General features: G+C 36.4%; 2 protein-coding genes, 3 long non-coding RNA genes and 2 other non-coding genes across 11 annotated transcripts; 5 read left to right on the top strand and 2 right to left on the bottom strand.

Annotated features, from left to right (window-relative positions):
- Positions 1 to 15,311: 15,311 nt before the first annotated feature.
- On the bottom strand, positions 15,312 to 17,099 carry LOC113273436 (epidermis-specific secreted glycoprotein EP1-like). The gene has a single exon (XM_026523152.1). It carries the CDS (start codon positions 17,040 to 17,042, stop codon positions 15,675 to 15,677), a length of 1,368 nt encoding a protein of 455 aa, XP_026378937.1. The 5' UTR covers positions 17,043 to 17,099; the 3' UTR covers positions 15,312 to 15,674.
- A 6,664-nt stretch (positions 17,100 to 23,763) lies between these two features.
- LOC113273435 lies at positions 23,764 to 26,799 on the top strand. Its single transcript, XR_003322402.1, has 3 exons — positions 23,764 to 23,997; positions 25,105 to 25,227; positions 26,389 to 26,799. It is a non-coding gene; the product is annotated as an uncharacterized LOC113273435 (long non-coding RNA).
- Positions 26,800 to 27,039: 240 nt separating this feature from the next.
- TRNAR-UCG lies at positions 27,040 to 27,110 on the top strand. Its single transcript has one exon. It is a non-coding gene; the product is annotated as a tRNA-Arg (tRNA).
- A 2,376-nt stretch (positions 27,111 to 29,486) lies between these two features.
- Positions 29,487 to 32,552, top strand: LOC113273434. 4 transcript variants are annotated; one of them, XR_003322401.1, is made up of 9 exons: positions 29,487 to 29,754; positions 29,841 to 29,891; positions 30,302 to 30,341; positions 30,539 to 30,586; positions 30,706 to 30,856; positions 30,957 to 31,013; positions 31,160 to 31,203; positions 31,367 to 31,485; positions 32,303 to 32,552. It is a non-coding gene; the product is annotated as an uncharacterized LOC113273434 (long non-coding RNA). The 4 variants fall into 4 exon arrangements; XR_003322399.1 differs by having other exon boundaries at positions 31,367 to 32,097; XR_003322398.1 differs by having other exon boundaries at positions 31,367 to 32,552.
- Positions 32,553 to 33,218: 666 nt separating this feature from the next.
- Positions 33,219 to 35,603, top strand: LOC113273433. The gene is made up of 3 exons (XR_003322397.1): positions 33,219 to 33,729; positions 33,953 to 34,047; positions 34,968 to 35,603. It is a non-coding gene; the product is annotated as an uncharacterized LOC113273433 (long non-coding RNA).
- Positions 35,604 to 35,906: 303 nt separating this feature from the next.
- Positions 35,907 to 38,000, bottom strand: LOC113273431 (F-box/LRR-repeat protein 13-like). Of its 2 annotated transcripts, none has more exons than XM_026523149.1 (3): positions 36,921 to 37,992; positions 36,623 to 36,787; positions 35,907 to 36,532 (listed from the first exon to the last, which is right to left on the bottom strand). In XM_026523149.1, exons 1-3 carry the CDS (start codon positions 37,914 to 37,916, stop codon positions 36,251 to 36,253), a joined length of 1,443 nt encoding a protein of 480 aa, XP_026378934.1. In that variant the 5' UTR covers positions 37,917 to 37,992; the 3' UTR covers positions 35,907 to 36,250. The 2 variants fall into 2 exon arrangements, with proteins under 2 accessions (XP_026378934.1, XP_026378935.1); XM_026523150.1 differs by having other exon boundaries at positions 36,255 to 36,519; positions 36,921 to 38,000.
- Positions 38,001 to 38,959: 959 nt separating this feature from the next.
- TRNAA-UGC lies at positions 38,960 to 39,032 on the top strand. Its single transcript has one exon. It is a non-coding gene; the product is annotated as a tRNA-Ala (tRNA).
- The last annotated feature ends 33,057 nt before the right edge of the window (positions 39,033 to 72,089 follow it).

The raw sequence follows: 72,089 nt of genomic DNA, 5'->3' as shown, positions 1-72,089 counted from the left end.
TATACCCATATTCATATTAGTTAGGATTCGATATTTTGACTAATAACACTCTTTTAGTGCTTTTGTAGAAAGTACAAGCGAAATCCATTCATCCCGATAATAAACGGCTAAATTGCCGTTAAAAAGGCATTTGCGACTCAAAGTAACAATGCTTGGGTTCATGGCATCAAAATGAGCAAGAGTTAGCTGGGATGCCTGTTTAATTTTGTCAATCCCATCAATGAACTCGTGGTCAGAGAGGACAAGGAAGCAAAGAAGTTTTTATTCGTTTAGGAACGTGGAGCACACTTGGAAGTTGAAAAGGCACTAGCATACACCCCGGAGGAAAAGCTAATGTTGATGCCACTTAGCACTTAATCTTCTATGTTGACACGTCAGGGAATGATACAAATGTAAACAAAGATTTCTCTTTGTATTACCAAGCACGTGGAACCACAAGAAGCTAAAGAATGGTGCCGTGGCAGCTATGGGTTAAAGCATCCAACAGATGGAAGCTGGGATAAATGGAGTTGGGGTTTCTTGAGGTGCACCGTGAATGGGTGACTCCGAATTTAAGATACAGAGAAGTCGAGATGCGTGTGTAAGCAGGTTGGTTTCATGAGAGCCCGTGGGTGTCTTACACTCAAACGGAGAGAAGAACTGCAGTCAACGGTGGCTAACTGACATGGAATTGAAGGAGCAGAAATGGTGGCAGGAGTCATGAAGGTTGGAAATGGAGCAGAAATGGTGTTATGATGTGCTACAGATTCTCTTGATACAATCAGCAACGTCAGTTCTTTCAGGGACTGAATATGGGAAGTAATGATGTAGCCTGAGTTGAAGATGAACAGAAATTGGTGCGACAACAAGCTTCTACGGTAGTGTTTGAACTGTGTTCGGTGATTGGCTGAGTTGGTTCTCCTGGGACTGAGATGAAGATGAACGTACGGTGGACGAAGATGTTTAGCCGGGCAGGGAATTGGTATATGGACTGTGTGGTACTGGCTAGTATTTTGAAGTTGGGTCAGTAATTGGTTTGGGCCTGGCAGATTACTTGCCTTATCCTATTTGGACTCTTCGCGATACATAAAGAGAGGAGACACTGGATTGGGGGGGTTGGGGGGGGGGGGGGGAGACGAGTTTGGAGGCTACAGAAGAAAGTCGCAAGGAGGAGGCGCGGCTGAGATTTCTTTTAAGGTTGGTGACAGAAACTTGAGAAGAAAAGGAGGCGGCCGCATAAGTGTTTTGATAAAAAAAAGGAAACGACGAATACGATTGGTTTGCTCGTTCCTTTTTTATTATCATTTTTGATGGGTTTTAAGAAACTCATGATTATGTCTTACTAATTATTTTGTAGTTAGGGTTCTTATGATTGAAATTACTTTAAACATAGACCATTACGAAATAAATATGAATTAATTTGGTATTGGGCTTTGTGAATTGAATTCGATTTCCGGTAATCAGGATTTATTAATTTTATAAAGAATATGTGTTGTTGCATCACCGGATTTGTACGATACAAAATCCTAAATGCATAAATTTAGATAGTTTAACAATTTTATTTGTTATAGTATTTGATAATCCATGCTTAGGTTAAATCATTTGATGAGTTATGCTTAGACGAAGCAAATAACAATTGTGAACCTGTGAATTATCTTTTCAATAATTTTCTTGTCATCATAATTTGATAAGCCATGCTTGAAATACTTTGATGGGTTATATACTTAAGGAGATGCAAGTCATATTAGAGAAATTTATACCAATAATAGGTGTTGCAATTGAACAAAGATATAAACATATATTTGGAATTCGAATTCTTTTCGGTACTCAATTAGAAATAGTAAAGGATACCGTAAAATCCTGGTTACCGACTCTCTCATTACTTTTAGTTACTCTAATTTATTTTTCTCATTTTCTTTAATCTTTCAAAAAATCCAAAGACATCTTGATTTGTTAGTCCATTAGAGATATTCATTACATATTTCCACCGCTCCTTGTGGGTTCGACCCGTACTTGCCTCTGTCTACTAGTTAGACACCGTGCGATTGCGGTTATTACAGATAGGGTTATCTGCGGATCCTATAAATTTTTGGCGCCGCTGCCGGGGAGAGGCTGTGGAATATTGTAATTAGTATTTTTGATTTTGTAAATAGTTAGGTGTTTACTTTTTTTTTTTGTAAAGTATTTCTATTTTTTAGGGTTTCTTTTTCCTTTTAACTTGTTTTGTGCTTCAAAATTTTATTTCAGGAGCCTTTTTGAGAACGATGAGTGCTTTGCGCGAGACGTCGTCTATGACGCTTGGTGAATACATGTATGGGTCACAGTATAAGGAAGTTCTTGCTTTTAATCGTCTCAGGTATGGAACTTGGAATCCGCGTAATTTCGCTATGGGTGGTTATTCAGATGAGTATCAACCCCAATACCATGAGGGTAAAAATGAACTTGACACTAGAAGTGATTTTAGGAATTATGATACCGATATAATATCTGAATCTATTGTATCTTACCCAAATCATGATCATTTAGTTGATTATTTTTCTATTCAAAAGGACGAGAGTTTTGTTAGAGATGACATTTATTCAGATAATGATGATTTAGAAGAACATATTTATAAAGAAGATATTATTGTTGAGTCTGATGACTTATAGACAGTAGACGTGCGTAATGAGATATTTTCTAATCATTCAAATAATGAGTTTCCTATAAGTCACTTAGTTGCAGATAGCGATGAGGTGATTATTCATGATATTGTTGCTCCATTGTGCTCTTGTTATTCTGATCCATCTAGTGATTTTATGAATGCTGATGTGAAGGTTGAACATATTGATATTGGTCAGATAACTTGTGTCGATGATTTTGAGCCTTTATCTGTTTGTTTAGCCCACTTTTTTGATTCCGATGACCCTATGATTATTGATATTATCAATGCATTGCGACCTCCAATAGATAATCAAGGTAACTCAACAACGGAAGTTATTTCCGCGGACTTAGAACCGGATTTAGGAGTTGCAGATTTTGATAAACTTGAACCATTAGATACAAGTTTAAACCATTGTGCCGAGTTGGATGATTTTATGCCTTTTTACGTTGTCAATGCATTGATTCCTATGATTTCTAGTGAAGATAATGTGTCGACCGAACGTATTTCAGCTGATTTAGAACCTGATTTAGAGCGTGTTTCCGAAATAGAAACTAATATGTTTGTTTTCCATGAGAATGATATGCTCATCTTGACTAAGGATTTCTTTCTATTGAGAATGGATTTACACGTTTGTTTTGAGGTTTATAGTGTTTGCAGGTTCATATTTGCAGCTGACTTTATTTGTTGGATTGATCCCCAACTTTTCAGACTTTATATATATGATTTGCTGCTTACTTTGGTGCAACCTCACCTTGTTTGAGGTTCTTTATGTGCGCAAACATGGATACAAAGATTTTGCTTCATGGGAGTCAACTCATACTATTTCGCTTCATGGGAGTCAATCCATCAAATTTGTTTTCTTTCCTCCATCTTTTATTTGTCTGCTTGAATCTCCCATCTTAATTTCTACGTTGGATGATTCAATTACATTGAGGACAATGTAATGTTTAAGTGTGGGGGAGTGTCACTTTCGTTAAGCATTTTCAAAATTAAAAAAAATAAAAAAAAAAATGAAATGATGACCAGCTGTGTAACGGGTCTAAAAAAAAAGAAAAAAAATGACCAGCTGTGTAGCGGGTCTTTTCTTTTTTCTTGCATTTTATGACCAGCTGGTGAGCGGGTCTAAAAAAAATGACCAGTTGTGTAGCGGGTCTTAAAAAAAATATTGCATTTTATGGTCAGCTGTTTAGCGGGTCTTTCTGATTATCCGTCTCGCTGTTTAGCAGACATCTCTCGATCTTGTTGTTTAGCAGACATCTCTCGATCTTGCTGTTTAGCAGACAACACTTTTCATATCCAGCTGTGTAGCGGATATATTCTTATTTTTGCTCGAGGACTAGCAAAATATAAGTGTGGGGTGTTGATAAGCACATATGTGTTACATTTATACCCATATTTATATTAGTTATAACTCGATATTTTGTCTAATAACACTCTTTTAGTGCTTTTGTAGAAAGTACAAGCGAAATCCATTCATCCGGATAATAAACGGCTAAATTGCAGTTAAAAAGGCATTTGCGACTCAAAGTACTCATGGCATCAAAATGAGCAAGAGTTAGCTGAGATGCCTGTTTAATTTTGTCAATCCCATCAATGAACTCGTGGTCAGAGAGAACAAGGAAGCAAAGAAGTTTTTATTCGTTTAGGAACGTGGAGCACACTTGGAAGCTGAAAAGGCACTACCATACCACCCTGGAGGAAAAGCTAATTTTGATGCCACTTAGCACTTAATCTTCTATGTTGACACGTCAGGGAATGATACAAATGTAAACAAAGGTTTCTCTTTGTATTACCAAGCACGTGAAGCTAAAGAATGGTGCCGTGGCAGCTATGGCTTAAAGCATCCAACAGATGGAAGCTGGGATAAATGGAGCTGGGGTTTCTTGAGGTGCACCGTGAATGGGTGACTGCGAATTTAAGCTACAGAGAAGTCGAGATGCGTGTGTAAGCAGGTTGGTTTCATGAGAGCCTGTGGGTGTCTTACACTCAAACAGAGAGAAGAACTGCAGTCAACGGTGGCTAACTGACATGGAATCGAAGATGGTTAACTGGTTGTAATTGGTGAAGGCAGGACTCATGATGGTTGGAAATGGAGCAGAAATGGTGTTGTGATGTGCTACAGATTCTCTTGATACAATTAGCAACGTCAGTTCTTGCAGGGACTGAATATGGGAAGTAATGATGTAGCCTGAGTTGAAGATAAACAGAAATTGGTGCGACAACAAGCTTCTACGGTAGTGTTTGAACTGTGTTCGGTGATTGGCTGAGTTGGTTCTCCTGGGACTGAGATGAAGATGAACGTACGGTGGACGAAGATGTTTAGCCGGGCAGGGAATTGGTATATGGACTGTGTGGTACTGGCTCGTATTTTGAAGTTGGGTCAGTAATTGGTTTGGGCCTGGCAGATTACTTGCCTTATCCTATTTGGACTCTTCGCGATACATTAAGAGAGGAGACACTGGATTGGGGGGGGGGGGGTGGGGGGGGGGGGGGGGGGGGGGGGGGGGGGGGGGGAGACGAGTTTGGAGGCTACAGAAGAAAGGCGCAAGGAGGAGGCGCGGCTGAGATTTCTTTCAAGGTTGGTGACAAAACTTGAGAAGAAAAGGAGGCAGCCGCATAAGTGTTTTGGAGCATAAAAAAAGGAAACGACGAAGACGATTGGTTTGCTCGTTCCTCTTTTATTATCATTTTTGATGGGTTTTAAGAAATCCGTGATCATGTCTTGCTAATTATTTTGTAGTTAGGGTTCTTATGGTTGAAACTACTTTAAGCATAGACCATTACAAAATAAATATGAATTAATTTGGTATTAGGCTCTGTGAATTGACTTTCGATTCCCGGTAATCACGATTTATTAATTTTATAAAGAATATGTGTTGTTGCATCACCGGATTTGTACGATACAAAAGCCTAAATGCATAAATTTAGATAGTTTAACAATTTTATTTGTTATAGTATTTGATAATCCATGCTTAGGTTAAATCATTTGATGGGATATGCTTAGACGAAGCAAATAACAATTGTGAACCTATGAATTATCTTTTCAATAATTTTCTTATCATCATAATTTGATAAGCCATGCTTGGAATACTTTGATGGGTTATATTTAGGAGATACAAGTCATACTAGAGAAATTTATACCAATAATAGGTGTTGCAATTGAACAAAGATATAAACATATATTTGGAATTCGAATTCTTTTCGGTACTCAATTAGAAATAGTAGTGGATACCGTAAAACCCTGGTTACCGACTCTCTCATTACTTTTAGTTACTCTAATTTATTTTTCTCATTTTCTTTAATCTTTCAAAAAATCCAAAAGCATCTCGATTTGTTAGTCCATTAGAGATATTCATTACGTATTTCCACCGCTCCCTGTGGGTTCGACCCGTACTTGCCTCTGTCTACTAGTTAGACACCGTGCGATTGCGGTTATTACATATAGGGTTATTTCCGGATCCTCTCACTTGTCGCAAGAGGAAGGGATTGAAATTATGAAATCAATTCATTATGGGGACGCTGGAAACCACAGCAGAACCAGATCACTAGCTTACAAGACCCGAACACTGGGTTACTTTGGCCCTACATGCATAAAGACGCAAAAGACATTTCCACGAGGTGTGAGGCGTGTCAAAGGTTCGGAAAAAGGATACATGCACCAGCCACAAGCTTGAACTCAGTATTAAGCGTATGGCCATTCGCCATGTGGGGAATAGATATCGTGGGGCCCTTTGTCGCGGGGACGAAGCAAAGAAAGTATTTGATTGTAGCAACTGACTACTTCACAAAGTGTGTGGAGGCAAAGGCTGTGCAGCATACAAAAGACCGGGACATATACGATTTTATCCTTGAACACATCATTTGTAGATTTGGTATACCAGTCCTGATTGTTTCAGACAATGAAAAGCAGTTCGAAGGGGAGAATGTGAAGATGTTGTTCAACGCCTTTATGATTCAATCCGGGAAATCTACGCCATTATATCCCCAGAGTAATGGGCAGGCAGAGGCTACAAAAAAAACGGTGGCCTCCACGCTGAAAAAGAAGCTGGAAGGGCATCACAAAGGATGGTGTGAGCAGATCCCGAACGTGTTGTGGTCATATAGAACCACAAGGCGAGAAGCAACAGGAGTATCCCCATTCTGTTTAACGTACGGAGCAGAGGCAGTGCTACCAGTCGAAGCCATCATGCCCACAACAAGAAGGGAAGCATGGGAAAAAGGATTAAACACAAACTTAATTATTGCAAAATTGGACGATCTCAAGGAAAATAGAGAAATTGCGTTACAACATATGAAGAACTACCACGAGAGGCTGTCAAGATAATATAATAAAAGGGTAAAACCAAGAAGCTTCATTCCGGGGGAACTGGTGCTACGAGAGATACCACCTTATCAGCGAGGATTAGGAGGAAAGCTAGAACCCATTTTGGTGGGTCCATACATCGTAAAGAGGGTCGTTGGAAATGGGGCATATGAACTGGCAGACTGCGAAGGGAAGGATACCGACGAAGAAGGGAAGATAATTTACGGCGAAATAGAACGACAAGATAGAAGACTAGATCATCATTGGAATCCTGTTTACATTAAAAAATATTATCCCTGAATGTAAGAAGAGAACAAAATTTATCAATAAAATATTTCTACAATTTTATATGAATGGACCCATCTACACGAGCAGATAAGGCCTCACATTAGGAGGCAAATGATAACGACTAAATAAAAAGTTGGGCAAATTAATAAACTGGCCAGCTTCCGTCCATATAATTAATAAACCGGCCAAAAAATTTTAAATCTTTTATAAAGTGGCCATTCTGTTAGATATAACACCTGGACCCACTAGAATGGTCTACCAAGTTGATTAAGTCAATTTTTCACATCGAAATTACACGAGTATCCTTCCCAGCCTCATTTCATTTCTTCGCTTCGTTTCTGTCTCTCTCAACTCTAAGAAGTTTTGAGAAGAATAAATGTTCTCCGAGATCTTCAATCCCATCATCATCTCCATTCTCATTTCTTCACTGATTTCATTTACATGATAAAATTGTATTTTTTTTTTTTGTTTAATTTTCTGATGAAAGACGAATGGTGATTCTAAGTTTGGGTATTTGATGCTTTAGATGTGAGTGGTGTTAAGTAATCTAAAAAAGAGGAATCTTATAAGTGTAATTGGTTTATGATTAATGGGGTTGGGAGATGATGAAGCCGGAGAAGTAATACTGATAGAATTAGGCTTGAGAGTAATGGGTCTAATTCAAATGAGATGGTAGATAAAGGGTCAGGAAGTGTGGCGAGTAAAGTAAAATGAAAATAAACTGGTAACCACCCAGTGTGAATTAATTGGAAATAACACCAAACGTTGCTTCCATGGTTTGTGGTCAAATTTGGAGGAGTTAGGACTCGAATTTAGTAACTGGAGATAAACGTTGGGTGCAAAGTGATTTTCCTATTTGGTCCGGATGTGTATGGCCTTGAAGCCTTGAAACAACTCAGAACTTAAGTCGTTTTCATTGATTTCGGTGATCAGTGGTAACGGCTGGTGAAGCCGTTAGAGATTATGAATGATTAGAATGTATGTTTCAACAGTTGCTGCATCGAAATCTATTTATGAATTCGGATTCAGCACTAAAACGAGGAAGGAAATGGTACGACGTTTAGGTCAAGATTTGAGTTTGTTTGGCTGCCGGAAAATCAGTTGGCAACTGTTGATGTTCCCGTCGGTTTACAATGATCAGATGTATGTGTTTTTGAAGTTTTTAGAGTTTTTGTATATCAAGGATTATTGGGTAGTTATCCAATTCGAAATTGCAGGTGATAAAGCTACAAAAGGTTGCGCAAATACCACTAGAAGAGACACCTCTACATCACCAGTTTTGCGCACACCATCTGTTTGTGGAAAGTTTTGAAAGGAAGCCTTATCAACTCAGTAGTGACTCGTTTATTTGCAGGTTCAACTCATTAGCACTGGGAGGGACTAAGACGTCTTTTTAATAGTGGGATAACTGTCATGTAGGCCGTTAACTGCTGTTACCCGTTTTTTGAAAAAAACGGACGGAAAAAGTCAAACTCGGCCAGTTTATATAATGATTCAAAAAAAACGGTCATTTTCTAAAATATATTTCTAAAAGTTGGCTACTTTATTAAAAAGCCCTAAAAAGTTTCTAGGGAAACTCAAAACCTTCGCCTAGGAAGGCTGGGAACCCACGGCATGCACCCTAGTTCGCATAAAAATGCAAGAGCCAAAGACCTAACGCATGTCGTGGACAACTCTCGGACAGAAAGCTAGGGGCAATGATAAGACCTATCCGCTGGGGACCCCTTTTATGATGGCCTTCGGTAGGGAGTGCAGAAATATGACCAAGGCATCGGCGTATTCGGTTGAGTTGCGGGTGCCTGGATGTCTGGAGCGTTACTGACCTTGTCCATCTGGAAAGTCTTGGATACGATGCACTCGATCCCAAAGAAGCCCCACATAGGGTGTGACTTCGTAACTCCAAGCCTTATCGGCGAAGAGGATAAGAAGTCGCGAAAACAACTGAATGTCGTAATAACCGGATGGGAGGAGACCAACATGCATGTTAGGGTTAACCTCCTTGAAGGGACACTCAGGGGGAATATAAAGGGATGACACCCTCCAGATTAGGGAGTTGTGTGACCAAAAAAGACGGCAATGTCATGGGGATATTATTCATGGGAATATTTAGGCCTGTCATATTGTCGAGAAAAGAAAACTTAGCAAAGATGTTAAGGCGAGGTTGATGGATTGATATTCGCAAAAATAGCAAGCGCCCGAGACTTCGCCAAATTAATACCCTTAAAAACAAGGTGAGGCGCAATAAGACCTTAATTAGGAGGCGCATTAAGACCTCATAAAAGGAAATAAAAGGTAAACGAAGATAGACGTACACGCCGCAATGGCGTACTTATGAAGAGCGTCACCAGAATACTCTTGTCTTGATCGGACAAAGCTCAATAAGAACAAGAGGAAAGTATATACTTTTATATTTTTTGTTCTTTTTTAGCATTCTCCTCTCAAGACTACGAAGTGTTTAAGGCATAATTTAAAAGCTCATAGAAAGGAGCACGAAGGAAAAAAGCGAAGTCGAAGGCATATTTTAACAATTAGAAGCAAGTATATACTTGACGAGAAAAGATTAAAAGAAGGAACAACAGTTCTGATTGATAAAATAACAAGATCGTAATATACATATGGGATTGAAGCTTATATACATGGGAAAATAATACAAGGGTAAAAGATCGTATTCTCTAATCGTCATCCCCATCAGCCCCATCATCTTCATCAGACCATGTGCCTTCGTCGGAAGAAATGATTAGTTCATGGATGGTAGGCTACGGTTCGGGTTCGTCATCAGAAAATACCTCAAGCTCCAAGAGAACATGAGGAATATTCTTTGAGTCGAAGAATTCATTAAAGAGCCTGACCTTTTCGTCTTAGGCATTTCGACGAAATTTCTTTGCAAGTAAAACTGCGTCCTTCACCATCTTGTCAAGATCCTCGTTTAAGCCACGAACATCCTCTTGAAGATGAAAGACTTGATCCTTAAGCTTTTGCTCAGAATCTAAGATGGAAAAGGGTAAGTAAGTAGGCAATCTGAAAATCTAAGGCAAAATCAAATGGCAAGGAAAGGCAAACTTACGACGAAGAGCGGACGAGATGTTTTTCTCCTCATTAAGTTGCAATTCTAACTGAGCGATACGAGCACTCCGACGACCAATAAGGTCCCGAACTTCGTGAAGTTCCACGAGATGGGACATGTTGTGATTATGTCCCTAAGGAGGCGAATAAGAAAGAAATGAGTAAGGAAATGTTGTTAAGGAAAATAAGAAAGGAGTCGGCTGTTACACTTACCAAACATAGCAGGGCGGCATGTTGTTGAATGGAGAGATTCAAAGAAGCATTCTGGATAAATCCTTGATCGGCATCTAGAAAGGAATCAGAGCTTATGGAAGTCAGGGATTCAGCAGCCGTGGATCTCAAGGAGGAGTTCGAACGAGTTTCCACAAAAATATCTCGAAGAAATTTCATATCAGGAAGATATGTTGGGTCTTTAGAATCGTCAACATGAGGGCGAGAGGAGCTAGGAGGAGGACGGGTTAATCCCGAAGGACGAATTTGAGATAGCATGTCTACATCCAATGTGCGAGAATGAAGTTGGGAAGGCTCCCGAGCACGATGAGAGGTTGAAGAGTCATCCTAAAAATACCACAAGATTAGTAGATGAACCAAAGAGGAAAAGGCAAGCCGCGAAATAGAGACGAACCTGAGCGGAGGAGGAGGAGACCTTAGAGCGAGCACGCTTTCTTGTGTTTGCAGCAGGGCCCGCTGCAACTTGAGATTCCTCCCTCTGCGAAGTGAGAAATTAGGAGTTAGATTAAGAAATCAAGAAGATATGAATCGCGAGAGACAAAACTGAACTGAGGTGGCTTCTTGGAACGGGCCTTTGTCATGCCAGGAGGTGGGCAGGAATACTACGACAAAAGGCAAGAGCATTAGAGGGGTATACAATAAATAAAAGAAAAATTGAATGAAAAATCAAACTTACCCCAAGGGGCATCTTGGGCCAATTAAACCGACTCGGTTCATATTCGGCGAGGTGGATATGCTTCGGAAGAGGACCGGAACGAGGCACACCATTCTCGTCTAAGCCCCACATGAAAGGGCCTTCGATCACCAGAGGATACATCATCCAATTTTGATCGTTGGATAAACGAAGATACTTGTTCCTCTTTTCACCAGTAGGATCGACATCCAAAAGTAGTGCCTTGGATGGGTCAGCCAAGATCTTACGGGTAAACTTCACACCCCACTCCTGGTACGATCTTGTGGACAAGTATTGAACGAGGTAATTTTCCAGAAAAGATTCGACGTTATAATCAGCTAAAGGAAAGTCCGACCCTAATTCGGGAATCTGAGAAGGAAGGCCATTTGATCTTCGAACAAATTCGTTATCCAAGAGAATAACGTTCCCACTTAGATGATAGACACTAGGGCGAAGGCGAGCTAAAATCTCAAGGAATAGAGGGTTCTTGGGATCATATAGGGGAAAAGAAAGCCCTACTCTTAGTTGTCCGATGGTGACAATCATCCTTGATGAAGTCCAGGTTTCAGCCCGTATCCATCGATAGTTTAATTCCATCGAATCAGTAGCAGTAACGGGAGGAGTAACAGAGGAATCAATTGCGGGAGATAGGGTGATTCCTAATGCATTAAGGTCGGTTTTAAACTCTTCATAGTTCCAAGATGTGGTTGGAGGAGGAATCTTTCTGGGAGCCATTAAAACTGAAGAACAGAGCTTACTGGAGATAAGAGAAAAATGAGGAGAAGACTAAATTCTTAGATAGATGAGAAGGGGAGGTATTTATACCATATGACTGGTCAAAACGACCCACGATTGAAGAATATGAACCGGTAATCGACGGTTACGAGGAAGGAGAACCACGTGGAAGACGAAGAAAGGGAGGAAAGGCGGTTACCCACTTCAGACGGTTCTTATTCTCCTCTCTTTATGATCGAGCAGAATAAGAAAAGGAAAAATGTAGTTACCAAAGTATAAGCCGACACGTGGCCATAGGAAGGCGCGAGAATCTGGAGAAAAGATCTTACTTCAAGCCCTGAGATTCGTTGTCAGGGACTTGTCAAATCAAGTCAGAATTATCCTTATCCACGCGGCATCGAAGTAGAGTTTGGGACAAGGTAACTCGCCAAAAGAAACGTAGGGCGCGAGGGGAATCATATGTCCAACAAGAAGTAACCACGAAATAATGTGAGTTGGCTTGGAAGAAAAGCTACCCCCACGAAGTAGATGAATTATCGAGTAAGAAATGGGACAAGTGTCCCGACAAGACCACGTGAGGTCAGCGAAAGGTGGGGGAAAACTTTATGGAATATGCTCCAGGCGTAGCATAAAGAAACCTTGGCAAGATGATATGAGTTGTATACCACTAGGGTTGCTCAGGCCTATAAATAGAGACCTTAGGACAACGTAAAAGAGAGATATCTTTTTGGAGAGTTAGGGTTTCCTTGTAATCCATAGGCTTGGAGAGGGGATTATGGTTTCTCGATAATCCACGGGTATAACTTGTATTTCGTTGGAGATTAATAAAGAATGGGCTTTTTAATAAAGTGGCCATGTTTTTCTAATATATTTCAGAAACTGGCCGTTATTTTGAATGTTTATATAAAGTGACCGAAATTGACATTTTCCATCCCGTTTTTTGGAAAAAAAACGTGTAACAGCCGTTAAATGCATGTGTCTGTTAACCTCCTTAGTAAAAGACCAATTAACCCTCGGTGAGTAAGTCTAGATAGGTGAGTCAACTCGCCTGGCCATTATACTCTTCACCCCTGCACAGTCCTAGCATACATCTAAATCATTTATGTAGCTTTTCTGCAACACAACACCATTATCAAGTTCATTTTCGCAGTTGATTGAATTCATATGATTACAGTGATTCACTAAAAAATTCAAATACAAAAACACTGTAACCACCACATTGAGAGATGGTTCACGATGCGAATCATCCACTTTAAATCCAATATGGACACCATAATCTATGACCAACACAATTGCCTCCAATACCTCCATGTCCTCCACCAACTGTCTTCAGTTGTGTCAACCACTACCTTGAATTCAAAAGCACCTTCTAGATATGTAAATAACAACATCGATCAACCATCTCTGAACTTTGACTCCACCTCCATTCCTGTCCAAGATCTATAGACATTCACCATTAGACAACCAGTTTGTGTATCCAATCCCACCACGGTCATCACTTTTAGAAGTAGTGTAATATTGACCCTTGTCAACAACACTAAATCCATATGTTTAATTCACTATTTTGCCTTCACATCCTTCTTATTACACCCTCCAAAACACCCATCATAACTTAAGTAGTAGCCACACACAACATCATCATCTAATCCAACTGGTTTCATGATCAAAACGAACCCAATTAATTTCAGTCTATGACAAAAACCCCCAATTTCACTCCATGGTTGTAATATAAATTAGCCAGCGTGCCTGCGACCAAAATTTAACCCTAAATTAACAAAATTAAACAAAATGGGGGAAGAACATCAAACCCTAGAGTTCTAATCAATCGAAATCCATCGATTTCACTATCTAAATATGAGTTTTCGTCAAACAATAAGTTAAATAATGTGTGGGTTCTAAAAAATTTACCTGGATTCTAATTCCTTCATCCCGATTTGTACTTCATCTTTGCTGCATCCAATGGGACCCTAAAAACTTCAAAATTTCAAAATATCACTAATTCAAATACTATTCTTCTTCTATAATAATTGCGTCTTCATCGCTGATCACATCTTCTTAATCAATCACCTGAGTGTCTAACCCTAGTTTCGACCAGAAGGTTGTGAGAGAGAGACAGAAACAAGAAGAAGAACAAGGGAATGGAAACAAAGTGTTAGATCGTAAAGATAAAAGAGCGAGAATATGGTAGTAATTTTGAGCCTAAAAATTGACCAAGTCAACTTGCTGGACCATTTCGATAGGACCAGGTGAAATATTAATGGAAAGGCTACTTTATGAAAGTATTCGGAATTTTGGCCGGTTTATTAATTAGGTGCTTTGAAGCTGATCATTTTATTAATTTGCCCATAAAGAATCCTTTGTTCTTGCGTTTATCATGTCTTAGATCTTATTTACTTTCCATTTGGGTGTGTTGCTGGATTTCCAGTAATCACATACTCTTCAGAATTCATGATATTGGGTTCACAATTTAAGATTCGGGGCTTAAAGTTCAAGGTTTAAGGTTCAGGTGGTGGCGGCGGCCAATTTGATGATGATTTTGGTCAGAGGAGTAAAACGTGCCGGCCTAGCCAACCCCCCACGAAATCACGTGCTTAGCGTGCTATGTGTCGTGCAGTGTTGTGTCGTAGATTATGATGTTCTGTGCTGTGCCGGACTGTGCCAGAAAAGAAAACGTGATGTGACGTGCTGTGCTGGGCACATTTATTTTATATTTTCCAATATGGATGTTTTCCAAATATTTATGTATTGTATGTGTTATTATGAAAATAAGTCAATAAAAGAATAATAAAATGTCAATAATTGGCTAGAACAATGGCTCTTTTGTGAAATACATACAAAATGTGATGTATTATGTCATGTTGGGTAGTATTTTATACCTATTATGACGCGCTTTCTTAACGTGTTGTGCTTCTCCGTGCCACGTGCTTTGCTCAGCTACTGTGCTGATTAGTCAAACCCGTCCCGTCCTAGGAAGCTAACGTGTTGTGATGTGACGTGCCAAGTCACCTGTTGGGCTGGACTGTGCTCAAATTTTAGTGTGTTGTGCTGGGCTGTGCTCGTGTTGGCACAACCCAATTTACACCTCTAGTTTTGGTGGTGATGGTGGCCCTACACATTTGATTTAACTCGATTGGATGACAATGTCAACGAAATGGGGCATTTTTCCAACTATTTTTAATGTACGTTGGGGCTATTTCCAATATTACACCCATATTGAGGGATTTTTCCAATTCTCCCAAAAAAAACTATTGAGCATCTTGAAGATCATTTCTAGCAAGATCCCAAATCCCGTGGATATATTCAGAATCTGGTATGCACTTTGGAAGTGAAGTGCAGTAGAGTCAGTAAAGTAAAAACAAACTATACGGGTGTATTTAAAGCATACAAGATTTTTCCTCGACAAAAATAATAATATTAAAAAACACATAAACCGTATGTTAGCGAATACACCTAAAGAAGAGCATGAAACTCGAAGCAAAAAATAACCAAACAAAGATAAAACAAGAAAAGAGATCAGAATGGTGGAACTTAAGAGCAAAGACTCGATTCCTGAAACCGCTGAAAACTAACAAAAAAACAAAACGCAAACCCCTAGATATCTCAAGAGAAGAGAGGAAAGATGCGCATTAAAAGCATACACGACATAGAACTTGTATTACATAAGAAAGGGCAGGACAATATTCCCTGCTTTCATTATTTTACTAACAACGCATTGAAATTTATCTGGCACCTGTATTCATCCATAAACCCATGAAAATCAGCTAGTTCTGATGAACGAGATTTTGGGGCTTCTCCTTCGCATACTTAATGTAAGCCGTGTGCGATTTATTACTCTCTGTATCCTCACTAAGCTTCACCAAGGTATAAAGTTGGGTAGTACGCAAGCACATTGAACCGTCCACTCTGTAAAAGAAACCGACACATTTGCAGTCGTCGCTACATTTCTTCATACACTGATTGACATCCATCGGTCCTTCACTTTCAACATCACCAGCATTCAAGAAATGATTGACAGCTTCAAGTTTGTAATACCCAACATTGGCTGCATTGCAAGACGGTATGTTTGGTTGTTTACATTGCTTTGTCCATCCCGCGAGTCCTTGGGGTGTAGGACAAGCAACACACTGGTTATCGCTGCAAAGACCGAACGATCCACACTTCTCAGGCATTAAACACTCGCTGTTGATTCCTTGTCTAGAGAAAGTGGCATAAGTTTGCTCCCATGCATTCTGCTCAAAACTCCCCTGCTCATAGTAAGTATAGATATACGCATTACCATCCGAACCTAATCGAAAGATTGATAATGTACTGTTGTATTTAGGATGAGCATAAGTGAATCCGAAACTATGACCACCGGTATAAAGGCTTAATTGGTTGGCGAATGCGTCTCCCAAGGATTCTGGAGCGGTGTTGAAGGTAATATTTTCTATATCAAAATTTTGAAGACTTGGCTCAATTAAGTTGAAATAATTCAAGGGTTTGGATGAATCTGGTTTTGGGTTAGGAGGATTGAAGAACAAACCAAGTTGCTTGCCTTGTAAAACCAGACTATAAGCCCCATTCACTAGCTTGTTACTAGTTGAAGTGATTCCAGGATTAAGTGTTTGTCCTACCAAGAGAGTATTAGTAGGATGATCAAAACTTTGCCAAACAAAACCGCCATTTTTATCGACAAGGACCAAGTTACCATTCGGAAGTAGTTTCATATCTACTACACCCTTGCTTCCTGTATTAGTTTGCCATGCATATCGGCCATTGCTGTCGATTAAGGCGAGATTTCCACCGCGGTTGAAGACAAGTTTAGCATTCTCACCAACAGGTTTATCAAGGTTAGCTGCCCAAACCCACCGCATAAGAGAATTTACATCGGCGGTTCCCATACCGATACCTAGAATGTAAGAATCAGAATGGATAGGCTTGTAGAAACAAAGACGAAATGGGTGGTTTTCGATGGGTAAAGGGCGAAAGCTTGCATTGAATTCAACAAGACCAGAATGTGGTGCTCCATTATTGGCATAAGAGAATGTCTTTGAAAGAGGAACTGATACACTACTAACTATTGTTGATGAAGAACACAAAATGAAGAATGCGAAGAAGTAAAGAGATGGAAAAGAAGAAGATTTCACCATATTTGTTTGTAAAAGTACGACAACTAAAACAATGCTAGTTGGTGGTGCTTCAAAAGGGATTTGTGATGTTCATTTTATAGGTGTTCATTTCATCTTGTAAGGAATCTCATTACATAACCCATGTGAATTTCTAATTTTTTTTCCATCAAAACCCGGAGGACAAATTTACTAATCAAGAAACAAGAAAACAAACGCCTTAGCGTAACCCATGTGCATATAAGTAAGAAAACAAATTTATTACTACGCAAGTTCTTGAAAAGGTTTCTGGTCATTCCAATTATTAATGTATGTTATCTATATATAGCATTACGTTGATTATTTGGTTCTTATCTCCTTGGATTTCTGGTAAATTCCAATTTCCAATGTTATCTATATATCTATTTAATTTGGCATATATAGCAAGTGTTTTTTGGTGTATATGGTGTACAAGGAGTACCCTCAGCTGATGTCAAGTTCGAAGAAAGGCGGTTGCTAGTCGAGAAACTGTGCAGCAGTATGGAGTTATAGCTCATCTTCTCCAGCGTGTCTCTCAGATCTAAACATGAAAACCGTGTCCACTTGCAACATGATGAACCAAAAACCATTGTTTAAATGATGAACCAAAAACCATTGTTTATTTAAATGGATTCTACTTTGGCGTGCAGCTTCTCCACGTAAACACATGATGAGAGTCAGTGGGCATGTTTCTCAGCCGTGTGGATTTTGCTTCCTCTCTAGATCTGTGTTACCGCATTACGAGACTGACATATTTTTATTCATTTACAAATGTATTGAAAGCTAATTTCACTATAGCACAGTGGTAGAATTCGGATATTTATACATATGATATTCTGCTTTTTACTGATTTAAAGAAAAATATATTAAGAGGAAAAGGGAGCATTATTTGATGATCTCCGAATTTCTTTTTCTTTATAGAAATACTAGCCCTTAACCCGTGCCATAACGGCACGGGTTTTGATGTTGGTTAACTTTTAATATCGTATAAAATGTGTCCCGAATATTTATCAAATCCTTCTAGTATGATGTATGTTAAATTTGGCTTGGTCATAGATATTTTAGGAATATTTCTTGTTTTGTTTTCTCTGTTCTATCGGGTAAACAATTAATGTTGTTAACACACTTCATTAAATCAAAATTTTTTTCTAAAATTATACGCGTTGTCGCCATATAAAATTGAGAAAACTATATACTACAAATAGTTTTACAAATAATTTTAAAGGGAGTTTGTACGCGTTTAGTATCTTAAATTAAGAAAATGAGTTGAAATTTTTCTGATTTTTCCGATTTTAAAAATCTGTACATAACCTGTACTTCCTCGGACCTTTTATTTATTTATTGGGATATATGCTATTGAAATTTTTATTTCTGGAAATATATCTCTTGGTTTGTAATACCATATATATATACTCTTATGTTGCGAGGTCTCTTTGGAAAATAAGTGGATATGGTCATCTCCAGAATCGTCAGCCTCCTTGGCAGCCGTTTGCCGTAACCATTGCATGGCTTTTTATGGTCCAGGAGTATGTGGGTTAATCGCAATATGTATTTTTTTTTAGAGAGAGAAATTTCAAAACCGACTAATATGTAATTGGGGAGGAAAGATCGAAGTTCCCTTATTGTCATGCATCTTTCAATGATCGAGTACATTTTTTTTGTTCCTGAGATGATTTGTAAGACCATATACTTACCTTACAAAGTCGCTTGTACAATCCGGTCATCTCTTACACCTGCCAATAGGTGCGCCCATTGTCGCCTCTAGAATCGTTAACCTCTTTGGTAGGCGTATGACATAACAATCTTCTGTCTTTTCAATGTGGAGCAGAAGAAATTATAAATAACCTGATATGCTAGCATTCATGATGGTCATCATAATGACAGTGTTTGATTTTTCATTCTTTATTGCATATCAATCTGGAGAATTGCGATCAATAAGAAGAGTAAAACACGAAGTTATAACCTATTCAAGAAAACCGAACAATTATAGAGTAAAACACATAAGTCAGGGTGCATTATCCGAAACCATAACATTTGCTGGCGTCTTTGATTAATTTTTTTTTAAAAGTGCAATCTTATTGATTTTAGTTTTTGCCAAAAGTGAAATCATCTGCTTAGGAAGTTCAAATACGTTAGCTTGGTGATGCCAGTGTCAGAAAATTTCCTTCAAAACCACTATGGATTCAGATCAATATTAGGGAAAATATATTAGATTATCATATCAACACGGTTACACAGGGAATAAATAAGATCCACCAACGCCACTGTAGATCATAACCAAAAGGACTAATACTGAAATGCAAAAAAAAGAGGAAATTACACGTCAACAAAATGCAGTAAGGGAAACACAACAGAATAAAATGCAGAAAGGGAAACACATCAAAAAAAAATGGAGACATACAAAGAAACATGATATACTATTCCCAGGTATTGTATTATTTGGTGCAAGGCTTCGTAATGTTTAATCTTCGGCAATGGTAGATGCCGAGAAACCTTCGGGCATCTTCTAAAGACAGGGTTTCTTGCGAGGTGAATCATTGTCGGCCAAAGTGATCTCATCTTCAGCGCAGATGATTAATTCCGGTATTTTAGGCAGATATGGCTGGACTTGGTGTTGTAGGGAGCGAAGGCAGCTTTGCTACAATGAAGCTTGGGGTATCCAGATTTCTAGGATAGAGGCTTTTGGGTACCTGTCAAAACAATTGAGCACCCACGGTTACTCATCCATCTCCCTAAAACCTAACGCACACATGCAAAAAATTAGTGTGATCTGGATAACCATGGCCATTGATTTATATCTTTCCGCAGGATAAATCTGGACCACCACTAACACAGGCAAAGTTAGCCAAATTATGGTTTTTTGTATTAAAATAAAATATACAATATTAGATTTCAATATAAAAGAGAATATAACAACAACACAAAATAGAAAAAATTAATTGAAGACTTAAGTTTGTTCAATCTAAGCTTTATACATGACGATTGTGATTAAAAATTAAAAGCACGCCTAGCTGTGGGGCGTGACAACATTGGTATTAGGTGATTTTATTATGGTGGCGTGTGACAACCCGGATTTTCGGACTTCTAGCGGACACAAGTTCGACCTTGTGGGTCGGGTCCGATCCAGCTAGCAAGTCCAAAGTTCCGGACCGCCACTCGTGTAGGACCATATTTTTCGTGTTAAAAGATTTCAATAATAAAAATCAATAATTCAAGCTCAATTAAGTTAACTAAATGAAATGTAATCTTACTTTCAAAATCACAAAACTTTCAAATAATAATTACAAAATCAAAAGTATCAAATTAGAACAAAATAACGCTTCGATTAAATTTAAAACGGGATACCCAAATCTCGGTGATATATAATAATTTCTTATCAGGTAGTCTTTCTTCGTTCTCTGTGGAAAGGGAGGAAAATGGGTGATCAACCACAACCCAGTAGGAAGTTTTCAAAAATAATTGAGTGTATCGAAAAACAAACAAATGCAACAGATACAGTAATTAAAACCGTGTACGAAAGTTCACAACACTATTTACGCCATTTTCAACCACAAATACTTAATGTTTTCTTACTCAAAATCTTCGATCTTAAATTCTAGATCCTTAATATAAAATTATTTATTAGTAGAGATACAACCCAGTAGGAAGTTTTCAAAAATAATAGAGTGTATCGAAAAACAAACAAATGCAACAGATATAATAATTAAAACACTAATTAGTTACCCATTTATTATATTAATCATTTATTAATTAAATTTTTCTTAATGGGCCATTAAATGATAGTTTAAGAGGAGAAATTACAGCCATAGATTTATGTATTGGGAGGGTAAATCTCAACCACCACTTACATAGACTAACTTAGCCAAACCGTGCTTTATATTCCTGACAATTGAAGAGTAAGTTATTTGGAAACTGGATTCTCTTTACTTTTTCCACTAAAATATCTTGTTTAACTGAAGTATTAATTGGGACATAACGTGAGATCGCAGAAGAGGCGGATTCCGCACACACGGAAAATGAACACCAAGTCTCCTAACGCGTTTAGGTGGAAAAGGTGTAAGTCAAAACTATCCATAATGTATCTCTTTACAAGGTTGTCAACTTGTCATCCAGTTTTGAGGTGCTTTAATTCAGGCGATCCTAAAATATGAAAACCGTGTCCAGTCGCCATATTTGTCCGAAAACCATAATTTAAATGATGAAACAATCATTTAAAATATAAATGAAGGATCAGACTTTGACGTATACTTTCTCCACCCAAACGCGTAATGAGATTCGGTGGATATGTTTCCGAGTCTCGTAAGTTTTGCTTCCTCTGTAGATCTGCGTTTCGGCATTGCGGGACTGGCATATATTTTTCGTGTTCTGCACAAGATCTGTGAGATAGGTACCAGATAAAAATAGCTCACTTGGATTTCAAAAATCATCAAAAACTTTTTTTCGTAAGATCTCTAATTAAAAATTGCATGCAAATCCAGACCCAGAATCTTCCAAGGTACTAAAGTGATTCTATGATAATAGGTAGCAGACAAAAATGAACTAGGGTTTCTTTCAACTTTACAACAGAAAACTGAAACTCCATTATTAGTAACCATCCTTTTGCTATTAACTTATAATTGACAGTGTCTATACTCTATATGTTTACATTGGACAACAACTCATTAAGTTAGGGTTTAATTTTTCAAAAAAGTTTGATAAAAATACAACATTTGATTGAGTAAATGAGAAAATACCTTCTTCTCTTAAACCAGATTCAAAGTATAGCAGGAGCAATCACAATGTAGGAGAACTGGAACTGGATTACAAAGTTTGATTGTAGCAGAGGTATCGCGTAGCAGTGGGTTATGACGATGAAGCCAAAGTTTGGAAAGAGAGAGTTGAAAGGATAATTCTAGGTTTTACCGGAGAAAACCCCGGGGTAAATCCTGTGACTCACAATTGGGGACCCACTTTTACTTTCACCTGCCCTCGTTTGCGGGATCCCTTCAGGAAAAATTTTCGGTTATACTGCGTGTCAACGTAAAATTATTGAAGTTGAAATGTGTCGAAATACAAAAATGCTTAACTAGGAGCTTTTCAGTAGTTGTTGTGTGTGTTTTCTAGGTAGGAATAGATATAAGAGATCCTCATTCCAGTTTTTCTTCGGTTTAAGGGGAAAAGGTTTTCATCTCCAATCGTGTTATGTGTGATTTTTTCTTATCATGAAAATTTTATTTTTCGTAATTTTAAGATTTTAATAACTAAAAATAATTATTCAATATATTAGAATTAGTTTTAGTTACGCAAAAATTTAGAGTTTCTCCGATGCAATGTGTGTGAAGAAAATTTCTTAATCCACTTTGGATACATATCCATTTTCTCTGATATATGCATGCAGTAAAATTTCTTAATCCACATTGTTTCCTTGTTGGCTCGGTTAAAACAAAACTCCAACAAAACTTTAATATCAACGCAAGTTTAGCCCCATCGATTATATTCAAGCGTTTGATCATTTTACGATCTCTTATAAATATTTTGATGATAATGCCTTTCTACTAAAATTAAGAAATACAATACTGGTTGGCAATTTCTTGCAAAAAATCCAAAACACTTTTTTGCTTATAACTTTATTATTGCAAGTAATGGATTGATTTATATTAAAATAAATCGGCAAAGTGGCTTGGACTAGCTCATTGAAAGTTGTCTCAGATATGGATATGCCTCGAATGTGGACCCAAATCACCATCTTCACAAAATATACATGAAAAATAAATTTAAAAGCTTGGAAAAAAAGAATAGGACACGCACCCGGCTCGTTAAAAACCTTGCCAAGGAACAACCATACAGCTGGTAAACCTTGACTAACGGAAAGAGTGCAACACTAAATGTCCATAAAGCTACAACAATATGATAACTACCTAGAAATAAAAAATTACATTTTCATCAGGATCATAGAAATTCTTCGTTCTCCATCGGTACTCAATGAGCTGTTTTCTAATGTTGGTTGTATGTGTGTCGCCAAATACAAATTGTGGAAGTTGAGCGTCTTCTCTCATGTAATACTATCAACGTATAGTCCCGAGCCCTTCTATCAATAACAAGACTAATACAAATATCACGACAGCTTGTCACTACACCAAATCTAGGTTTTACTAACAATGTGCTTCCTAACTAATTTTTTTATGGTAACACAAATGATGCATTATGATTCTAGTAACCCTTATAAAGAGTTAGCAGATTAATCAATAGTTACTATAATTAGGAATTAACTTATAAAAACTAAATAACTATTCCAAAGTGTGAGTTTTTTAGTTATACAAAACTAACACATCTCTACTAATTAACTAATGTCAATATTTCTACCCATAACTACGTGTATCCTAAAATCAACCCCATCTTTATAACTGTATACAATTTTATTTATAACAACTTCCACATATCTCACACATTGATTTTTATGTTGAATAACTAGAAAAATAAAATGAATTTTTAAGCTTCTTAAATCTCTTGCCTGGAACCGATTGATAGTTCTAGACCCCTAGAATAACTTAAGTCCAAGAACCAATGGGTGCGGGAACCAAAATTTAGTTCCATTTTTTAACCAAAATTTTAGTCCAAGAGCCAATGGGTCCAGCGTCCACGGTCACACTCGATAGAACCAAAGCAATACTGGTGCCTGTACAATAAAGAACAAATGGTCGAAAGAAAACCTAATGAGAACTTTGATTTGAAATCAGTTGAATCAAAGCATGTGCTCCAAAAAAAACCACTCCGAGCTTCCCTTTTGAAATCAATTGAAAGAAACAGACTCAATCTCGATCAATTTTGTCCTACGGTTTCGATTCCCTTATTGATCTAATCCGTTTTACCATTGATTTTGTGTTATCTCTACGACCAGGGGCAATCGAAAGGTTCAATTTCTTCTCCTTCTTCTTTCGATCGTAGCTCTGGTGACATATTAATCTATCTAACCTCAATTATGGTATGTATTTCAATCTCTATTCTGTTTTTGTTTGAAATTTAGGGTTTTTGATTACTCTGAAGTTGGTTTAGTGCATGTTGAAATATGATTAAATTAGGTGGTTTTATGATTTGGGTTTGATTGCATTTAGTGTTCTATGGTGTATTTTTTCAGTATCTCCTCAAATCTGTGATTGCTTAGATTGATTAATGTCAGAGAAAGATGTTGAAATTGTGGTTCTTGAGCTATTTGGAAGATTTGAGTTGATCATGCAATTGTTACAGAGGGGTAAATGCTGGTTTTATCTAGAAAGGGAAACTGTTCCAGGACTCAGGAGGATAGTTAGATAACTAGGGGTATACATAAAGAATTGATTGAGTTTCCATTAGACCATTACTGATAATTATAACTTTACCAGTACAATATGACATAGATGTTACAAGATTCTTGGAGAAGTTTTCTCTTAGTGTCATATGATTTTATCAGTACAAGTTATTGTGCATTATTATAGATCGGGGTTTAATCCATGTAGAGTAGATGATGTGAATGTGGTGCAGCATCAAAATATTAATGTTAATAAGATATACTTAGCTGTACAACCCTGTGTAGGCACAAATTCTAGCTAGAGATGCTGAATTTAATGTTAACAAAATGTTAATGTGTGTATACGATGCTTGTTAATGTTGTATGAATATTCACTATTCGCTTAGGAGTTCACACCCTGATATAATAGAAAGTAGCATCGCAGAAATGGGCGGATATGTGAATGTGTATTAGTCGCACTGATTTTGAGCATTTTATTTTATGTACTTTTGGTTCATTTACTTGGATACAATACTTAGACAAGGATTTGTATTATATTCTAGTGGTGCCAAGTTTTCCTGTACTAGAATAAAGACTCGAACACGTCTGATGGTGGTGATAAATTAGCAGTACTGCGTAATAAAACCAATTGCAGATGTTATCGTTAATGAAGGATATCCTGAATTGTCGAGCAATAGAGTTAGTTGAAAGTGCATTGATCAGCTTAAATTTCATTATGCATATGGCAAAAGATTTTGATAAGAGTAACATATTGCTTCTCGTTTACATTTTTTGTTGAAGAGGCTTATCAGAATTCTCCTACAGGATCTTGTTGGCATTGATGTCTTCTGCAATGCGAAGAAGGTTATTGATGCTCTTCAAAGCAGGGGCGTAGCTCTGGATTTAGCTTGGTGTGCAGAGAACAAAACGAGCTTGAAGAAATCAAAGGTGCACCATTATTTTTCTAATTTTTTGTTTGTCCTGTGATATTTATCTAGGTGAAAAGGCCATCATCTTTATATCATGCTCATTTCACTTTAACATTCTCTAGTGATTTCTCAGAAACCATAAGTATGCAATTAGATTGGATATTCTCGTATCCAGGATTTTGGACGATATTCTTTGGGAAATACTGCTAAATGACTGTTGTTAGTCTAGGTCCATAGATTCTTTAAGAATCCGTTTTTACTGTTTTGTATATTCCTTCCGACCTCTGATTTAAATGGTCATTCTACACTTAAAAGTGGGGATACTGGATACAAATGATACATCATGTTAGTTTGGTTAAGCTTAACAATGGGGCTAGTTTGATGTTAAGCTTTATTGAGGTTAGTATAGTGGCGATACCATATACATGGCTAATTTAATCGTTCCATGGCTCCTGGGGTAAGCTTTGTCTGTTTTGCAACCTACTCCGAGTCCTTGGGATATCGGCAACTCAAACATTGGAAAGTTTCATATAAAGCAGACTTAAAACTAAGCGAATAGAAACAGATAAAATAAAAAAAGACTACCTTCGTGTGAATGTCAAAAATAGAGTTAAAGTTAAGTAGTCGAAAGCCTACCCCATATCCTGCTGAGATCAGTACCCTTGCCACTCTCCAACTCCGAGATCACACCCTCCGCCTCTTTCTGATATTAAAAAGAAAATCATGGTTCGCTGCTATGCTTGCTTCATCAAATGCTAATGTAATCTAGGGGACTTAGGATTTTTTTGTTTAGAGAAGGAACAGAATGATACAGCATGTTAGTTTGGTTAAGGTTAGCAATGGGGCTAGTTTGATGGTAAGCTTTCTTGAGGTTAGTATGGGTTCTGCATTTTTACTTGTTGCATTGGAAAATGTGGCAATCTGAAACATGTCAAGTTGCAGATTGTCTTCTTTATTGATTATGGACTTGCAACTCTGTTTTTCTTTTTGTCTGGCAGCTGGATTTGATGTCTGTCATTTATTTTTATCATGGGTAGGAAGGCATTAGCATTGGTACAACAGTAGTTGTGTAATGTCGGAATCCTTTCAACTTAGTTTTCATTTCCCTTTGGTGTTGTTACTGGCAGTATTCTTTGTGTCCCTAGTTACTGAATTTCGTACTGATTATTGAATGTTCTAGATTTTAAGGCTCCCATTGGTCCAAAGCTTCTATTTAGTAGTCCAGTTTCATGGCTATGTGTTATGAGACTATGTGCAGTAAGATTGATGTCTTCTGTGATGCGAAGAAGGTCATTGATGCTCTTCAAATTAGGGAGGTACCTCTGGCTTTAGCTTGGTGTACAGAGAATAAATCCAGGTCGAAGATATCCATTTGCAGTGGAGGCTAGTGGTAAGCTTGCTTGAGGCCTGTATAGGTTCTGCACTTCTATTTGTTTCATTGTAAAATGTGGCAAGCTTGCTTGAGGTCAGCATGAGTTTTTTTCATAATTTCCTTGTTTGTAGATAATGTGATACGTGATAATTTGTAAGCCACAGAGTCAAAGATGCATTTGATCTAGAAATACTGTCCAAAGGATAACAATTCTAAAACATGCTGCTGAATGTTATGTTTCAGTTTTTCTCTCACAATTTCCCAATTTCTCTTCTGACTCACTATGTGCCATGAGTGACTAAACTGCAAATCACTTTTTCGTAGGGGTTTTGGAACTGCGTGTTCGATTGACTTTTTTTTGTTCTTGGTTGTCTGTCCAAGTGATTAAATGTGTTTGTAGTTGACAAATTCGGAAGATAATCATATAATTCTTTAAACTATACGTGTTTGAATACTAATGAATCTGTGGTGCAATGGTAGCACGTCTGACTTCGATGCAGAAAATGCGTGTTCGATTCACGCCAGGTTCACTCATTTGCATCTTTCATCAATGTTTTCTTTGTTGTGCAAATTATATAAATGTGTGAAATTGTGTGTGCAGTTTATATGGAACGGTAGCGTGTTTCAGTAATGCAAATTATCTATGACTATAATGATTTATTGCCTATTAAATGCGCATTTTCTTGTTTAGTATGCACTTGCCTAATTTAAGACAACTATGTCATCCGATAGCATGGCAATCTGCTATTTAGATAAAAGACTTTGGTTTTTAACTAATTTGTAAGAATTTCGCAATTGTGTATAGTGAATTGACATCTATTTTGTCAATATCGTTCAAGAGATCTTGTTTGTTGTAAGTTCGATTATGGAAACCTGTCTTTACTATTCACCAGAATAATCCACAGTTCGATTTTGAAAATCTGGTATTTATTATTTTCCAGAGCAATATTTGTTTTGTTGTAAGTCAAAAATACATCTTCAGACGAGTGCGCTAATTTCTAATATTGAAACCTCGTTAGTTATCAATTCATTCTCGGGAACTCGGATTTTATTATCTATCAATATAATCATTAATTCGATGTAGGTCAAAAAATATACTTTGGATGAGTATTTAATCTTAATTGTCAAAATATCATTCATTATCAATTCATTCTCGCAAAGTCAGCATACAATATGCCATAATAGGGTTTGTTTAAGGTTTCAGGAAATATTCTAATGGAAGCTTACCTGTAAATGGATGGAATCATCGTTCATAACAAGTTTCTGACTTATAGTAGTCCACTCACGGCCAGGTTTCGATCTCGGAACCAGGTTATGCATACGATATGCCAAAATAGTGTTTGGTTAAGGTTTTGGAGAATATTCTAATGGAATCTTACCTGTAAATGGATGGATTCATCGTTCTTACCCAAGTTTCCGACTTATTGTAGTCCACTCACAACCAAGTTTCCATCTCGGAGCCAGGTTATGCATACAATATGTCGACTTATAGTAGCTTAATAGTTCGTTCTCGCATATTGAAGTTCATTCCCATGAGAATTAGATCTACTTCATGATTTTCGTCAATTTTTGATTTAATGTCGCGTCTCGTTCACATTAAGCTCATTAGTTTGATGTCAAGTCAAGAATATATCATCTGTCGAATGTTCAATCTCTAATGTCAGAATCTCAATCAATTTATTCTCGAAACTCATAATGTTCAACAATATACCAAGATAATCCTCAGTTTGTTGCATGTTAAAATTACAATTTTCAAACGAGTGTTCAATCGATATAATCTTCAGTTCGTTATAATTCATTTTCAGAAACTCGATATAGGTTGTTTGTTTGTTCTTCAAATTTCACAAGTACAAAATCTAAACTTCTAATTAGAATTTCAATCGACTCCCTTATCACATTCTTCAGAATTTCTACCAAGTCAAATGTCGATATAGGTCAAGAATATTCTTCATATTATCATTTAATAACCTCTTTTACTAAGTTGAAATCTTCACCTGGCTCTAAACCTACAGATGTTTCTCAGATTACCCTTAATGACCTCTTCCACTAAGTATAGAATCTTCACTGGAGCTATAAATTGACAAGTGTTTTTCATATTATCCTTAATGACCCACTCTACTAAATTAGAATCCTAAATTTACCGATATTGTTCATATTATCCTTAATGACCTCTTCGACTAAGTCGGAATCTACACTAAAGATCTAAATCTACTAATATATGTTATATTATCCTAAATAATCTCTTCTTCGACTAACTCAGAATCTTCATAAGAATCATAAACCTACCAATATTGTTCATATAATCCTCAATGTCATCTCCTACTATGTCGGAATATACGCCTGAGCACTAAACCTACCAATGTTTGTCAGATTTTTTTATCGACCTCTTCCACTTATAAGTCTGAATCTTTAACGAAACCCTTGATCTATTGTCATTAAGTTTTGAAATTTTGTTTAATCAAAAGAAAGTAACAGTTTTTGATTTCATTTCTGATTCTTTTGATTCATTCTTATAAATTTTTCAGATTTATATATAGTCAGAAGGTCGATAACAATATTATTCTTTTGATTCATTTTTATAATCTTGACACGGTGACACTTGTTTCTCTAAAACATCTAAACGACGATTAATTTGAAGCTAAGATTTGGTGACATGTTCCTCCTATAAAACTCTACATTCCTACGAAAAATTAGAGTATTTCGAAATACGAAACTTTGGATTTTGGTCTTACGAAGGTGCAAAACAAACACACTTGTGTTCAAAAGAAACACACTTGTCTTAATCCGAATGAGAATCCAAAACCAATTGTCTACCGTTGATAAATCTCCGCAATCCGTATGAGGAGGAATCCAACGTCCAAAGTTTTTTATCCAAAACCTAATTTTTTCTCCTCTCACTTTCCTCTTTCTCTTCTTTCCTTTCTCTTTCTCGGTATGTTCTCTCCTCTCTAACTCCGCCTTAACCAAAACCCTCTTATAACAAATTCTTGTTCATAACCCTAAAAATCCTTGAATCCTTGTTAATCTTTGAATAAAAAACCAATCTAAAATCAAAGAAAAACCTCTAATTGAAACATTCATAACCCTAAAATTTTGATATTGTCCCTGAAATAAAAAAAAAAAACCTTTTTCTGTGATAATAATTGTTCTTCGATCTGTTAGCCAACGATTGAGGTATAATCCCGAGCTTAATTTATTGTTGTTTTTGATGATATTGTTTGATTTTGATATAAAATGGTTTGTTCTTTACTCTTTCTCAGGCAAAAGAAGAACTAATGAACAAGAAGAAGACTATTGGAGCTTCAAAAATGGTTTGTTCTTTACTCTGTGATAATAATGAACAAGAACAAGAAGAACTAATGAGATGTCTCTCTCTTCTTTGTTGGCATAAATCTTCAATTTTTGTTCTTATTTGTTTTTTTTTACTCGATCTTAAACTAGGGTTTTTCAATTTGGAGATTTTCTTACTCTGTTATTAGTGAAGATGATATGTATAAATTTTTTAACGGGTCTGTGTATGAATATGGTTGGATTGTTTGAAAAAAGGAAGGGTTTGTTGTTATTGGGTTTGTTTATTCGAGTTCGAGTTTTTTTTTGTGGATTTGACATGGGTTTTCATTATTGCAGTCATTAAGTTGTTTAGGCTGTTCAGTTTAGTGGGATGAAGAAGTTTACTTTTTATTGTTCTTACTTCTGTTTTGTTGTTGTTGTTATGTTTCAGATGAATAGAAGTGCAAACCCTATCGGTGACGTTTGGCAAGGTAAAAATGGTGCTCGACAAGGTTAATAATCTTGTGAAAGTGAACATCAAATATAACTAATCTTTACTCATTTAAATCTGTGGTTTTTTTTAGTTACTAAGAGTGTTTTTTGATGACAGATTCATTAAATTAATGAGAGAATTACACTACTAGTACACTTACAATGTCTGTATGTTGTTTCTTGTTGATTTATTCAGACGATTGATGAAATGCATACAGCTGGAAGACCAAACTAGTGCTGATAAGTGAGGCCCTGTATTTGAATTGGCTTCAATATTTTCTGCATCCTCTCCTACTATATATACGTCAAGATATAAGACAATGATCATTTAGCATTTAATGTTTTTCTTGACGGGTGTTGCAGGAGAAAGCTTCATGTAAACCTAGTGCTTTCAAAAGGAAATCTGAATCAAAAAATCTGGTTGCCCACAACAAAAAACAAAATTATAGATGGAACATATCTACAACTGCATGTCTGCATTAGAAAAGTTGGTTCTTCTATCAAATTTATTTAGGTTGTCCTCGGTTCTTTCTTACGTGGTTTCTGTTCTACGCGATTTGTAGTTTCGTTACCTTTATCACCATTTCTGAACAATTTGGGAGGTGGTTATGCAGATTTTTCCAGAAACCGAGCTAAACAAAGACTTCTACAACCAAAACATCTAAAGAGAAGTGAGTATTTCTTCGTTCTGTACGCATTTTATAGGTTTGTGCTTTGCTCAACCCTGTGCTTTAATATTTTTAGTTCTTGTCTTTAATCGTAACAACTTTAGTACAACTTTTTGTTTGCTGTTAACTTTTTTGGTGTTTCCCTCCAGGTACTACTCAAAGGTAACTGATAGAAGATGGTGAAACATTGAAGGTATACAACAATACTCTCTCTTACTTTTACTATGATTGCGTTGATGTAAATTTATCAAAGAGAATTTGAGTTGAATTAAAATTGAACGTATTTGTTTTGTTGATTTATGAAAAATTGACTTAATAGTAAAATGGTAAATTCTGTTGAACCTACTGTTCTACAGTGGAAAGTTTTGGAGCAAGTTGATGAAAAGCTGATGAAAAGAGATATAAAAGCAGCATTGAGTCTTGTGGAGTTGGCGGGAAACCTGGTGGTCTTTGTTGCTTTGGCACAGCAAGGCAGGTAACTTTTTTAATCCGTTCTTTTTTTCCCATCGGTTGGTGCATTCTATCAATTGTTAGAACCATAGATCATAGTTCTTGAGTTGGTTCCTTATTAGCACTTCTATAGTATGAATGGTGGAGGATGGATCAATTTTGTTGTTGCTGTTCTTATGTAGTTGCATGCTTCTGATGTCATTTATAACCATGATGCATCCTCTAGTGTGTTATTATACATGTTTTGCCGAGGGAAGACAGAATAGGTGACTGGAGGAATCCTAAAATAGATCCTTCTGCATGAGTTGTGTAAAACATATATAGAAGGGATCTACGTCGTGGTTCCTGTTGATGAAAACTAGGTAGGTCGGTGTCAGGTTTCACATGTTGATAAAAAATCTAGTTCCTTTAATTGCGGTCTTTGTTGATGATGGATTGTTTCCATTGAATTCTGATTGCCAATGCACACTTGTTTGATTTCTACCATTGGAGAGTAAGTTGTAGCATTTGGAAATGGTTGTTTTGTTTGTGTTTAATTGCATTGCGGATCTAGACCTTGGATGAGCTTAAGCTGAATGAGATTGATCCTTCAGCAATTCTTTCACATGTTTGATGGGACTGTGAGTTCATTTGAAAGGTAACTTCAACTTGCTGCTATTTTAGGATATAATTCACAAAATTACATAGATTCTTCATCGTTCTTTCACTAATGGGATCAAAGATCCCACTATTAGAATACAATTCACAAAACTCACCATGTGATATGCATCTTGCAAATTTTTATAGATAATTTGTTTTGTCAATCAAATTCGAATTTGTAAATTTGCTGTCGTACTTCGCAGGTTGATTCTGGAAAGTTTGGTCCAGTTTCCTTTGGTGTTTTTGCATTGCTGGTTACTGCTGAAGCTGGGGAAATAGTTATGATCAGGGTCAACTCTTAGTAAAAGTAGGCTATTTGTTGTATTTTCCCAGGTGATCAGCTTTCTAATTTGAAAGATTGCTGATACTTTTGGGCTCAAAATACTTGATATGAACACGGATTTGTAGTTTCACCAACAATTTTTTTTATAAATTTGCACTTAAGAATTTGAATCTGGCATGATATGAACTGCAGTGTACTTTCAGGTCACCGGAACGTTAATTTTCAGGTTGTCGGAACCTGACATTTTCAGGTGCAATCCCGTGCCGGAATTACCTGAAAGTGTTATTTTCTTTTATTAAAGTCTGAAAATTTCCTAATGGAAAAAATGCGTGAGCCTATTTTGAAACATAAGACACGTGTCATCTCTTTACTAGCTACTTGAACAGTTATATAAAGAGTTAGAAAAGATTATAACATAATCTTTACATTATAAAGTAAATATAAAGTATAAAATGCCAATAGTTAGGATAAATAATGTAATGAAAATGGAGTGTTAGGCTATTGAACTTTCCTAATGGAGCAAAAGAGTTAGACAAATTCCCAACACATTATATAACGGGCCATAGGTAACTATTTTTCCTAGTTAGGAAAATTAGCTTGTATTTTTTAGTAACACTTTTTCTTCATAAGGAAAACCTAGATATGGTGTAGTGTGTACAAGATACGAAATTCGTCCTCTTAATAATTGAGAATTAAGGTTTAGCCTTATCTGCTACCATCTCTTATGAGTTATAAAAGAAGTTTCCAGGAAATACGACAAGCACATATTCACAAATACATTTTTTTTTTAACTAGGACAATGCGGAATTCAAACCTCAAACCTATAACTTGAGAGTTCCACCTTATGTATAGGGTCATTTCCCACACCTTGAACCATGCTCTAATAACTGAGAACAGCTCTATAAACCCACCACATTACCCTAATAGAGATCTAAGTTAAATCTTAAAGATTCATGACCATTGGATTATCCATATAATTGTATCTTAGATATACCCTAAACTCTTCTCTGTATTCCTTCAGCCGTCGGAACCCCATAAAACAAATTCTTGTGTTCATTTTTTTCTGGTCTCAAATTTCTTTCTCGATCATGATGGATTCTTCGACTAACATCTCTTACCAATCTGAACACCAATCTTACTGTATCCATCATGATGGATTTCAATCACACAATGATTTTTCCTCTCCAAACTCAAGTTTATTATCCTCCTCTGGTATGTGATTCTCGATTTAGCTTCTTCAGGTTCTTGAGGAGGAATTGGTTCTATTCTGAAGAAAGAATAGGACCAATCTGAAGAAAGCATGATGTGATGGAGCTGTTTATAGTGGTACTCTAGAAAATTGTCAAAGTAAGTGATTCTCCTATTTTCTTTACTGTTTTGCAGTTTAATTAATTTCTGGTTCCGATTTGGTTGTTGCTTTCAGCTTTGTAGATGTTAATAGGAACTATATTCTGGTCACAATTTGATAGATTCCTCTTTGATCCTCTGGATTTATATCATGTTGTTGAGCATTCATAACTTTCACATTTTGGCAATTGGATCACTAATGTTACTTTCGCCGGTATCTCAGGTCTTGCAAGTTGCTGGATTTTACAGTCAAAAATCTATTCTGAGAAGAATGCGCGATTAAATGAGAGATCAATCTAGTTTTTCTTAACTTGCGTGGTATGGAATTTTTGACTCTGAATTTATAGTTGGTTCATGGACATGAATTGTTGTAGTTTGGTGTTAAGGAAGATATTGCATAGTTCAGATATCAAGTTAGAAATAAAGGACGAGTGTAGTTCTGATGTGTATGTAGACTAGATCTATGAATAAAGAATGTTAGTAAAGAATTGCAAGCGTGATTGAGAATTATTAGTTTGGGAATGCCATTGATCAATTTCAGAACCTCATATGACGATATTACACCCTATTAGAATGTCAGGGATATGATGAAAAGTAAAAATCTTTCGTTGTGACATGAACTCTCTGTGAATAACCATCAAGTAAGCCGTGTATGTGATACAATCTAGGCAAAATGCATTCCATTGAAGGTTGTTATTTACTGTATCCTCAGCCCACACGAACGCATTACTGGATAGACTATTAGCCATAGTGCCATATAATACTATAATGCACTGTAAAGCCGTTGGAAATATGGAATTACTTTCTCTCTAGTTTGAATTATCAGTTGGATGTTCGCACAAAACGTTGAAGCACATTTATGGCCCTGATCTCACAGCGCTGGTATATAAGCATGAGAAAATGGACATACATTACACTTTCAAAATCTGTCGTTAAATCTAGAAAACTAGACTTTTAACAATGTAAACTAATTGAAAGGTTTTAAGCTATTTAGTCTGTTATGAAATTGTGATCAAGATTATCTGCCTTTACCTTCAGATTAAATGTCTCTCATTTCTTTCGTTTGGTGTTCATTTAGCATCCTTGTTTTGTAATTCAGTTCTGTATACTGCAGACTACTACTCGTTCATTTGCGTTTTTGTGTACTGATTTGTTAAAATAATTGCTGAAATGTGTGCTATTTGATTAGTCTTTTCTCTGGGACAAAGTCTTAACAGTAGGAATCATTTGAATTGCAGAATCTACACCCAAGAAATTTTCGGATGTCAGCAACAAGACGCCTGAGAACAAATGATGGAGCATGGTTACCGATAGGTGTGGAAACCCTGAGAAATTTTTCCAACCTCTGCAGCAATGGGGTTATGATCCTGACTCGTGAGACTATAGTTTTCAGTAACACTGAGTTACGGGCCGTGTGTGCATGAATTTAACTGAGAAAGGGAATTCAACTGGATCTGTTTCATGTGGGATGGTAAAATGGAACTGCATTCCGCATGTGATCACTGGTATACTTCTTTAAGTGGATTTTGCAAAAAACTTAAACCACAGGAAGAACTCCTGGCAGTTTTGAATTACTAATGCAGTGGCTTATTAGGTGTTTCGGATTGGTAACAAATTTTCTATCATTTGTGCCTCTGCTTGTTTTTAACAAATTTAAACTGAAATGAATATAAGTAAGTTCCATTATGATTGGTAACATTAGTGAATGGGCATGGCACTCTCAGTTCTATTTTACTTTCGGATTCCTTCTTTCTTAGTTAGACATCTTTTCTGGTTTAAATTTTGATTGTTGAACTTTTGGCTTAATGAGAGGTCTGAATTGTTAGGTTGTTGCATTCATTTCATTCTCATCCGTCACCTACTACTCGTTAACATAATTTACTGGTCATCGTACAGGAAATGCTGCTAATAAAATTGTTGCTTACAGATTACATTTGGCTAATTGATAAACCACTTTGTGCGGATTCCCAACAGATTGCTCTAATTTTCTCATCGAACTGAATTACCTGTCAGCCTCTAAATTACGAGGTAATCTTTTTGGTTGCCTTAAGCTGGTCTTACAACAAAAAATGCTGTTATTGAAATTGTTGCAAGGAAACTCCCAAACAGTTACTGCATCTGACATAGGACCCTATAAAAGAGACCAACACTACCCCATAACACTCCATAGACAGAACTGTGATGAAGACTGCAATGAATACAAATGAAATTGAGAGTACATGATGATTTTGTAGACAAAGGTTCAGTTAATCAGCACTGAAGAACAGTCTTAACTGGCGTTCAACAAAGTCACTATAAAAAATTTCAATTATTCTTTTCACAGAATACTAAGACACATCGCCAAAAAAAAAAAAAAAAAAAGGTCAAACAGAAAGAACAAACATCAAAACACTTATGTTCGGCTTCCACAGTATTTTTCTTGCTTCTTAACCGGGAGTAGAAGTATCTGTTGTTAGTTTGCTACATCTGATTATCTGACTTCTTTGGTTGCAGATTCTAGTAAAGCTAACAATATCACCTGCTAAGTTTTAAATACCACTTGGATACTTGAAGAAGCTGTAGGAACTAATCTTAGCGTATCCATAAATTGCTCAACTTGTGTCACTCCATCAGGCGATCCAACACTAGAACGAAAGTATAGAACAACTTTCTTTAAAAACTTTGCTTTTTTCAACAAAAAACATAGAAGTTTGAGTTCAGCATCACATCCTTCCACTTCAATCTGGACATACTCGAGGTGAGACAACATTCCTGGGAATGACAGGCCTGTTTCCCATTCATCTCCAACGTCTGCCAAACATGACTATATATATGAAAAAACGTAGATGTTGTGTTAGATCGGAACAATACTGCAGACTGAACTGAAAAAACGAATAGCTTGGATAAACATTACCTCCTTGGCTTTAAGGAACAGTTTAGTTACATTAGGAGAAATGCTGAGCAAGTATACTATAGCCCGCATGCAACTTCTTGTAGACCACATTGTCAGCGTCAAATATTTTAGACTACATAAGCGAGGTGGTTGACAGTCTACTACGTCCGGAGCTCGTGAGAGAACCTTGAGAAACAAAAGAAAACTTGATCACAAAAACCATATGAATTCACTTCTGAATCTAGGCAATAAAACGTACTTAATAAATTGTGCATATATGATATTAATTCATGGAAGAGAGGAGAGGAAGCACCCATACCTCAAGGAATCCAGGTGATAATAATCTCATTTCTTTCACCATATAAACTGCTTCTAGAAATCTCATCACACGTTTAGCATAAACTTCTTTTTCTCCTAAAGGAAGTTTCGAATACGTTTCTGCATTCTCGTCTTTTAAATTTTCGAGTATCATGTGAAAACTTACCCTGGAGAGGGGAAAGCAGATTTCTAAAGAACAGTCTTGTTTCAATAAAAGTGCGCAGAAGAAGTCCTTCAGATTTGGAGCACATAACTTGACAATGTTCTCCTTAGTACCATTTTGCGGGTAACGACGTCTACACAAAAAAGTGTATGCAAACTTCTTTACGCTGACAGAATCAACAATCAACTTCCTTCCATTATAAGTCTGAATATCACAATTCTGTATGGCCAACGTTTCAAGAACTGGGCAACTAGAAAAAAGTCTTTTAGAAGATTCTTCATTAGAAATTGATAATCCAGTAATGGACAATACTTTAAGCCGAGGCAAATTCATTGATCTTGGTAGAATAACATCTGCATGCCTGGCATTAGAAAACATCATCATTCCCAGCTTTCTCAGTGATTTACAATTCAGGAGATGGTGAGGAATTTCATATGCCGAAATATGACATTGAGTAATTACTATACTTATTTCTTGAACTTCATGCTTAACGGCATTCAGACTCCATCTATTAACATTCATTATCGCCGTATAATCAAATGCAGAGTTCTCCCAATCCACACTAAACTTCTGAATATTGGTGTCATCACGAAATATGAATACCATGTAAACAAACTCTATGAACCTCTCGGTATTCTGAAGCGAAAACGAACTCCTATTGAAGTTTAGAAAAGATAGAGATTTCCAAATATGAATCCATCTTTTGGACAAAACACTAGTTTGAACAGCATATTTAGCATCAATGAAAGAAAGAATATGATGTATTAGTGCATCCGGTAACCTACTGATTCTATCTTCCTTATTAGAATATGTTGCATTTCTTGTTTCTTCCATTAAAAGATGAAAACGGAAGTACCTTTGAGATTGGGAGATGATTCAAAAATGCAGATGATGAAGGGGTAGTGACTATGAGGATTCGTTTTTTTTTTTTTTGTAGCTGAAGGCGTAATGGAGAGCTGACTAGGTGCATGATGGTGACAAGGTATGAGTGCACCAAGAGAAATGTCTAGGAAGTTTCCTCTAAACCCAAATGGGTAGTACCCTTCTTTTCCTTCGCTTACACACCAGCTTCCGCTTTTGGGTAGCGTTAGGCAATAAGTCGCCTTCATGAATTAAAGTAAAGGCCATCAATTATATAGCTGGAAATTTTCCATTTTCGGCAACGCAATTAACCCTTTGACAGGTTAATTGTTGGAATTTAGTGATTATTGGTATGAAGCAAAACTCTGGTTTAGAGCCTTTAGAGGTTCGTGCACTTCCAACTCTATGACACTAAGTCCAGCTAGAAACCAATAAAAGTTAATGTGAAGTCAGACTTGACCGTTTTTCACTGAATTCGGACAGATTAATTTATCAATGAAATTATTTCCAACATGAGGAACCGCCACATGTCTGTTAAAATTAATTTACATATCATATATGCGTAAGGCATAGTCTTTGTATGCCTTAGTTGGTGGAACTAGACATGAAATTTCATAAGATACACTCTGCTTCTCCTCACAATGCATTACAAACGTATGATCATTATGCTGCAACCGGGTTATTTCTCCACGAGAAATTGAACAAAAACCAAATTTAAAATAGTGGTCATTCCACTGTGTTTTCACTTGGGCCGGTTAAGGGAAACTCAAAGATTGAACATGCTACATTTAGTGTCATAAAATCTAGCGAACCTTCCGCAAGAATGATTCCCTTCTAGGTGACCGAAATTGCATGCCGGAATTTCTCACATGTCAGAGTAGAAAGAGAGCAAGTGTTTAATATTGGCTCTGTAGCCACATTAGAATACATATTCAACAAAATAATCTTTCAGTGGTAGAATAATCAAGGAAAAATACATAGTTCAAATTGTCTAAACAACAAACTTGTTACATCACGGGGATGTAGCTCAAATGGTAGAGCGCTCGCTTTGCATGCGAGAGGTACAGGGTTCGATACCCTGCATCTCCATTTCTTTTTTGCTTTCTGATTTTGTACTACTTCTCAAGTTCCTATCGATCCAAATCCACCCCACAATGCGGGTGGGAATACCTTTACCAGCAACTGATTGCCAGAGAAATTCCATTCATATTTGTTTGCCATGATATTGCTGCATAGAAAATTTCACGGTAATTGTGATGAGATTTGTAGGATTGAGCAAGAGAGAGGAGAGCACAACGCAAAGCAAATAAAATGATTACATTGATAATCAGTTTGGTATACAATTCTTATGGATCAATAGCCTACTTATAATCTCATAAACTTGACAATCACTCAAAGTACTTTCCTAATAAAAACAAACTCTAAATAAAGCACTCTTCTAGAAACACAAAGAAGCTCTAAACATAGTAAAACTTTAAACACAACAATCGACACAACTTGCTTCTCAAGTTAACTTCAACTTCCAAATATCGCACAGTGTATCAACATCGTATGTTGATCCAACTTGACTGCGTCAACTGCAGCAGTTGATCCACTTGGACTGGATCAACATATGATGTTGATCCACGAACCAAATCACCATATCTTGGTTTAACTTCCAACATCCTCCCTTAAACCAAGATATCATTCAACGAGAATTCCGTAACCCTCTTCTTCCATTGATAGATGTTTGCACGTCCTTGTCTTTTCTCATTTTCTATTCCTCTTCTTCCATTGATAAACGTTAATACGTTCTTGTCTTTTCTCATTCCAGAATTCCGTCATCACTATCAAATCATCAAACACAAATTCACAAACCTCTTTTCTTCCTTCACATTCTTCTTCATTGCAGCGGAACACAAAAACAAGTTTCTTTGACTTATCACCGAGCATTGCAGCTCATCTTCATCTCTTGATCTTCTCTTCACATGTTACTTTAAGAAGAACCGTCAGTTAGTGATGTCTAGAACTGATCTTTTCACAGTTCACAAACCTTTCTTCTCTTTTAAAGTACACATGTTGCCATATCTTCACGATCACAACCTTGTTAATTGTTGTGATGTTCTCCTCAACTCATAGGTATTATAACCTCCTCTTGTTGATCACTCTCTTCTCAAATTGCAGCACCAACTACAACTCAACCAAACACAAATTCCACGCTGGAATTACTTCACTTCTCTATTCAAATCCACACACTGGGATTACTTCTTCTTAACAAGATCACACCCTTGTGACGTCTCTTCTCAAGCAAACCTTGCTTTATCTTCACAATCACAACTCATGGGAGTTTAACCCACTATTGTTGTCTTCACTCACACATCTCCCTTGGTGATTACTTCTCTTTTCTTCACTCTCTTTAATCTTACTGTTGTTTCTTCTTTTCTTTTTTAGTTTTTCTTCTTCTCTTCTTTGTCCACTCACGCTTGTTAGAGTCGAAACTTTCACACTTCTTTGTTTCACAATCTTGTCACGCTTCTGCCACAAACGTCACTTTTTTACAAAGTCTGCCACACTTTGTAGGTATCCCAAGTTTCTGCCACAAACTCTTAAAACTTTCTTCACCGTTTCCAACATGTTTGAGCTTAAACTCCAACATGCCATCCTCCCTTAAGCTCAAACATATCCACCCAACATTCCTTGTCATTCTAAGTCTTTGAATTCGATCAACTTCATCAAACTGTACCAGTCCTTCTTGATTGCAATCCCAACTTTGATCTTCTTTTGCGTCTATTTCGAATCCATGACTTAACCCTTTAAATCAACCACTCACCCAAAGCTTCTTAACTCAACCAACATCAAATCTGCTTTCTGCAACGCCTCTGACAGAAAACTGTCACACTGTTTCACTGTTGTAACACTTTTGTACGCTTCTGTAACAATTCTTCAGTAACACTTAACTGTGACATCCTTTTGTCACACTACTGTTTTTATGTAACAGTTATTCTGCAACTGTAACACTAACTTTTGTAACACCTACCACAAACTGTTCCTAACTTTCAATAACACTTTCCTTTTTTTTTTTGGCCCCAAAAATCCAGGCAAAACGTCGTAGCAGGTCGAATCCTTGTTCCTTCTCTGTATCAGCGCAGTCGTTGTGATCATCAACATCTCATCTCATATTTATTTTTTTGATCGATTCATCTCATCTTTTCTCTTGAACAACAACTACCAAAACCCATCATTCAGCCCCAGCATATCACGTCTTGAGGATCAGTCGTAACACATCAGTTCACGACAAACACAACATCCATCAAACCCTTCTTCTTGGATAAAACTCTTTCCAATTAATCTTCAAATAACAGAAGCTAGGATTTCTTCTGTTTGCTCCGAACCCTAAAAGGAATTCGGATTCTCACAAACCAAGTTTCCCTCTAAAATCTTCTATATTCCAGCCATCGATCATCACAATCAACGGCAACGGTCAAATCTTGTCTTTTTTTCGTTCAAACTCCAGCTTCAAGTAAATCACTCCATTAATTCATGTCTTCTTGGCGCAAAATAATTCACCATCACTTCAAAAAACTACGCAGCTAAGTCATCTTTTCGTCATCTTTTTATAAACAACCAACGTAATACAAAAGCAGTAGTAACTTTCCATGTTTATCAGAGAACTTGTAAACCAAGCCCTAATCCTTCGCAACCAGTCACCAACAACTAATCTCATATTCCTCCTTGTTAGGGTATTAGCGTCCAAACTTCATGTATATGACGTACAGGAAAATAACCAACCTTTTTTCTTTTACTTCTTTTCTCGATTTATTTGGAGCAGCATCACACAAACGCAGTTTCAACGCCTTTTTCACGAACACTAAAAACACCAACGTAATATCTTTGCACACTTCTTTTCTTTGGAACTTAAAGAAAAAACTTTGAAACTTCTCTAACTATCTCCTTTCTCCTCTCCCTTCCTATCACCTTGCTCTGATACCAGATGTAGAAAATCTGGTATCAAAGACTTAATAAAAAACAGAACAAGATACTCAAAAGTACTTCTTTTTAATTGACGTATTTCGTCTCATGGCTCAACAGCCTATTTATATGATTAACAAACTTGACTCTCAAGTAATAAACTCTTTCCTAACTTAATCAAACTCTAACAAAGACGCTTCTAGAAAATACTCACTTAAACAAACTCTAAAACCAATAATACTTGCAACTCAAGTAAACTTCTAAATACCGTACCACGCGTCAACAACACTTGTTGATCCAACCACTTCATGTCAACTGTACCAGTTAATCCAACAATACTCTGTTAACACTCATAGTTGATCCATACTACTGTATCAACAACTCTTGTTGATCCCTTCTATCTTCTTCATAGTATCTTGGTTTATTCTTCAACATCAGATGTAGAAAATCTGGTATCAAAGACTTAATGAAAAACATAACAAGATACTCAAAAGTACTTCTCTTAATTGATGTATTTCGTCTCATGGCTCAACAACTTATTTATATGATTAACAAACTTGACTCTTAAGTAATAAACTCTTTCCTAACTTAATCAAACTCTAACAAAGACGCTTCTAGAAAATACTCACGTAAACAAACTCTAAAACCAGTAATACTTGCAACCCAAGTAAACTTCTAAATAACGTACCACGCGTCAACAACACTTGTTGATCCAACCACTTCATGTCAATTGTACCAATTGATCCAACAATACTCTGTCAACTCTCATAGTTGATCCATACTACTGTGTCAACAACTCTTGTTGATCCCTTCTATCTTCTTCATAGTATCTTGGTTTATTCTTCAACATCCTCCCTTAAACCAAGATACTCTTTGCTAATCATTCCAAGCTTTCCACGCAAGTAAATGAAAATGTTAGAGTTCAAAGACTTGATGAAAATATCATCCACTTGCTCTTCACTTTCAACAAACTCTACAACTATCTCCTTGTTGCTGACAAGTTCTATGATGTAATGATATTTTATATCAATGTGTTTACTTCTTCCATGAAGTACAGGGTTCTTAGTTAATGAAATTGTAGACTTGTTGTCACAAACTATTGTTGTTGGTGTCTTCTGTTCTTGAAACAATGATTTCAGCATCATTCTTAACAATACAACTTGTGTAGCACAGTTGCTAGCAGCTATATACTCAGCTTCTGTTGTAGATAATGCAACAACTTGTTGCTTCTTAGATGACCAAGAGAAAAAACCAGTTCCCAACTGAAAACCATAACCTGATGTACTTTTTCTACCTTCTGTATCTCCAGCCCAATCACTATCAGTGAAACCAGCCAACTTTGGATCTTCTGAGACAATATAAAAGATTCCCATGCTTGTTGTTCCTTTTACATACTTCAGAATACGTTTTGCAGCTTGAAAATGTGATTGTCTAGGAGATTCCATAAACCTACTAACCAACCTAACTGCATACATGATATCAGGTCTTGTAGAAGTCAAATATCTTAAACATCCAACAAGACCTTTAAATTTTGTTGAATTCACAAGCTCTCCTGATCCTTCTCTTGTCAACTTCAATCTCTCCTCTACTGGTGTTAAGATTGGATTACAATTACGCATCTTGAAACGCTTTAGAATACCTTCTGCATATGTTTTATGATTGATAAAAATTCCTATTTCAGTTTATTGTACTTCTATGCCAAGAAAATATGACATTAAACCAATATCTGTCATCTCAAACTCCTTCACCATGTCCTCCTTGAATTCATTGATCATCTCAGAGCTATTTCCAGTAAAAATAAGATCATTTACATACAAACATACTATAATATGATTGCCAAGAGTATCATCTTTCAAATATAAAGTATGCTCATGTGGACATCTTGTAAATCCCTTCTTAATGAAATAAGAATTTATTCTTGTGTACCAAGCTCTTGGTGCTTGTTTCAAACCATAGAAAGCTTTGTTTAACTTGTATACTTCATTCTCCTTCCCCTCCATAATGTAACCTGCTGGTTTTTCAAGATAAACTTCTTCTTCTAAAATTCCATTCAAGAATGCTGACTTAACATCCATCTGAAAAATCTTCCAATGCTTATGTGAAGCTAAAGCAATTATCATTCTTACTGTGTCAAGTCTTGCAACTAGTGCAAATACTTCTGAGTAATCTACTCATTGTCCTTGTCTATATCCCTTAGCAACTAACCTTGCTTTCATTCTATCTATTTCACCATTTGACTTGTATTTTGTTTTGTAAACCCGCTTAACACCAATGGGTTTTTTTCCTGGTGGAAGTTTTGTTAATTCCCATGTGTCATTCTTCTCAATTGACTTTAGTTCTTCATTCATGGCTTGAATCCAACCTTGTTCTTTAGATGCTTCTTCATAAGCTACATGATCACAATCTCCAAACAATGCAAAGTTCATCACATCATCATCAATATCTTCATCATCTCTTGTTAAAACATAGTCATTCAACCTGCCAGGTATGACATATTTTCTTCTTGGTTTTGTAGTTTCTTGTTGTGGTACTGCTTCTGTTCTTGCTTCTTCATGGTGTTCTTCAACATTGTCTTGAATCTGCACTTCTTCATCAACTACAATTGGAACTATTCTGACAGTAGCAGGTGGATCAACATTTCTTGTTGATCTAATATGCGGGTCAACATTCTTTCATCAAAGATCACATCTCTACTTGTAATTACTTTTTCTGTCTCTGGATTAAACAATTTATATCCTTTGGTTACTGAGCTATAACCAACAAGGATACACTTTTCACTCTTGTCATCCAACTTCTTTCTAAGTTCTTTAGGTACATGTGCATATGCAATGCACCCAAAAACTTTTAGATGTCGTACACTTGGTCTTGAACCTCTCCAAGCTTCTTCTGGTGTCATATTATTCAAACTATTTGTAGGACATCTGTTGAGTAAGTAAACTGCTGTATCAACTGCATATCCCCAGAAATTCTTTGGTAAATCTTTTCTTATTCTTATAGTTCTTGCCATCCACATTATGGTTCTATTCTTCCTCTCTACAACTCCATTTTGTTGTGGTGTATATCTTGCAGTTAATTGATGTTGAATTCCATGCTCTTCCATAAACTTGCCAACAACAGTATATTCTTTGCCTCTATCAGTTCTTAGGATCTTGATACTCTTTCCAGTTTGTTTCTCAGCATAAGCATTGAAACTTCTAAAAGCTTGAAATGCATCACTCTTTTGTCTAAGCAAATAAACCCATGCCTTTTTACTAAAATCATCAATGAAAGTTATAAAATAATTATTACCTCCATGTGAAGTTACTTCAATAGGACCCCACAGATCACTATGAACAATCTCCAATTGTTGATCATCTCTTCTGGCTTTGTTGACTGGAAATGGATATCTGTGCTGCCTGCCAAAGATGCAATTTTCACATCTTGATTCTGGAAATTCAATGAAAGGCAATCCTGACACCATCTCCTTCTTTGCCAAGGTTTGTAAACTATTAAAGTTCACATGTCCCATTCTCTTATGACATAACCAAGAATCATTGTGTACATTACTACTGTAACAGCTTTTCTTTTGATGCTGAATATTCAAAGGAAATAGTCTATTTTTGGTCATCTATACTATAGATATCAACCTTCTTCTTGTATCTCTTATGAAACACAAACCATTATAAATATTCATAGAGTATCCTCTTTCAGATAGATTACCCATACTCAACAAGTTTTGATGTAAACCTGGAACATAAAATACATCCATGAAGTATGATTTTGAACCATTCTTAAGAACAATTCCAATTCTTCCTTTTCCCATAACTTGAATTGTAGAACTGTTACCAAACTTTACTGTTGATCTAACAAACTCATCAAGCTTATCAAATAAATCTTTTCTGCCACACATATGATTGCTACAACCAGTATCTAAATACCACTTAAGTTGTGGTTGCTCTTCTGCTGTATGAATGCAAGTAGCATGTTTTCATCCTTCTTTTCTTCTTCTTGACTTTCTGCAATATTGTCTTTGAAATTTGCTTTATAATTATTAGCAATTGTCTTTCTTGGTCTTGGACATTCAGTAGTAATATGTCCAAAATCTCCATAATTATAACATTGTATTCTTGATCTATCTAATGGCTTTCTATAACTTCCATTATTTGATCTTCCTCTATTGTTGTATCTTCCTTGAAAATCTCTAGCATTAGATTTTCCTTGATTGTTTCTCCAGCTAACTTGGCTCTGAAGTGCCTCTTCAACTTGTTTTGCTGCAACAGTTTTCTCTAGCAATCTTTGTTCATAAGCTTGTAATGATCCCAGCAACTCATTAAGAGTCATAGTTGCAACTGTGTTGCATTACTCTATACCAGTAACCTTGGATTCAAACTACTCAGCAAGCTTCTTAAAATCTTCTCTATGACAGCTTAATCTTCTACAGTATCACCATTGGCCTTAATCTCATTGACAAGATTCAGTGTCTTTGAGAAAAACTCTAAAATTGTTTCAGTTGTCTCCATCAGTAATAATTCATATTTTCTTTTCAAGGTTTGTAATCTAACCTTCTTGACCTTGTCATATCCTGTGTAGTAACTTATCAAACCATCACATGCTCTTTTAACTTCTTTTATGTAGATAACTCTATCCATGAGAGATTCATGAATACCCTGATGAAGAATATATGTAGCTTTAGAATTCTTCTTTCTGTTTTCAGTTAACAGAGTTAGCGCAGCTCCTTCAAGTACTACTCCTTCTGCTGGTTCAGCATAACCATCTTTCACAATATCCCATACCTCCTGGTATGTGAAAATATTCTCCATCTGCAACCTCCAATGTTCAAAGTTCTTTCCTTCAAACACCGGTACTTTAATTGAACTTAAACTCGTCATCTTCTTCAACTTAACAACTCATACCCACATCCCTAGAACCTGATACCAGTGCTCTGATACCAGATGTAGGATTGAGCAAGAGAGAGGAGGGCACAACGCGAAGCAAATAAAATGATTACATTGATAATCAGTTTGGTGTATAATTCTTATGGCTCAATATCCTACTTATAGTCTCACAAACTTGACAATCACTCAAAGTACTTTCCTAATAAAAACAAACTCTAAATAAAGCACACTTCTAGGGACACAAAGAAACTCTAAATATAGTAAAACTATAAACACAACAACCGGCACAACTTGCTTCTCAAGTTAGCTCAAACTTCCAAATATCGCACAGTGTGTCAACATCGTATGTTGATCCAACTTGACTGCGTCAACTGTAGCAGTTGATCCACTTGGACTGGATCAACATCATATGTTGATCCACAAACCAAATCACTATATCTTGGTTTAACTTCCAACAAGATTTAATATGTAAATGAAAGATGCAATGGCTTCTTGTACGAAATTTCTCCAAGCAACATATTGAAAATATAATTTTAGAACTCATATTATATGAATGTTCGGAAAAGAAAGTACAAGGTTCGGAACGGAATACCTTTGGAAGCTTTAATATTATGTGCAGTTATTTTACACAATTTGTTTGCACAACCAATAATTATTACATCCAAGGGTTATTTCGATATCATCTGCAGCAACATGATCAGTATGTGCAAAGGGTTACTGATCAAAGTTAACTCCATACGTGAACTTCTTACTTTCACTAACTATGACTAAGGCGACACACTTCACTAATCTTGTAAAAATATGGTATAATAGATGTCAAATAGATTTTACCTCCATAACTCGTGAGTTTCTTAAATACAAGTGCGTAAACCAAAAATAACTACTGTTTGAACCACCTCAAAATTGGAAGAATTTAACTACTGAAGCATAACCATAATCATCAGCATCATAAAATGCACTGGTTTGCCGACCCAATGGTATGTAGCATTCATACTCCTCTCGACTACACTTGTATAATCCTTTCCCATTCCAATGGTACACAATCAGGCGAGATGGGAAACCTTATGGACTCCTTGGTCTTTCGATTGTAATAAAAAATGCTATCTGAATCATCTGATCGCAGAAAGATTAGATTTGTCCCCGTAATAGCTTCAATTGAAAGATCTTGTTGCCCATCCCAGCGGAAAGGTATATCGATATCGATGATCTCTTTAGTCCACTTAATGTCACCATTTGCATCTTCATGAATTTTCCATAGAGCCATGCCGCGTTTTAACACAGCTATGCATCCATCAATTTCTATTAGCTCAACAGTTTGCGAAAACTTGGATCTCTCGGGATCCACGACGAAATCAGGAATAGGAATAACTCTGAACATTTCAGTCACAATATCTAATCTCATTATATGTTCTAGTTCACCACCTTTATGTTATTGCCGGAACCGCCAATATAAACAACCATCTACATAAAAAGGATCTTGATAAGTTACAGCGATGGGTGTAGTTGCATCGATTCTTCTCCATGTATTTCTGCCAACAGTAAATACTTCAACAACTTGATTATTATTATCTGAATCCGAATCCGAATCAGAATTACTTCTTGATATGCATATAAATTTATGTTCATCACTCTGTGGATTAAATCCAAACGCAATGATTTTTGGCTCATTAGTTTCAATCCAAGGTGATTTTTCTCCAGTGATAGGGTTATATATGAGAAATGCGTCATGATTTTTAGTGGTAAAACATAGCAAACCCCTCACAGTTTGTCTCGGTAATAAATAAGAAAAATAAGAACCACGATCTAATAGTAATCTGTTAATACATACTAGTCTTCTATCAGGTGAACCAATTTTGAATTCGACATATTCCTCTTCCAATTTGTTAACACGAAGATCAGGATCTATATTTTTCATGGACAGTAATAGTCTATGATGACTGGTAACAAATCCTTCACGATGCAGTAAATCTTTAAAGTATTTCCATCGCATATCTAGCTCTCTCCGCTGTTCTTCGTCATTCTTTTTCTCCCACAAGTCATTCATCAAGAACACCCAATCATACCACTTCCGGTCTATCTCGTCTATCTCCCCATTAGCATCCCGACACCACTCCTCGAACGTTTTTTTCCTAAATCTGGATCCATGTTTCAGTAACTTTTCCAAATCACAAACGTCGACCGCTTCATTATTAAGATCTCTTCTATCTGCTGTTACACTGTTAAAGCAACGAGGAACCCTTAGTCCTTCCATGGATCGAAATTTAGGAAAATTCTTCATCATAATTGATCTCATCGCCATTCTTCTACCTTTGTCGATAACCCTAGTCTTAATAGAACCCTAATTAAAAAAAAAAAAAAGAAGGGAGAATGTTATTTATGCCCCTACTATCCATGGGTCATGCACAAACACCCTTATCAGTCTTTACAAATACCCTTAATGGCATAATTGAAATTATGAACAGAAAAATAATTCACATAATTCCAGTTTTAACCTTTACATCTTATACTTCAACTTCTTCTTCATTTTTCACTCGGAAAAACCAGTTTAACTCTCACCGTCTTCGTCTCCGTCGCCACCACAACCAACGCCACCGACACCACGATCATCTCCATCGCCACTCAGATAAATTTGCATCACACCTACCACCACCGTAATTATTATCGAGAGAGATCGAGCGTAATTTTAAAGGGGATCAAGAACAAAGTGAGTAGATCTGAATCTGAGAGGGATAAAGGGTTAGATGGCTGAAGACAAATTGAACAGAGATTAGCAGGGTGAAATTGTGAAATTGAAACTGCTGTTGACTGAATCGAGATAAAATGGAAGATGGTTTTGTTGATATTAGGGTTTGAGTTGATGTTGCAGTCGGAAGGGAGATAGAACTGAAGAAATAAGGGGAAATGAAGGTGCTTCCATCAATTTGCAGTAATGAAGGGGAAGATCGATGAAGTTGCTACTAATGATTAGAGGAAGAGGTTTATGAAGAATCAGTATATGGAGATGATTGAGGTGAAAGAATGGATGTTGCTGCGATTCGATGAAGATTTGCTTTTTTTTGAGATCGATTTTGAGTTGCTGATTCAAATTTCAGAGAGATCGAAATTGTTGATTCAGAAAATGCTGTGATACAACTTTCTTTTAGGTTTTGTTATTAATTTTCGGTAATTTGCTAACTGAAAACATTTCATTTCATTTATTTAGGTTTTTTCAATTTCAATTACTATGAATTTGAGTTCAATTTAGGGTTTTTCGATGAATTAGTTTGATTCTGATGATGGGATTTTGTGTATGTAGAATTTCTTCATGTGAAACCTGGGAAATGAGCTGCGTTTGTGAGGACCAAGATTAGGAATTATGTTACTGGCAGCACCGTTGAGAAGACTTTTCGAGCTGGAATTTCGGTAAATTCTTTCGATTTCTTTTGTTTATATAAAGTGATAGTATCGAGATTGCTATCTCGTTAGAAGAACAGTTGTTTATGAATTCATTGCATTGGAATATTGGAATGGAATACGACGCTTGTAAAGTGATTCATGTAGCACTGAATTGTGTTGTTTGATGACAAAATACTAGTTTTGACTCTTTTGTTGATGTTCGTGTAATGTTAGATGAGTGAAACTGATATTGCGAAGGAGACTAAGCAATACACTTACAAAGAGGGCGCTCAATTTGTATTCATGGACCTGGTACTGCACATACTTGTTGTTCTTATGCTCTTGATTTTACTGAAAGGATATCGTCTATTCGCATTAGTTCTTAAGACTTAAAGTGTGATTCTTATCGAGTTTTTGATTATTGTACGTATGAGGAAATTCGTTTGAATGACTCTGATGTGAGTGACAAGAAGAGATGGCTGAAAGAAGGAATGGACTGCATTATGCACTTCTGGAAGGGAAAAGTAATTTGTCCATCCTGTTGTTCCTGTTGGCGAGTATGTTAATTAATTATGAAACTAGTGGTTTATGTGGTGGTAATGATGGTGTTTGTTAGAGTTGGTGGTAGTTTTTTTTGGTATTGTTTGTGGAACTGTTGGATTTTAGTAGTTATTATATGGATTTTTAGTGATGGTGTTGATGCAGGTTGTTTTATCTTCATAAATTTACATGGTGTTGATGCAGGACTTACATCTAATCACCACCAAATTTACAGGTTTGAAGAATGAATGAGATGATTTCTAGGCAAGGAAGAATTGCAAGCTTCATGGGATTTTATAAAACTTGAAATATTTGCAGCAATCACCACTGCTCTGTCGGGTAGGTAAAGTAATTGCAACCCTGGACAACCTCATCAAGTTGCTTCCAACTTTGGAAAAAACTTTACCAAGTTTCTTCCACTATTGGAGACAACTTGAGCTAGTTGCTTTCACTTTTGGAGGCAACTTCAGCTAGTTGATTCCATATTGGAGGCAACTTGAGCTAGTTGATTCCAGTTCCGAGGAAACTTGGTTATGTTTTTGGGTCCGTTCATTCATCTGAAATTATCTTATACCTACATTTTAGAGTAGTTTTGACGAATCTGTGGTGTAATGGTAACACAAGGTTGTGTTGAGTTGCTGATGATGGTTGTGCTGCTGATGCTCATGCTTTAAAGTCAAGAGGGTAGATGAATGCTTAGGAAGTTGAGAAGGAACTCAATATGTATCCAGACACTGAAAACAGAACAAGAAGTTGTTACTGCTTGTGTGTTGCTGATGGTGTTTGAGTAGGGGCATGGAAGTGACTGAAGCTATTGGTTCATGTTGCAAGTGTGCATAGACGGTTGTGGTCATGAAGTTGTTGCAGGTAGAGTTGCAGTAGCAAAGATAGAGGATGTGGTGTTTTATGGTGGTGGTTTGAATTGTTGGTTGAGCACTGATGGTGTGGAGAACATGTGGTGCAATGGTAGCACAACTGACTATATGTCATAAAATGTGCGTTCGACTCACACTAGGTTCACTTATTTGTATATAATTTTTATTTTTTGGAGACAACTTGGGGTAGTTGCTTTCACTTTTGAAGACAACTTTGAGCTAGTTTCCTTCACTTTTGAAGACAACTTGAGATAATTGCCTCAGATTTGGAGACAACTTGAGCTAGTTGGATCCATTTTTGTTTTGCAACTTGTTCATGTACATCATATTTATTGGAGATAACTTGAACTAATTGCCTTTTTGGAGACAACTTCAGCAAGTTGACTCCACATGTGCAAAGGAAACTTTGTGCTAGTTTCCTTCACTATGGTTTTTATGCTAGTTGCGGCGGCGGTGGTCGACGGTGGTGTTCATTGGTGGTGGTGGTTGGTGCGGTGGGCGGCGGTGGACAGTGGTGGTGGTTGGCAGTGGAGGACAGTGGTGGTGGTGGTAGTCGGTAGTGGTTGGTGGTGGGCGGCGACGGCGGTGGACATTGGTGGTGGTTGTTGTTAGTGGTATACAGTTATAGTAGTTGTGGGCGGCGGTGGCGGTCGGCGGCGGCGGTGGACGGAGGTGGTGGTGGACAGTGGTGGTGGTGGTGGTGGTTGTGGTCGTAGGCGGTAGTGGACATTGGTGGTGGTTGGTGGTGGTGGTTGTAGATGGTGGTGGTCGTCGGTGGTGGTCATCGGTGGTAGTGGGAGGCGGTGGCGGTGGACGGTGATGGTTATTGGCTGTGGTGGACAGTGGTGATGGTGAGGAGTAAAGTTTGTTTGTTTGTTTGTTTTTCCTTTTTTTAAATACTGTCAGTGGTAGTGGTTTGTATATACACTTTTTAAAAGAGGGTATTTTAGGAATGTACAAAGCTTAGGGTTAGGAGTATTTTTAAAGTGTGAAAGGGTATATTTGAACGGGCTATATAATAAGGGTATTTAAATAAAATTTCCCAAAAAAAAAATAGCCAATAGGTTTGGGTGGAAGTTTCTTTCATGTATCATCTTTACTCATTCAGGTCATCACAATTTTGGTTAGTACTCCCCGACACCCCCAGCTATGGAGTTGGGAATTACCTATAGGTACTAATATCCTAGTATTGGTTAGTGGAAGGTCCACCCACTAAAGTCCAGTAACCAGAGGTCCATAATAAAAAGAAAACAGTAAAATGGACCCAACTTTTTAATCCCAGGTCCTGTACACGTGCGGGAACATTTATGTGTAATTTAAAAATACCAGAAATAACCTTTCTACTTTACAGACCAATTCACAATTCATCATTCTTCATTTTCTCTATTTTCTCTCTCGATTTGAAGAGCACTGGCGACTTGCGATGAAGATTCTTACGAGGTCTTTGATCGATTAATCAGTTTCTCCGCGCAAGATTTTGTTCCCTAGATTTATTCCTCTGTATCTCATTCGATTGATCATTTCTAACACCCTAAAAAATGGTGAGATTCTTAATTTAGTCTTCCTTTTATTGTTTTCTTAGGGTTTTGATATTTTCAGTATCTTCTTCTTTGCTGTTCGAGTTCTTTTTATCATCAATTAATTGGTTTTTACTGAAATTTGAGTGATTTGTTGGATTCGATCTACTAGTTACAGTCTAGTAAAATAGATCTAATTTTGGATGTTTGATTGCTGATCCGTGAATTGGTTCGATGTAATGATCTGTTACGTTTGGTAGTGGATTAATGGATCTCACTTTGGCCACTGAAACGTTATAGGAAGAATTGATGTGTTGATTTGAGAACAAAAATTGTTATTGTTTAGATTATTCAGTAATATAGCCATAATTTTGTTTTTTGTTTCTTTTTTTTGTTAAAATCATGATTGTTTGTTGTTACAAATTATTTGATTCAGAAGTACATAAACGGTATACTGAAGAAAAAAACTGGTTTAATTTTGTTATATTCATTGTTTTATTACTTTTTTTGTTTGATCCTGAAGTACCTATATCCAATACTGGAATGAAGTTGTTTTTATTCTGTTAGATTCATAGGTTTATAAGTTATTTTTGACATGCAGTTGATTTTTAGTTTACGAATCAGAAGTACATATATGGAATACTGAAAATAATTGCTTGTAATTTTGTTGTGTTCATAGTTATACTCAGTTAATTCATATGATCTAGCAGTACATATGAAATACTGAATTGAAAGTGTTTCGGTTCTGATATATTCCTATGTTTCTGTTGGTTGTACATGTTTGTGCTTTTGGCTCTGAAATTGTTGTTAATTTTTGATGCGAGTATAGTACCCATCATGCGAGTTAATTTTTGATGTAAGTATATTTGGTTTACTGAAAAATCAGAGGCTGGTAATCTCCACACTACTACCCAATGCAGTATGTTCAAAATTATAGAATAAAATATATACAATACATAACAACTGTACTGGATTTTTAAGCAGTGCATAACAACTATACTGGATTTGTTATTGAAGGAATTTTTCTTCTTACTGCATACCCGTCTTCACACTACTACCCAACGCAGTATGTTTGAGACTAGAGTAGAACATACACTACATAGCAGCTGTAATGGATTTTTTTAACAATGCATAACAACTGTACTTGAATTTTTAGATTTTAGATGTTTCTGATGTTGCATTCTTTTCTTTTTTTACAGGCATGGAGAGATAGTATTTGTAGCTCCTTCATAAATGCCTTCTACATGGATATGAAAGTGCAGCAGCAGCAGCTCAATGCTTACTAAACTTGTATAGGACAAGCTTTCATACACAGGTTCGCCCATAGTTACAATATTTAGAAATTTGATTAGAATGGTAGTTATTTCGTGAAAGATTAATGTTATGGAGTACTAGTTTAACCTTGTGCATATGTTAATGCCAATGTTTCCACAATCCTAAACCTCGTTTAGCTTACATTCGATAGTCACAGTATATATACACTGCACTGCTAAAAAGACACAATGTATATATATGTTGCACTGCTGAAAACTCTACACTCAAGAGAAAATTGTTGCATAAACGATGTACTTCGTACTTCCTAACTTTATATGTGGCGAAGCCTTCATACACATGTACATATTTCATTACTGTCAGGAGTAGTTTAAACCAATGACTGAGTAGTGGTCCTTGTCAATGATTTAGCTGACAGTAGTGCTTCTAATATTGTTGTTTTTGATTTCATATTCAGAGGATTATCTTGAGTTTATTTTTTGATTTTTGATAATTTTTGGTTTTGTTAAATTAGATCTTTGAGATCTTCGCCACGACTTCACTTAAATTTTTTCTATTCCGTTTCATTAATGGTGTTGATGGTGTTGTTCATTTTGTACTCAAAAGGTGGTGGTGCTACTAGATTTTACAAGCATTTGATGAACAAACAAGAGATCTAAAGAAAACATCTACAAGATATGTAAGTCTATTCTCTCTTATTGTGTAAATTACAGTACACCATGATATACTACAGACTCATCTCTCTGTTGTGAAGACAAGTGCACCATTTTCCAAAATGAAATTTACATTATCCTGATTTGTGTTTGTGCCGCATTATGCATAGGTGTTAGATGGAATTAGTTATCTTGTCAAATGTTATCCTTGTTATGATACTTAAAATCCACTGAAATATGAGTGTAGCAAATATGTATTGACACAGTTGTGAAAGGAAGAATTGTTATCTTAGCATTATGCAAAGGTTTTATATGGAATTAGTTGTATTTTGGAATGCAATCCCTGTTATGATGTTTAAAATCCAATGAAAGTATGAGTGTAGCTAATATGTACTGACCGTTGTGACAAGAAGAATTTCCTTTCTTTGCATTACGCATAGGTTATGTTGTGTAAACATACCAATAATGTTACTATGAAATTTTGTAGATTTGTTGGCATTCTATGAATCGGGGAATAAGAATTTTTCATAGTACATAAATGACGTACTCCTAAAAATCAATTTCCATTTGTTATTATTGTATCTGCCACTTGATCTTATTTTGATTACACTTGCACATAACTAAATACTCTTTCTAGAAGCATTTCTTTAAGTTCTCGATAACATGTTCATTAGCCGATGGTGCATATGCATGTAATAATTGAGAAAGTAACTTGCCAAGCCACCTTGCAAACAAGAAATTCCGAATACAATTTTCATATTCATAAAAATAAAAATTGTGAATTACATGGGTGTAAGCACCTCTGGTCTCTCTGCAATATAACTATAGAGTATATAATTGACAATTTTCGTATTTGGTGAGCTACGGAGATTACCTCCTTTGGCCCATAATTTAATAGAAAATCACAGTGTATAAGCGTTGCACTCCTGAGAAAATAAGTGTATAAATGATGTACTGTGATACTTCTCAGTGTATAATCGCCACCGACCACACTCAAGAAAAAATCATTGTATAAATGTTGTTATGTGTTATTTCTCAAATATATTGGAGGAGCCAAAACAAATAGTTTAGACAATCTGACTGAGGTTGCACTCTTAATTACTAATTTTGTCGGATTTGGCATTTCGTTTTTTGCTATTTGGGTAGCTGGTGTTAGGCGTTGTGGATTTTTAATCGCACTACGGATCTTTCAGTTGCACTAGATGAATTCCAAAGTTTTACTTTGCATTGAGTGTTAGACTTCAATAACTTGTGTGGTTACCAGTAAGACTGATTTAACTTGTGTACCAAATCTCGACTGTTTAATATTGCCATTTCGTTTGTATTGCAGGAACAAAAATCTTTGGCAGAAGTTGTTTAATATTCAATCATCTACTGATTTTGTCTTGTTTCGATTTGCAGTCGTTAATCATTGTCTTTTTTCTTCTAGGTACAGAACCGTGGTTAGCCGAGATAGTACTGGTAGTGTACAGTTTTGGGACGGTGAACAAAAAATTCCTTTCCAGACACATTCTTTGCCACAAGGATAATGTCAATGCTTTGGCATCTTCTCCTATTCATAATAAAGTATTTTTTTTGTTGGTTCCGATGGTCAGGTAATGATTAGTAATCAGTGATTAGTTCCAAACTAGCTGTAAATTTGCATGAAGGTGTAACGCATAGGTTGTTACTGAGGGTAGTTAAGTATGCTGATATATTCTTAATTTGTTTTAGCATTTTATGCAACTGGAAATCGAAAATGGGATCAAGGGTGTGTTTCCCCTTGTAGACCATGGTAATTTAATTTGCGGCACCACTGTTGATAGATACCTAGCATGCTGATTGCAAGATTCCAACATATTGTCATCATTTTCTAGTGCAGACAGAATATGCTCTTGTTTTGAGTACATATTTGCTGCACCAATTTTATAAATACATATTATGTGCCCCAATTAAACACAGATTCTTTACATTGCGAATACACTACTCGTGAAGCCCATGAAGCCACTAGCACTACAGTGGAATCTCTCAAGCTACTTTGCAAAGTAGTCATTAAACAGTACATATATGTTGTACTAAAAATTGTGCCTCATTCAATTCCCTGGATTTTGAATGGTGCCTCGTAATGATGAGGTCGTTGCTGACAGTGTTGGTGTAGACTCGAAGAGGACAGGTTGAATTGGATCTGACATTTTCGACATTTCTTATGATGAGGCTGTTGGTGCTTTGGGAGGATAAGGTTCAACGGAAGTGGAGCAGTAGGGAGTGTTTCGGCTAGTAGTGGCTCGTTGGGTGGTAGGGAAAGCTGGAAACTCGTGGCACTAAGCATATTCCACTAAGGTTTGTTTTATGTTATGGGAGGCATGTCCAGATTTACTGCCTACTGTGAGGATTCTTGAAAAAAGAGGATTCCAATAACTAATGTCAATGGTAAATTTTGTAACTGGGAGTAGGAAAGTGCGAATCTAGTTGTCCAAAAATTTATGTTATTTCTTTTTCTTTTTATGTTTTTGTTTTACGTCTTGGTCTTGTTAAATGATCATTTTCTTATTTATTTGACACGCTCGACGCCAGAGACTAAATATGTCTTTTCTATATTTTAAACAAATATGGACCCTAAGCTAAAATTATTCTCCGGTTGGACCCTGCTGTAACTAATATTTTGGGCCTAGGACCGAACAACAAATTTTCCCATAGGAATGGCTAGGTTACACTTGATGGTCATAGCAAATTCAGCTATGGAGTTGAATTAGGACACGTTTGACAAATTCCTTGCATACATACCGGGATCACACGATTATATATATAACCTCTCGATTTGCGATGATAAGGGCGACTTCTTCTACTAGACAGAATTATTACTGGACAAGTGTAACGTCCGAATTCATTTCCCGCTTTGTTCGACCTTCTCCTTCTACGGGTTCGAATTCGTGTACCAAAGATTTACTTATTAGAGAAGACCCGGAGTAAAGCTCAGAAGGAAAGAATTACCATCTTAGAAGCAGCGGTTTCAGATCTTAAAACTCAAGTGCAAAGAGAAAATGATGATAAGGAGGTCATTATCAGAGAACGAGATCGAGCGAACGCTGCTAATCATGCCCTTGAAGGGGAGAATATCCATCTGGGGGGTGAACTCAAAAAGGAGAAAAAAAAGAATATTACCGTTACCAGATGCCGATCAAGGTCTTGGAAAGACGATCTCGAAGGTGAACTCAAAAGGGAGAAAGACAAGAATATCATCCTCACCAGCGATTTAAACGGCCAAAAGGGTGTTAATCAATCTCTTGTAGTGAAGAACTTGGTCCTCCAAACTCAAAGGGGTGAAAGACAAGGATATCACCCTTGCCAGTAACCTAAATGACGAAAAGGCTGCTAATCAAGCTCATAAAAAGAAGAAATCTATTCTCGAACTCTTACCTATGATTTAAACGTCCAAAAGGTTGGTAATAAAGATTTTGAAGCGAAGAATACCCATCTCGAAGGTGAACTTCAACGGGAGAAAGACGAGAATATCGCCAGCACGAAACTGAATTAAAAACTTGCCCATGAAAATGCTAGCCTTAAGGTGAAAAATAGTGATTTAGACGACGAAGTCGGTACATGGATGCAAGAAGCAAAAAATGCAAAAGATCAAGCATATATAGAGAGAAAAGTTAATCAAGATTTACAGATAAGTATTGCTGAAATGGAATTGAAGCTTGAAGAATGCCGTCGTAATGGTGGTCAATCAACTGGCAGAGAACCATGGATGACACAGTTGAGAGTAATTAGGTTCCGTTTGAAGGTCTTCCTGCTCAAGTAGTTCAGACTTCAGATTTGATTCAGAGATGCCTATTCGCCCCTGTCCGGCCCTCTGGCCCGCCCATGAGATGTTATCTGAAGCCACCTTTTTGTTTGCTTTTGTTTCTTTGATTTCGCGTATTAGTGTGTTGCATTTGTGTTTTGTTGATTTGGAATTGCATTATAGCCTGTTGTTTGGTGGACCGTATGAGCTCTTGGTTTCATTTGGATAACTCCAAACTCATTTTGTTCCGACACCCCACAATATTATATGTGAGTTCAAACCGAGAAGAAGTTTCGAGAGAAATTTGGAAAGTGCTCATCGCTTTATATGAACATAACATTCTTGTTTAACTCCCACGTAGACCGTTATGGCATTGCAGGTTCCAGCTAGACCAACTACTGCAAGTCAGTCAATACAGAACTGTGGCCGATGAACAACTAACACATGACGTTTATCTAATTAGCTTGCGTAGGACTAGGACGATGGATCAGTCAACCATCCATCTGATCAGCATTGTTACCTAAAACTAAAACTAGCTAAGCATAACTTTTACATCAAATGAATTTGCAACACTAGAAAGGCCCAAAATATACGAATTTGCAAATTTCATGCACCATTACTCAAAATATTGCTTGATGTGATACACAAATTTTGCAAGCCTGAAACAATGAAAACAAAAACCCACACTCATGAATTAAGGCTACGGTACCTGAATGATGGGTCCCACCATATTCATTTTATTTGGTATGTTAATTGTCATGTCATTCAGGTATCTCTTAAGTATAGTGCCAATATGTCATTAAATGAGATTGGACACTAGGGATTTTGATGCTTATTTTAAAACAATATGTTCCAACTAAACCATAAAGCATTTCATCGAATCTATCGTCCCAACTAACCTTTTCTTGGAACTTACTACTTAAAGATAAATCATGAGTTTTATATCTGAAGAGAAATCATGTCAGTTAATACCATTAAAGATTCTTACTATCGTGAAATCTGTCGTCATGATCTTCAATCATGAATTAGAAATAGTAACAGATAGTAGCTTATTCTTTTTTGACAAATGAACTTCTTAACTGATCAGTGAACTATAAAAAAAGTGACAAAAGTGAACAAACATTAGACTGGTTCTAGAGTTATGTGGTAATTAGTAGATAAAAGAATCAGACAGCACAATACTGTTGCTGAATCTCACATTAATGCTAGTGCAAGGATTTGCCAGCCTGAAGCTAACTTATCAGGGTATCCCGATCAGTAGTAGGAAGAGTGCAAAAGTTAGCTTCAGCGGGACGATAGGGGATCCAGAACTGCAAAATGGAGTACACAGAGGAGAAAACATTTAACTAGTTCAATATTTAGAATATTTGCGTTGGTAGTAAAGTGTGGACGTATTTTTAAGAAAGAAAAAAGAGAAGATACCGAAACTTGAATTACCTTGCTAAAAGTGGCAGCAGGTATCAGTTTACATGATAAGAGAGCCGTGGCGTCAGTTCTGACAGGTGCATGACTTCCATCAAGAACCACAACATCTTTGTTGATGCTTATCCCATGGAATTCCATCTGAGTTCGTGAAAACTTTACAGCATCAGGTGAATTAACATAATAAAAGTACAAAAAACTGAGAGCTACCACGACAATAAAACATTACCTCAAAATCAACAATTGTTATTTCTTGACTTCCTAACTTCCTACGCCACTCGACCAAATTTGAGCTGCAGCTAATTTCATTATCTGACCACCTTCCACGGGAAATGAAAAGCTTTTACCAGAAGGTGATGAGAATGTTTCCAGACGTTCCCAGTTGATTGGTCTCTTGAGAAGACAAATCAGCAACACATGGAGCACATGAATGTCCATTTTAATACAAAATATAAACTCATATAATGCACAGTATACCAGAATGAGTGTCAGTAAAAAATCTCCAGGCAGTATCAAAACTGAAGTTTGCATCGTCGCCTCAACCCAATTAGCACCACGTGGTACCTCAACAAATCTCCTTTCAATATGACTTATTCAAATAGCAACAGTAAGTAAGCCACAAGAAGGGAAAAAAAAAGAAGAAGAAGAAGTAACAAACTCAAAGAAATCAGCTTTTACAAAAACGTATTACTCGCCCGACTAAAAGAGAAGCGCGGAGTTTAATTACGCATAAAACTAACATGCAGTCTTGCGGTAGAGAAGAAAAGGTTCTTATCTTCATTAATGTTGTTGGTAATTGATAATATTAGACTTTTGCCAAAGAGGCTTCATCATTGTTTTTTTGCATTTTGACATCAGCAGGTGACTACAGTATTTGGGTATTAATATTGGTTTTTTTTCTGGTCTTGGACACCCAAGAATCTGTGTTTCTTGAAAACTTACACCTGGCCAACCATGAGTGATGTGATACACCCTTCAATCGGACAAATTTCAATGTAAAACGAAAAAACTCTCTAAATAAGTAAATTACCAGGTATGTGAGAAGTAAATAAAAACCTGGTATAAATCGCACCCCTAAAAATAAATAAGAAGTGAACATGAATAAAATGTGAATAACCAAAAGAACGCAGTGCAACAAAGCAGGAGATTACCATTGAAGAAAATAAAAATAAAATATCGATGCACACTTAAAGTGATACAGCACAAGATTTGTAGTTATATATACGAGGCACCACACATATGTACTGAACTCACTTCAAGTAACATAAATCGGTCGATTAATATAACTCGAGAAAAGGTAAGAACAAGAGGCAATAGGTAATAAATTTGAAAATACATGCATACAACTCAAAACTGAGAAACATCATATACATGCAGCAAATAAAGACACTCCAGACATGAATGATTCAACATAATGCAGTATCAGCCCTGAGGAGGAGCCCGCCCAAGGCCCATGGTTATAAACAGTCTAAAGTTTTAAATTCCTCTTATCCATGGTTCTAGGTTGAGTAGTTATTAACGAGCCTAATTTGAGAAATTAAAAGCTCCAAGTAAATAATAATTCAATGTAAAACTCATGTCATCATGAGTAGGTTGGGCATCATGTTTAAAAATCCACCCGAGGGCCAATTACATGGTAGGGGGCGTGCCATACCAAGTACAAAGAAGCGAAAGAACTAAATTATTTAATAGGTTTTTGAAGCATTTGATGTCTCATTATTTCATATTGTAGTATGATTTAAACAGAACTTTCCAAGCTAGAGTAGCATAGTTTACAGCAATAGCATTTGATTTTACAAATTTCTCACCTAGGTAGCTTTTTGGCGAGCACTAGCTTCCCTCAAATAAATGCCTCGTGTTTAGGTGCTGCGATTAAAAGGATAGAATGAATCGACTTGAATAACTTATCCAACGCTTCAGTTACAGACTGCAGTAACAGTAAGACACAAGTCAAAAGGATCGCAAGACCAACTAGGCATAATTGAGTAGTTTTCCAACATAAAAATTAAATAGATTGCAAGAACAAGTGGATTACAAATTAACGATGTGTTAACATCATATTTTCCAGTCCTAGTTCCCTGTTATGAGGATCTGAATCTAGAGAGTCATAATGTTAAGCTCGGTCCAACAATTGTGAGACAGCAGTTTTGAAGTACAAAGTGAAACACGAACAGATTGCGTTTGTATTAGAAGTAGGATGTGCAACTCAGGTTATGAATTGGATCAGTAGCTGGGTAGCTAGTCGACAATAAACGTGAAACTAATTTAGAAAAATAGAGTTTAACCTGATGTTATCTCTAACAGCTTCACAAAATCAAAGTTGTGCGTCTTTTTGCTTCCCAGGGCAGTGTAGAAGATGGAGTTTCACACGGAAGCAGAATACGCTCTTTCAATAGTTTCTATTAGTGATTTAGTTCCAAGTAGTAATTATTTCTCTAGCAGTTGTGTCCAATATCTACCTATAATCACCCTACTGTCTATTGAATTTCAAACATTAATAACCTATTTATTTATCAAGGGACCATTTCATTAATAATACGCTTCCTGCAAACTTAACCCACATACGCAAGGAACTTGTACACTTCTGAAAGCCCAACTAACAATGTGACACTCACTCATGATTAATGTTTATATCCCAATCAAAACCCTACTAGATATGTTTCAATTTCTGACCACATTTATGATTTTGTACTCAACTGAGTTCCAGTTTCATAGAACTTAAACGTGCATCACCATTTTTACAATATATCAGTTGTGCTCCTGGCGATACTCCGTTCAGCAAAGGTTCATGTATGGATTCACAGTCAGTAGATAATTGTAAGATGGTACTGTGCGGCAAAGGAGTAACTTCAACTCAAAGAATAAGTTCACATTACCTTGGGGTGGAAAGCAGTAGCAATGCCAGCAACATGAGTGCAATGAGGGGAAAATTCAGTTACTACACTTGAGATCTTTCCTCCACCAAATTTCTGTTCTGTCCTGCATTTATAAAATATACAGTCAGATACAAATGCGCTTGGGATTTGGAGAATTTGAAAGTGGTTAACAAAATCAGCAAGAAGGTTAAGGAGAGATTAGACGGATAATTTAAACCTTCAGATTTCTACTTGAAGGTAATATGAACATATTAAAATAATCAAATATAGTACAATTTGAAGGTAACATTGAAGACCTTATACGAGATTTTTTGCTTCTTCTTCTTTATATTAAAAAGAGGATAGAGTACGCTTAAGAAGTACAAACTGTTGGATTAACTTCAACATAGAAGTCACTAACAAGTTGGTTAGGACAAGATTAGGAAATTGATGTAATGTAATCCTAAGGGAATTAGAAGTCATCTAGTTCTAACAAAAGGAAAGACATGTAATAAGGTAATAGGACTAGGAAAAGGAATTCATAGTTCTCTATATATATGATCACCAAAGTTGTGGTTGATCATATGAGCAAGATTAGAGCTTGTGTTTAGTTTTGAGAGATTTTCTAAACATCAATAAAGAGAGTTGTCTTTATATAAGCTAAGTTTATCTTGCAGTTGCCATTAATTGGTATCAGAGCTTGTCTACACCGAGCCATGGGAGACGAGAGCACCATCATACGTACAAGATTTTTCACAAGCACAGTTGAAGCTTAAGGGGGAGAATGTTGGATTAACTTCAACATAGAAGTCACTAACAAGTTGCTTAGGACAAGATTAAGAAATTCATGTAATCCTAAGGTAATTAGAAGTCATCTAGTTCTAAGAAAAGGAAAGACATGTAATAAGGTAATAGGACTAGGAAAAGGAATTCATAGTTCTCTATATATATGATCACCAAAGTTGTGGTTGATCATATGAGCAAGATTAGAGCTTGTGTTTAGTTTTGAGAGATTTTCTAAACATCAATAAAGAGAGTTGTCTTTATATGATCTAAGTTTCATCTTGCAGTTGCCATTACAAACTGAACTCAATCAAATAATCAAAAAAAAAAAAAGAAACTGGAATGGAATGGAATAGTAGCATTGTATGTCTGGATATATCTATCTAACACAGAAACCCACACATGCTTTTAAAATTCAAAGAAATGTCTACTGTCCTAAACCTAACCCTTGGCCAAAGTATGAGAACATTATTTCACATGGTAAATGAGAGAAAAAGAAAATCCAAGTTTCGCATTAATAGGACAGACTCGTGGCAAATTCTTAACAGGTAAGGAGGTTTCAAACTCATCTGGTGGATTCAGGAAAAAAAAATCAAAAGAAAATGATAAAGGAAAACGAAAACGAAAACGAAAGTTGAGAGAGCAAACATCTCTCTTATTCGTGGCAAATTTGGAATTCACTATAAGATTTTTGATAACAATATAAAAGCATGCTTAATAACAACCACAACAACATCAAGTTTTGCATCAATAAGCCTTATTGAATTCATCTAAAGAGTCCAACTCCAAGTAATCTAAGAGAAAATAATCAAAGTTTACAATGTCATGCTTAACCTAATCGAGTTTTCTGAGCAATTACAAACCTGAAGCTCCCACAATAACACCATCTTCATCAGCTTTAACCATTTAAGAGGGGTATCAATATCACCGCTCCCTGTACTGAACACACACATACACAGAACAAATAAATCATAAGCAAGCAAAACAAGAAGAAATAACAAAAACCAAAATCAGCAGTAATCCCTTCAAAACTTCAATACCAACCAAGAACATCTAGGATTTTGGGTTTCCGCAACTGGATAAACACTAGAATCCGAAATTAAAAAAACAAAAATTATGCATCATTTCTATATACACTAAAATTCCACTTAACAAGTTCAAATGAAAGATAAAGAAGTATTCAGATTACCGAAGATAGCAATGAGGACACCACGACCATCAAATTTAAGGTTGGATTCAATGAATCGGTCAGCACTGATTTCCTTCTTCGGCATCAGTTGAAGCTAATAAAATCGATTCGTTTAGTTTAAAGGAATTTATGCCCAGGTTATCTACTACTTTAGATGAATTTAATAGAAATAATACAGGTTGTGCGTTCGTGATCATCAATTGAAAATCCAACCTTTGGTTGTTGATTGATATTGATTGATCCTTGGACATTGGTCTTTGGTATCGTCCAAGTTATTCCTTGTATTTGATAAAGACTCGCTATTGATTTTAGCTTGAGTAGAAATCAAATCAAGATAGAGATATTAACTCCTTGAGATACTTTTATCTAGATTGAGTCTGAATGTCTAGTTGATTCTCTAGCAGAGTATTTCGGAATAAGTCCATACAGATTCCTAAGCGAAATATTGGGTGGTGTTGTTAGACCCCCGCTTTTTCAAGTTTCAAACACAATCCTCTGCAATGAGTTATAATCGCAAGTGAAAACAAATTGTTTCCAAAGTTTAAGATCTTGCAGATAAACCAGTACACTAATCTAACGTGTCAGACAAACTATTACATAATTTGAATTACTTATGCAATGCACTTCAGTGTGGTGAAGAAGATTTAGGAGTTGTGGGAGCATGGATTTCGGTAACAAATCAAGGTCCACCGGGGGGGGTGCAGATGATCAAAAAGTTTTCTCGAACCGTGTTTTTCAAAACTTTGAAGATCTTACCGGAAACGACAACGACAAAACTAAAGCCTCGCTAAAAAGGAGGACTCATCCCTTAATATCCTATAAAAGGAGTCCTTTGTAAAGATAATTACACATCACAAGTCTTAACATCTTACTTGATCTCTACTTCTAATATTTTATTTGTATTCTGCAATATGGATCATACATCAACCCCGGAGGAGCAAAAAGCATTTATAGCGTCATGAATTGCAGTAAGGTTAGTTCCAGTTGTAGAAGGAGTTGAAACAGATGAAGATAACTTTTGGGCATCGGTACATAACCATTTTGTTACAAACTTTATGAATCTTAAGCAAAGAACAAGACATGATGTAAGACATCAGGTTAAAAAAATACTAAGGCATGTTAGGATGTATGCTATCATCCAAGCCAACCTTCTCAGAAAGCTCACATCTAGTTCTATTCCAAATAATATCGTAAGTATATTTTTCTTTCGTTCCGTATTTGTAAACATTATTTTTGAGGACGTAATTAATGGTTTTATCTTTCTCTGCATGTAGGAATGGATGACGAAAATACGGTTCCGAAAAGAAAATGATATTAAATTTAAGTTTTATGAATTCTACCTTCTTTTGAAGGACGCCGTGGATGACTTCAACCCGTTGTCGCTAGCATGGCGCATGGGGTAATGTAACATCAACGTTCTTATTGGTTTTGTGGGTATACCTCTTGTAAACCCACCCGAGAGACCACTCGTCCTCTAAGGACACCTACCGGTTTAAAGGCTTGTTGGGCGTTTATTATCGTTGAACTTTTCGATCGTTTCGCCGTACGTGTACTAAAGACAGATTAATGAAGTAAATTATATTGTGTTTCAAAGCGATTTAATTCTTATTAGACGTTGTATCCAAAAATATGTTTGGGGATAAACAAAACAGTCATCATTTAAAATCTTCCTATTATTTTATCCTGAATTACTTATTCAGACAAGGTTAATTATGGAGGATAAATTAAGGGCAAAGATTTAAAGTGTCTGACATGTGGGTGGTTTTTATCGGGTTTCTCAACCCACTTGCAATAAGCCTTACACATCATCACTACATGAAAGGACTGTTACAGAAGCTCCACTATAAAATCACTTCTTCGCCAAGCAAAATTATAGTGCAAAACATAAAATATTCTAATCCATCTAGTTGCATCTTCTCCCAGAAGATTGTTACTTCTCGTCCATTTTATCCTGCAACTACAACACACGAAGAATGGCTAGGTATACCGTCGAAGAGGATGTTGCAATCACAAATGCATGGGTAAGTGTTGTTACCCTTCCCGAGGTTGACCATCACAGGGTTCCGTCTAATACGGTTTAGAACCGCGTATTCGAAAATTACACACAACATTTCTCAAATATTCATCAAAGAACAGCTTTTGCTATAAAGGGTAGGCCCGGAGTAATAAAAAAGGGGTGAGGGTTTTCGTTCGTTACCAGAAAGATATTTATATTGCCCAGAACCGATCACCTCTATGGATAGTTGAGAGGCTTGTAAGTAGTTTATCTTTTTACTTAGACCACTTGGTTTTATTCTTCAACAAAAACACTTACCAACTTATGACTTTTTTTTTTGGTGTAGGAGAGATATGCAAATGGGAAATACGCTCGGGATACAGGAAAAGAATTCATGTTTTATCAATGCTACCTAATCATGAAGGCTAACATCCCGGAACTTAACACCAAATCCTCCTCGAGTTGGAGCGGAAGATTAAAACAACCGCATCAACGACATGATAGTAATGGTTTTTTGGGCATACCTCTATGTAAACCCTCACGAGACAAAACTCGTCCGTTATGGCCACATAACGGTTAAAATGCTTTACGCACATACTATGTTTTGCCTTGCTTTCGCCGAAATTTTTCTAAGTCTAGGATTAAATAATCATTTAGAAGTCTTTATTCATCCAAACCATGTATCCCTTAGGTTAATATCAATTTATTCATAATGGTGTATGTTTAACCAACAGTCATTCGTGAGAAAGTATACGCAAATAACTTGTCGTATAACTTGTCGCAAAAAAGGTCAAACAAATATATATCTGGCACGCAAGTTGTAAACGCGTATGTAAAATACGCAGTTTGACTCAGCGTGGCACGCTGTTAGGAATGGCGTGCGGAAGAATATTTCCCTAGAATATTCGGCGATACACATTTAGGAACCGCGTTTTTTACTTTTTGGACATGCAGTTTCAAACCGCGTGCCTGGATTACTTCCATCTTGCATCCAAGCAAAACGAAGCACTCGTTGGGAATCAACGAAACTGTAGCACTATAAACGACACTTCAACAGTGCGTAATCTTGGATCTTAGATATGGTTAGAGCCATCCTAAACGAATTGTTATTGGGTTGGCATACTTTAGGATGGGGATCGGACGTTTGACCGCGATATTGTCCAGTCAGCGGTTTAAAAAAGTCAAACCGTTCCCCATAAATATCTTTTAAACGATTTCTCTCCATGTAAAAAAACAATAGATAACCAAAAGAAACCAAACCCTGGTAGTTTCGTCTATCAACTTTCCATGTATAAGAAGAAGCCATGTTTAGCTTTCCAGAGGAATTCTACCATTAAATATTTTTAAGGGTACCAGCGACATACTTTTTATGTAAGTGTGTTTGCAAGACTTAGATTAGTGGTAGTTCTTTTGGTTATGATTATAAATCTAACGATTACATGTTAGTGAACTTTGATCCTTCATGGAAGGCCATGGTTGTTTATACGCTCACATCAGATTCATGGAAGATCATCCAGACTGACCGCCATAAGCTTCTTTCTGTGGTTTTTGACAATGGAACTTTACATTGGTTAGCTGAACACCTAGGCCAAGAGACTTCCACAGTTATAATCTCTTTGGATATAAATAATGAAAAATTAATAAAAATTTTGCAGCTACCAAAAGAACTTAAAGAAAATAACCATGTGTTTATGAGTGTAGGAGTACTGGAATAGTGTCGTAGTGTACTCGTTAAAGTATATACTGGAAGATGGGAAGTATGGGTGATGTAGTTGCAGGAAAACCTACAACCACACTCCAATGTATCTAGATTATTACTCAAGTAATCATAATGAATTCTTTATTAACTTTCAAGGATTATCATTGGATACAGTGGATAACAATAACTTTATAATGACTTTACTTACTCTCCAAACAAACTTTATCTCTCCTAGTTTCTTGTCTAACACACACTAAAATATCTCCTTCTTCGTGATGACTTGATTCCTTTATATAGTGATTCCTCATAGTGGATGACAGCTAAGAGATATTTTCAGAATCACTGTGCGATACATTCGCTCATTTACAATCACTCATTCTCGCACAGAATATACCTCGCATAGAACATCACATTTTACTCATGATTTCGCTGACATCATCCAATACGTCACTTCATTTTTGACATGTGCGATAGTCCTCGCTTACATCAGATAATCCTTACTTCGCATACTTATTGATATGTGCGATACTCCACTCCTACATTTTGCCTCTTCTCATGTCGCTTACATTGAGAAGTGATCGATATGAGAAATTTCCATCATATAATATCGCATGTGTATATCTTTTCGTTTTCCATCTTGCCAACATTCCTCCGGAATTCCAGTTTTTCCTTAATTACGCGTGTATTTTTAACCATTTATTATCTGACACGTCATTTTAACCGCCTGTTTTTATCCGTTCATTCCTCGCATTAATGAAACCTTGAAAAATGGGACTGATTTTTTTCCTTATATATCTTCTTTCTTCTTCTTTCTACTTTCTTGTTTCATCTTCTCTTTTTCTGCTTTCTCTTATCGAAGCTAAATTTATTTCTTTCTACTTTTTACACATTTCCATTCCCATTCTAAAAATGGCTCCTGCTGGCAAGAAGATGGAGACAGAATTCAATTGGATGAGGAATGAATTCCATTCGAGAGGTTACTCACTTTCTCTTCCCCCATCATCTGACTATTCATCCAAACTCAGTCTTGATTTGATCAATTCCGATCAATAGAATAATCAAATAGTTATTATTTCATTGGGAAAACTTTCCATTCCTCCAATTCCCTTGTTTAACCCAGAAATACCCCTATTCTATGAAATTCTTGCTGATGCTCGATTCGCACGGGGAATATTCCAACTAAGTGGTGATGCGATCATAATAGCAAATGAATATTCTCGTCACGCAGCTGGTTTAGGGACTTCTTACACTTATGAGGTGCGAAAATAATCGCATCGTGATAAGGTTATTAATTATTCCGAATATTCTCTTGATAACTTCTTCAAAAATTATTATGTTGCAATTATGAAAAGCAATTTAACTAAATGGGTCGTTCGCCTAAGAAGAAAAGATGGTATCGCTGAAGGTGATAGGATCATGCGAGATGTTGATTGGAATGACAAATCTAACAATTCTGCTTGCAGATCTAATGACTTAAGCTGTCTTAACTGCCCTGTCATTTTAGAGGGTCCTTATATTTCTGGTAAAGCTGAAGATGGTTCTGATATTCCTCTTCCCGAAAAGTTATCTTCTTACCAACCTTGGAAATTTGTACTTTCGGAAGTTGAGACAAAGAAAGTGGTATGGGGCTTCGCATAAATGTTCTCAATTTCACATAATTTCCTTCCAATTTTGTATAGTCGCATAAATCTTCTCAATCTCGCATAATGGTCCCGTTTTTTACAGGCTGCTAAGAGGGTCAAGACTTCACACAATGCATCAGCTTCGCAGAATAATAAAGTAAGAAACATTTCTTTTTTTGATTTTAACAATATTGTTGCCTCTGTTTCTTATCTTGATTATTCGCGTAGGTGAAATCTTTGGGTGATAAGACTTCAATTAAAGGAAAGAATATTCCCAAAAGGCCTACATCTAAATCTTCATCAAAAAAGGACATCTTCAATGGATGAACTCTCTAGGAAGCGTAAAAGATATGATTCATCTTCAAGTTCGGAGTCTAGTGAGGATGATATCTTTGCTTCTGATGATTCATCAGTTCCTTCTTCTTTGAAAGAGTTGTCCAATCTTTTTGCTGGAGATCTTTTGAATGTTATTGATAATGAAGAATTAAATCGTTCCTTTAGAATGGTCTCTAAAATATGTGATGATCCTACTTTAGATGATCCATGTCTTCGTGGAGTTTCCTCTGCGATAAATCCAAACCTCCAATTCACAATCTGCTCTTTGGTAATATTTGCAATTTTACCTTTTGTCTTCTCTTTAATCTTGCTTTATTCATAATCGTAATTCCTTATTTCGTTTTCGCAAGGAGCCCTTTTATCTTATGTAATCTCCTCGGACTACCAAAGAAAACTTATTAAGCTTGAGAAAGAAAATGTTAAGCTTAAAGCTGAAAATTCGACCAATTCTGATTTGATTCGCAGAGCCCGGGAAATAAATGATGAACTCATTGGTATGTAGCCTTTATTTTACTTGTTCTTCTATTTTTATGCGATAATTCACATTTCTTATTTTGCTATATTCGCAGACCTGTATAACCTTTCGGATGAGGCTGGCAATCTCCCTGATGATGAAACCCTTTTAGAACACCTTAATTCTTCTTTAAATAATTATCTCAACCAAGGATCTGAAAATCTGAGTTTGGAAGAATTAAGATTGAAATATGCTGCTCTTAGAAAAATCCATAGATCTTTATTGACCACTTTTAATAACTTTAAACATCGTCTTCATGAGGGCCAAAAACAAATTCAAGTTTTGGAAACAAAGAAGAATAAGCTTATTGATGAGAAAGATGAGATCACTCTTAAGGGTGCGAAAGCACTAGAAAAATTCCAAGAATCCATTATTGAGGTTCAAAAAGAACGTGACTTAGCTTTAAGCGAAAAGAACATACTTGTCGAAGAAAGAAATTTAATTCGCTCTCGGCTTCTCATAGAAAGCGAATCTGAATTTAGTTGGGCTGCAAGGGTTCTGAATGATGCTAGAAGGGACTTAGCCATAAATGTGAGTCTTCAAGCTGAACATTCCGCATTGGTCAAAGACATTGTTTTCAATTATGAAGGTCAAATATTGCTCTTTTAATACTTATCTTTTCTCTGAGAGTAACACATTTTTTTTTATGTATTCTAACATGCTTATTCACATTTCACAGATAAGGAGAAGAATTATCTTTAGAAGATTGAAGAGTTAGAAACTTAGTTAGCTTCTTAAGAAGAGAAGAATTATCCTCCGAAAATTGAAGAATTAGAAACTCGCTTAGCTTCTGAAGAAGAGAAGAATTATCCTCAGAAGATTGAAGAATTAGAAACTCGCTTAGCTTCTGAAGAAAAAGATTTATCTGCTCGCAACTCTAAGTATCAACAATTGAAGATGAATTTCATCATCA

This window comes from Papaver somniferum, chromosome 4 (assembly GCF_003573695.1).
Source record: "Papaver somniferum cultivar HN1 chromosome 4, ASM357369v1, whole genome shotgun sequence".
Lineage (NCBI taxonomy): Eukaryota > Viridiplantae > Streptophyta > Magnoliopsida > Ranunculales > Papaveraceae > Papaver > Papaver somniferum.
The sequence above is the reverse complement of the archived record's forward strand: the minus strand, read 5'-3'. Positions and strand labels throughout refer to the sequence as shown.

Coding starts and splice junctions, on each gene's coding strand:
- LOC113273436 (XM_026523152.1), bottom strand. CDS start 17,042: ATGGTGAAATCTTCTTCTTTTCCATCTCTTTACTTCTTCGCATTCTTC.
- LOC113273431 (XM_026523149.1), bottom strand. CDS start 37,916: ATGGAAGAAACAAGAAATGCAACATATTCTAATAAGGAAGATAGAATC. Junction 36,788..36,920: donor TATCACCTGGATTCCTTGAG/GTATGGGTGCTT, acceptor TTGTTTCTCAAG/GTTCTCTCACGAGCTCCGGA. Junction 36,533..36,622: donor TGTTCCTTAAAGCCAAGGAG/GTAATGTTTATC, acceptor TCATATATATAG/TCATGTTTGGCAGACGTTGG.